The following is a 67,787-nucleotide window of genomic DNA, read 5'->3' on the forward strand; positions in this document are numbered from 1 at the left end:
CATGTCTGGCTGGATCTGCGGGGTGATGGGGGGCAGCTTGGCAGCTCCACCCTGCTCCCGGCTGGCTTTGTCGGAAGGGGCAGGGGGTCCCTGAGGGTCTCGGCTCCCTGTGCTGGGGGGAGTAGGTCCCTGGGCAGAGTTCCCTGGGGAGGTTCCAGGGGGTTTTAGGGCGAAAGGGTTTCTAGGATTTGGTCCCTGGGGGATTTCTGGGAAAGGAGGTCTTGGGGCGTTCTGGGGTCCCTTGGGGGTTTGTAGGGGTCCCCAGGGGAAGGGGGTCCCTGGGGGGTTCTGGGAGTGCCTGAGGGAAGGGGCTCCCGAGGGGGTTCTGGAATCTCTGTGGGAAGGGGGTCCCCGGGCGGGGGGGTTCTGGGGTCACTGGGGGTGCCTGTGGGAAGGGGGTCCCTGGTGGGTTCTGGGGGTGCCTGAGGGGTTCTGGGGGTCCCCAGAGGAAGGGGGTCCCTGGGGTGTTTTGGGGTCCCTGGGGGTGCCTGTGGGAAGGGGGTCCCTGGGGGGGTTCTGGGGGTGCCTGAGGTGTTCTGGGGCTCTCCAGAGGAAGGGGGTCCCTGGGGGGTTCTGGGGGTCCCCAGAGGAAGGGGGTCCCTGGGGCGTTCTGGGGTCCCGCCCGGGCACTCAGCCGACTCTCCTTCAGCAGATGTCGAAAGCGGCCCCCAAGAAGGCGGTGGCCCCGCCGCCCCCAGGCTGCACCCTGGACATTAACGACCCGCAGGTGCAGAACGCGGCCATCCGCATCCAGGCCTCCTACCGGGGACACAGGTGAGGGGCGGGGGCGGGGGGGGGCCCAGCTGTAACATGGGGCCTGTGCCCAGCTCTGCAGCCGCACCCAGGGGCCATGGGGCCGGGGCTCTGGGTGCTCCCGGCTGCTGGGCTGCGGGGGGCACAGGGGGAGGCTGGACCGGGTGCTGGGGAGCCCCAGGGGTGAGGGCAGGGGGTGGAGGGCAAGGGAACCATGGGGGACCTGGGGGGCTGGAGGGCAAGGGGACCCGGGGGGTGCGAGGGGCCCTTGAGGGTGGCAGGGAGCTGGAGGGCAAGGTGGCTGCGGGGGCTCTGAGAGAGTGGAGTGCAGGGAGGCACAGGGGGTTTGGGGGGGATCTGGGGGGCCAGCGGGACCCATGCGAGCGCCTCCCGCCAGGTCCCGCAAGGAGCTGAAGGAGAAGGGGCCCCCGCGGGTGCTGCAGGCGCTGAAGGACGTGATGCTGATCGAGGGCAGCGCCGCGCGTCTGGAGTGCAGGATCAGCGCCTTCCCCGACCCCTTCATCCGCTGGCTCAAAGATGGGCGGGAGCTCAAGGACGGGCCCAAGTATCGCTACGTCTTCGAGGACCCCGACATCGTGGCGCTGGTGGTGCGGGACGGCGAACTGGCCGACCTGGGGCTCTACACCATCGCCGTAAAGAACACGTTTGGGGAGTGCTCCGACTCTGCCCGCATCCTGGTGGAAGGTAGCACACCGAGACCCTCGTTGTGTGCCCCGAGACCCCCGTTCTGTGCCCCGGGACCCCCATTCTGTTCCCCTGGGACTGGGCCCCGAGACCCCCGTTCTGTGCCCCGGGTCCCCCGTTCTGTGCCCCGGGACCCCCATTCTGTTCCCCTGGGACTGTGCCCTGAGACCCCCGTTCTGTGCCCCGGGACCCCCATTCTGTTCCCCTGGGACTGGGCCCCGAGACCCCCGTTCTGTGCCCCGGGACCCCCGTTCTGTGCCCCTGGGACTGTGCCCCGGGACCCTCGTTCTGTGCCCCGGGACCCCCATTCTGTTCCCCTGGGACTGGGCCCCGAGACCCCCGTTCTGTGCCCCGGGACCCCCATTCTGTTCCCCTGGGACTGGGCCCCGAGACCCCCGTTCTGTGCCCCGGGACCCCCATTCTGTTCCCCTGGGACTGGGCCCCGAGACCCCCGTTCTGTGCCCCTGGGACTGTGCCCCGAGACCCCCGTTCTGTTCCCCTGGGACTGGGCCCCGAGACCCCCGTTCTGTGCCCCGGGACCCCCATTCTGTTCCCCTGGGACTGGGCCCCGAGACCCCCGTTCTGTGCCCCTGGGACTGGGCCCCGAGACCCCCGTTCTGTGCCTTGGGTCCTCCGTTCTGTGCCCCTGGGACTGGGCCCCGAGACCCCCGTTCTGTGCCCCGGGACCCCCATTCTGTTCCCCTGGGACTGTGCCCTGGGACCCTCATTCTGTGCCCTGGGTCCCCCGTTCTGTGCCCCTGGGACTGTGCCCTGGGACCCTCATTCTGTGCCCTGGGACCCTCGTTCTGTGCCCTGGCACTCTGCCCTGGGACCCTTGTTCTGTGCCCCAGGTCCCACGTTCTGTTCCCCTGAGACTGTGCCCTGGGACCCTCGTTCTGTGCCCCGAGACCCCCGTTCTGTGCCCCTGGGACTGTGCCCTGGGACCCTCGTTCTGTGCCCCGGGTCCCCCGTTCTGTGCCCCGGGACCCCCATTCTGTTCCCCTGGGACTGGGCCCCGAGACCCCCGTTCTGTGCCCCTGGGACTGTGCCCCGAGACCCCCGTTCTGTGCCTCGGGACCCCCGTTCTGTGCCCCTGGGACTGTGCCCCGAGACCCCCGTTCTGTGCCCCGGGACCCCCATTCTGTTCCCCTGGGACTGGGCCCCGAGACCCCCGTTCTGTGCCCCGGGACCCCCATTCTGTTCCCCTGGGACTGGGCCCCGAGACCCCCGTTCTGTGCCCCAGGACCCCCATTCTGTTCCCCTGGGACTGGGCCCCGAGACCCCCGTTCTGTGCCCTGGGACTGTGCCCCGAGACCCCCGTTCTGTGCCCCGGGACCCCCATTCTGTTCCCCTGGGACTGGGCCCCGAGACCCCCGTTCTGTGCCCCTGGGACTGTGCCCCGGGACCCTCGTTCTGTGCCCTGGGACTCTGCCCTGGGACCCTTGTTCTCTGCCCCGGGACCCCCATTCTGTTCCCCTGGGACTGGGCCCCGAGACCCCCGTTCTGTGCCCCGGGACTCTGCCCTGGGACCCTTGTTCTGTGCCCCGGGTCCCACGTTCTGTTCCCCTGAGACTGTGCCCTGGGACCCTCGTTCTGTGCCCCGGGACCCCCGTTCTGTGCCCCGGGTCCCCCGTTCTGTTCCCCTGGGACTGGGCCCCAAGACCCCCGTTCTGTGCCCCTGGGACTGTGCCCTGGGACCCTCGTTGTGTGCCCCGAGACCCCCGTTCTGTGCCCCTGGGACTGTGCCCCGAGACCCCCGTTCTGTGCCCCGGGACCCCCATTCTGTTCCCCTGGGACTGGGCCCCGAGACCCCCGTTCTGTGCCCTGGGACTGTGCCCCGAGACCCCCGTTCTGTGCCCCGGGACCCCCATTCTGTTCCCCTGGGACTGGGCCCCGAGACCCCCGTTCTGTGCCCTGGGACTGTGCCCCGAGACCCCCGTTCTGTGCCCCGGGTCCCCCGTTCTGTGCCCCTGGTTCTGTGCCCCGAGACCCCCGTTCTGTGCCCCGAGACCCCCGTTCTGTGCCCCTGGGACTGTGCCCCGAGACCCCCGTTCTGTGCCCCTGGTCCCCCGTTCTGTGCCCCTGGGACTGTGCCCTGGGACCCTCGTTCTGTGCCCTGGGTCCCCCGTTCTGTGCCCCGGGACTCTGCCCTGGGACCCTTGTTCTGTGCCCCGGGTCCCACGTTCTGTTCCCCTGAGACTGTGCCCTGGGACCCTCGTTCTGTGCCCCAGGACCCCCGTTCTGTGCCCCGGGTCCCCCGTTCTGTTCCCCTCGGACTGTGCCCTGGGACCCTCGTTCTGTGCCCCGGGTCCCCCGTTCTGTGCCCCTGGGACTGTGCCCTGGGAGCCCCGTTCTGTGCCTTAGGACCCCTGTTCTGTGCCCCGGGACCCCCGTTCTGTTCCCCTGGGACTGTGCCCCGGGACCCCCGTTCTGTGCCCCGGGACCCCCGTTCTGTTCCCCTGAGACTGTACCCCAGGACCTCCATTCTGTGCCCCAGGACCCCCATTCTGTGCCTTGGGACCCCTATTCTGTGCCCCTGGGACCCCCGTTCTGTGCCCCAGGACCCCCGTTCTGTTCCCCTGGGACTGTGCCCTGGGACCCCAGTTCTGTGCCCTGGGACCCCCATTCTGTGCCCCCAGGACTGTGCCCTGGGACCCTGTTCTGTGCCCCTGGTACCTCCTGTACCTCTCCCGCACCTGCCCCTTTCTGTGTCCCTGGGACCCCCTGTTCTTTTCCCCCCATGCATCCCCTGTTCTGCACCCCTAGAACTCCCTTCTATGCCCCACATTCTGCACTCTCTGTTCTGCACCCCCTAAGAAGGCCTTGCACCCCAGATCCTTGAGGTGCCTCCCCAAGCTCTGCACAAACCCCAGCCATACCCTAGCCCCTGCCCTCACCCCAGGGAGGGGCCACAGCTCTATGGAGGGTCACAATGAAGACGCTCCCGCTGCCCAGAGCCCACTGCAAACCCTCATACATGAGCCCCTCAGCTGGGAGGAGACAGCCCCCCTCTGTGCCTGGCCCCGGGCACGTCCCCCCCCGCCTGGCCTCCAGGCATGTCCCCCTCCCTGCCCGGACCCCTGGCAGTTCCCCGTCCCCGGCTGGCCCCAGGCACAGGGGGCCCCTGGGGTTTGCGTTAGCACGGCCCAGGCTAGTTGTGGCCTGGGGGTCCCAGTGCTGGGCTTGTGCCCCTTGCCCCTGCCCATTCCTTGGCTGCTGGGCGGGGGGCTCAGCTCAGGTGCCCCGTCCCCGTCTAACGGTGTCACACCCCCCCTCCAGTACCTGCCAAGATCGAGAAGGGGCCGGAGAGCACCAAGGCAAAGAGAGGTGCCACGGTCACCCTGACAGCGCACATCAGTGGCGAGCCGGCGCCCGACGTGGGCTGGGCCAAGGATGGGGAGGACATCGAGGAGGATGACAGGTGAGGGGGGCCTGACCCCCTCCATTGCCCTGGAGCGGCCAGGTCCTGGGGGTCAGGCCAGGCCTCAGACATGGGGGACTCGGCTCTGGCATGGGCACCCAGCACGGGTGCAGCTCCTGGGGGCTTGGGGAGGCTCCCTGGCCCAGGTGTGGGCGCCCAGCACTGGTGCAGCTCTGGGGGGCTCGGGGTGGGTCCTCAGCCCAGTGTGGGTCTCCAGTGGGTGCCCAGCACGGGTGCAGCTCCGGGGGCTCGGGGCGGGTCGCAGGGCACTCCAGATCTCTGGCCTGGGCACTCACCTGTCTCCGTGCGGCTGGCCCTTCTCCCCAGGGTGTTCTACGACATCGGCAGCAACTCGACCACGCTCACCATCAAGCGGGTGGCTGCGAGCGACGCCGGGAAGTATGAGGTCTTCGTGGAGAACAGCCTGGGCACAGACGAGTCCTTCGCCCGCCTGGACGTGCTCTGACCCTGCTGCTCACACGTCACTGTCACCAGACCCTGCCAGCGCCTCCCGCACCCAGGGCTCGGCCCCCTGGCACAGCCCCTGCTCCTGCCAGCGCCAGTACCTCCTGCACCCGGGGCTCGGCCCCCTGGCACAGACCCTGCTCCCACCCCCGCCTCCCGCACCCGGGGCTCGGCCCCCTGGCACAGACCCTGCTCCCGCCAGCGCCTCCCGCACCCAGGGCTCGGCCCCCTGGCACAGCCCCTGCTCCCGCCAGCGCCAGTACCTCCTGCACCCGGGGCTCGGCCCCCTGGCACAGACCCTGCTCCCACCCCCGCCTCCTGCACCCAGGGCTCGGCCCCCTGGCACAGCCCCTGCTCCCGCCAGCGCCTCCCACACCCGGGGCTCGGCCCCCTGGCACAGCCCCTGCTCCCACCAGCGCCAGTACCTCCTGCACCCGGGGCTCAGCCCCCTGGCACGGACCCTGCTCCTGCCAGCGCCTCCCGCACCCGGGGCTCGGCCCCCTGGCACGGACCCTGCTCCCGCCAGCGCCAGTACCTCCTGCACCCGGGGCTCAGCCCACTGGCACGGACCCTGCTCCCGCCAGCACCTCCCGCACCCAGGGCTCGGCCCCCTGGCACGGACCCTGCTCTCGCCAGCACCTCCCGCACCCGGGGCTCAGCCCCCGGCACAGCCCCTGCTCCCACCAGTGCCTCCCGCACCCGGGGCTCGGCCCCCTGGCACAGCCCCTGCTCCCGCCAGCGCCAGTACCTCCTGCACCCGGGGCTTGGCGCCCACACCAGCCAGCAGAGACCCTGGAGGGAGGCTGCCCCCGCCCTGGGACATAGGCCAGCTGTTAAATGGTGCCAGATCTGGCTCAGCCACCAGCTCCCCAGGGCGAGGCAGGTGGGGCCCTGGGCTCTGGTTCGTCCGCCCTGAGGGCTCCAGGCTGCACCAAACTCAGCTCCGCGCGCTGCTGGGCTCAATAAAGGGGCTGCTGCTGTTTGGTGATGTGTCTCTGCTCCCTGCTTTGTAGCTCTGAGGTGGGCGGGGGGCAGCACGCCCTGCCCCACGGCCCCCTGGCTCATCCTGCCCCACCTGCCAATAGTCATCTGGCAGGTTCCACCTCTCGAATCCTGTCCCGGTCACACCAGGCCAGCTTCTGCCCACCACGCGGCTGCTGCACCTCCTCCAGCACCGAGATCAGGTGCCATTTTCACAAGGAGCCTTTATCTGGCGCTGAGATGCAGCCACTTCTGGGGTGGGGCATGAGGGGGGGGTCTGTTTGTATAAGGGTCCTGTCACAGAGTGTGGGGGAGTCAGGGCCCCACACCCCCACTTCCAGCGAGTCACTGGGACTCTCAGCCAGGCAGTGACACAGAAGGTTCATTAGCCGACAGGAGCACAGTCCCAAGCCGGGCTCCTAGGTACAACCAGGACCCCTCAGCCAGGTCCCTGGGGTGCAAGGAGCTTAGACCCCAGCCTTGGGGTTCCCTGCCTCTTCCCAGCCAGCCCAGAACTGAAACCAAAACCCCTCCAGCCGGCTCTGTCCCTCCTTCTCCCCCTCTCCCTTTGTCCAGTCGCCCCACCCCTCTTCCTGGCTCAGGTTACAGGCTCAGGTCCCGTCCCTCCCCTAAAGTCACCCCCTGCTCTCCCCTCCCCCATGTGACAGCCCCAGTAAAGCTAGAGACATTCCCAGGTCAATCCACCCCGCTCCCTCCTGCGTCACAGGTCCCTCACCAGGCGCTGAGGTGCAGCCACCTCTGGGGTGGGGTCTGTTTATACAAGGGTCCCTCACCTGGCGCTGAGGTGCAGCCCCCTCGGGTGGGGCATAGGAACTGTTTAACAAGAACATGACATGATTTAAGACAGGAAGTGAGGTGGAAGCCTGTAGCCCAGTGAACCTGGAGCAGGATTTCAGTGAGCTGCAGGGTAATGCTCAGGGCTGGCTTTGGGCTGGGGCACTGGGGCTGCCACCTGATGGGGGTCTGATGACTTCAGGTTCACTATAATCAGCCCAATGACACCGCGGCCACGCTGGGGTCAGTGGTCACTCCGTGGGGAGCACCCCCCCTACTTTGGCTCCCCCAGCAGCTCCTGGGTCGGCCATGGGGGCCCAGCAGAATGTGGGGTCGGGGGTGTGGCTTCATTCCCAGTCGGAGCAGGAGCCTCCAGACAGATGGAGCCCCCGTGCCCTCCCCCGGGTTCCCCCTCGGGTGTGACCAGCAGCCGGGCTCGGCCCCTGCTCCCGCAGTGTGCCCGTGGGCCTGGCCACTGGCTCCGTGTCCGCTCCAGCCTATGGGGCACATGCAGGCTGCTGCGCTCATGGCTGTTCGGGTGTCGCTGGAATCCCCGCCCCAGTGATGGGCACGAAGGCGGAAAAGGCCCCTTCCCGATCTCTAATCCAAGCGAGTCCCTCAAAGCTGCGGCGAGCCGGGTCCCACGATGCCAGGAGATGGTGGGGCGGATTGCCGATAACTGGAGCTTTTCTCCGAAAATCCCCATGCAACTCACCACTGGGTCCGTCAATCAATTCCTGGTCAGTCTGGGACCACTGGGGCTCGTTTGCATTTGGGGATCCTGAGATGTGCCGAGTGATGGGGCACCTGAACAGTTGGGGCAAGACCTCAGTTTGGTGGCCCGGTCACAGTCCAATTGCAGTGCCATCCAGATGGGGGGGGGGGTGTCACCGCCTGCCCTGTGACCCCCCCCCCCCCGGCTGCCTCACGACGCTTTGCTGTTGTAGCTCCCTGCCAAGGCTGCTCACAGCCAGCCTGGCAGCACGCAGGGCACACCCGGCCCCAGTGAGTGTGTGTCGCTCCAGCCGGGGGCCAGGCCAGCCTGGGTGACCCCAACACAGGCCTGGTCCCCAGCTTTCTCCACCTGGGAGCTCGGCAAGGTCCAGAGAACCCCCCGGGGTCCCTTGTTCCTTTAGAGACACAAATGCACAACCCGGCCCAGTGACTGCCCTGGCCTGAAAACACCCAGCCCCTCACGCCCGGCCTCACGCCCGGCCCCTGCCTGGGCAGCTGTGCCGGCCCCTGCCTGGGCAGCCACGTATCAGCGAGGATCCCCAGTGCCTCTCAGCGCATTAACACAGCCAGTTCACAATAGTATTAATTACCAGGGCATCGTTAGTGTTCAGCTGAGACCCCACTCTATATGCTGCTTCTGCACTAAACATTAGAAATTCTGTGCACAATATTTTAAAATTCTGCATATTTTATTTGTCAAAATAACACAATATAATCACACTAGTTTCAATTATTTCGGTAATTTATTTCAAAATACCCGTCAGCAAGTCTGGCTGTAACAATACAGAGAACAGAAAAAGATTCAGGAAATGTTTTTTAGCCAAATAGATTCCCTACTTGGCGTATTAATGCAGAACTCTGAGTAATTCATTGAATGTTACCTGTCAGCTGTGTGTTCTCGGGGAGCCAGGGCGCACTGCCTAGCCTGTCTGACAGCCCCCCCCCCCGCCCCGCCCTCGCAGCCTCTGCTTGACCCAAAGCTGCATCAGAAGAAAGACTTACAAAAAGCAATGACAAGGCCTGGGGAGACCCACCTAAACCCCTGGGACAAGGGTGACAGGATTAAGGGAACTCCCCCAGGGCTGCCCGGGGGCGGAGGCAAGTGGGGCAATAGGCCCCAGGACCCGCAGGGGCTCCCACAATAGTTTTTTGAGGCCCCTGGAGCAGGGTCCTTCACTCGCTCCGGGGGCCCCGGAAAACTCTCTTGGGGCCTGGGCCCCCAGAGCTTCTTCTGCTCTGGGTCTTTGGTGGCAATTCGGCGGCAGGGGGTCCTTCCACCCCGGGACCCACCGTCGAAGTGCCCCGAAGACCCACGGCGGGGGGTCCTTCCGCCCTGTGACCCGCCGCCAAAGTGCCGGGTCTTTGGCAGCAATTCGGCGCTGGGGGCCCCCCACCACTGAAGACCCCAGGACTCTTGAATCCTCTGGGCGGCCCTGAGCTCCCCTAGCCTCATTTGTATTGGAGATGGGACAGGGAGGCATCTCCATTAGCTACAGACTGGAGACCAGAGATTCCAAGGCGAGAACCGCACGCAGCTCTGGGACCAGAGAAGCAGGGAGCACGGCATGATGGGGGATCTCTGCTCCAGATGTCAATGAACCTGCCTGCACCCCCCTAGCTCAGCAGTTCTCAGCCCAACTCTAGTCATAAATCCTTCATTGGGATCCAAAATAGTGACGCTCCCGAACTGCCTTGTGAGCTCCCTCCACAGAGCACCACCCGCAGCCAGGAGCGATCAGCTCCCATGTGGAGCCTGAACAAAACAACTCTGCTATCTCCCTTGTTTACACACAAACAAACCGAGTGTCTCCCTTGAACCATTGTTGTTTCCCTACAAAAACCCCGACCCAGGCTCCAGTCAGTGCTCTGATGCCTGGATCCAAAATCTGCATCGGTTCCACTGGGACTTCATCTTCTCCTGCCTGATCGTAATGGGGGCTGCCTGGCTCCAGCACTCCGGCCCCCCCAGCTACCGCCACCAGATCCCACCTGGGACTCCCGATCGATTCAAGCTTCATGGGGTGGTGAGAACCCAGCTCTCCCCCTCTCTCTAGGTGTAGCCCCCTGACCCTGACTTGTGTGATCACTTATAAGTTAGACTGGATATTATCCCTGTTTTGTTTGTTTGGCTCCCCTACGGTTAACACCGGCAATAAATAACTTCCATGGGTAAGCTGGTTGCTTCTCTCTCTCCCCCCCACCCCCTCCATGGGTATGTTTTGGTTTCCTCATTCGCTCTGCAGCGATGCTCCTCGTACCTCAGCTAAAGATCCCTCTGGTGCCCAGAAACCCTGTGGGGTTTGCTCATCCAGGGGCTTACGACCAGAACAATTGTAACGTGAATGTGGGGACAGGGACGTGCTGAACGGTGATATATGAGGGTGGCAGCGTGGACGTGCTGCTCGACCCAACCTGCTGAGCCCAGGGACGTATGAGGGGGTCAGCTTGGGAGCGCTGATTGACCCGGTCCTCTCCGCCGTGCTCTGCTGTGTGTGTCTGTTTGTCTGATTCTGGGCTGGAAGAACCCAGCCCGGGGGAGCCTAGGTCCTGCAGGCAGCTCCATTGGGAGGGGACTTGCAGCAGGAGAAGCAGAGCTCCGTGTGAGAACACACGAGACACAAGCAGCACATCGATAGGTGTACAGACCCCCCCCAAGAGTAACCCCACGAAATGAGCACACCCCAAAGTAACGGGCAAAGCTGTACCGTACTCCCCTCCCCCCCTCACAAGCAGTGACATTATAATGCCCCTGTATAAACCCCTGAACCCTGCGGACAGTTCCGGTCGCCCCATCTCAAAAGAAGAGAGACCAGAAGTGGAAAAGGTTCAGCGAAGGGCAACAGAAACGTTGGGGGATGGAACGGCTGCCGTGCGAGGGGAGAATGCGGGGCCTGGGAGCGTTCAGCTCAGAAGAGAGCCAGGGAGGGGAGATGTGCCAGGGCTACAGGTCGTGACTGGTGAGGAGAGCGCGACTCGGGAGAGCTCTCTCTCCCCTCCCGTCACCCCAGAGCCGGCGCACCCAGTGACACTGAGGCAGACGGTTTAAAGCAGACAGGAGGGAGCGTTTCTTCACACCACGCAGTCGGCCTGTGCGACTCCTTGCCGGGGGGATTCGACGGCAGGGTCCCCACGCACAAAGGGGCCTGGGCAGCAGGGGTGACGTGGGGAACGTGCGCAGGGGACGTAGGGGCTGCAGAAGTGAGCGTGATGAGCTGTGGCTGGGGGAATTTGGGGCACAGGAGACTGGAGGCAAGTGCAACATCCATGGCGGTTGCTTTGAGGTGTGCCCCGGGGTGGGTAAAGCAGCCGCATGAGACCAGGGAATCTGAACACAAGCTCCCACGCTGAGGGGCTGCTGATTCCCTCCCCAGCGCTGCTCCCTGGGCCCCCACGGGGCGGCTGGCAGCCGGCTGCCGTCATGGGTATTAATAGCCCTGCCTGACCATATCCGGGCTTGTCCGGCTCCCTGGGGCCGCGCGGCTGACAGGTGCGCTGGCCACGGGCCTGTCCCTGCCGCTGGCTGGGAGCCTGCCAGCCCCTCGCAATGTCACACGCTCAGGATGCGTCCGTCCCCCCGGCTGCCGGGCCCGGCTCCGCTGGGAGTCCCGGGGCCTGGGTGGGACTGCAGGGAACGGCTGGGGGTCAGGCCTGCCCCACCCGGCTCTCACGGGGCAACGGGCCTCCAGGGCCTAGGGGTCACGGCTGCTTCCAGCTGTCCTGGGCTGGGGCCAAATCTCTGCAGAGCCCCGGGGCAGGGGGTGATGGGGAGCCCCTGTACTAACGCCCGGGGACCCGTCAGCCTGGGCCCCTCCTGTGCCTCTGCCCCCCAGATCTGACCCAACCTCCCCCCGGCTGTGCACTCCGCTCTGCCCCCCAGATCTGACCCAACCCCCCCATCCCTGCGCCCTGCTCCGCCCCCCAGATCTGACCCAACCCCCCCTGGCTGTGCACCCCGCTCTGCCCCCCAGATCTGATCCAACTCCCCAGCTGTGCACCCTGCTCCGCCCCCCAGATCTGACCCAACCCCCCCGTCCCTGCGCCCTGCTCCGCCCCCCAGATCTGACCCAACCCCCCCATCCCTGCGCCCTGCTCCGCCCCCCAGATCTGACCCAACCCCCCCCGGCTGTGCGCCCTGCCCCGCCCCCCAGATCTGACCCAACCCCCCCCGGCTGTGCACCCCGCTCCGCCCCCCAGATCTGACCCAACCCCCCCCGGCTGTGCACCCCGCTCCGCCCCCCAGATCTGACCCAACCCCCCCCGGCTGTGCACCCCGCTCCGCCCCCCAGATCTGACCCAACCCCCCCCCGGCTGTGCGCCCTGCCCCGCCCCCCAGATCTGACCCAACCCCCCCCCGGCTGTGCACCCTGCTCCGCCCCCCAGATCTGACCCAACCCCCCCATCCCTGCGCCCTGCTCCGCCCCCCAGATCTGACCCAACCCCCCCCGGCTGTGCACCCCGCTCAGCCCCGCCCCCCGGGCACTACAGCTCCCGGCAGGCCCCGCGTGGGATGAGGCGGTGACGTGGCCGGAAGTGGAGGCGCTGAGCAGCGCGGAGCCTGTCGAGAGGCGCAGTCACCCCGGTAACGGGGGGGGCTGCGCGGGACACCGCCCCCCCCGCGGCCTCTGCTCCGGGCTGGCGGCTGAGTGGGGGGCGGGGCTGGGCGGGGCCGGGGGCGGGGGCAGGCCATGGGGGGCGGGGGGCCGGGGCTGAGCGGGGGGCGGGGCCGGGCCGTGGGGGGCGGGGCTGAGCGGGGGGGGCGGGGGGGGCGGAGGCAGGCCATGGGGGGCGGGGGGCCGGGGCTGAGCGGGGGGCGGGGCCGGGCCGTGGGGGGCGGGGCTGAGCGGGGGGCGGGGCCGGGCCGTGGGGGGCGGGGCTGAGTGGGGGGGGCGGAGGCAGGCCATGGGGGGCGGGGGGACGGGGCTGAGCGGGGGGGGCGGGGCCAGGCCGTGGGGGGCGGGGCTGAGCGGGGGGGGCGGAGGCAGGCCATGGGGGGCGGGGGGCTGGGGAGGCCGGGGCTGAGCGGGGGGGCGGAGCCAGGCCGTGGGGGGCGGGGCTGAGCGGGGGGCGGGGCCGGGCCGTGGGGGGCGGGGCTGGGCCGGGGGGCAGGGCAGGCCGTGGGGGGCTCTCTGAGTTGGTCTGTCTCCCCTGCAGGGCCCGTGCAGATGCTGAAGGCCGTGATCCTCATTGGGGGGCCCCAGAAAGGTGAGCGCCCCCCCCGCGCCGGGGGCTGGCTGGGCTCTGCCCCGCAGCGCAGCGCCCGTCCTGCCCAGGACCCGCTCGGCCCCTCGGCGCCCCCGCCTGGCCTGTAGGCCGGGCCGTGGGCCGTGGGGCCGGCCAGCGAGAGCGCCTGGCTACTGGCCTGGTGGCGGGAAGGCGACGACCCGATCTCCGGGGTCTGTTCAGTGCCACTGAGCCAGCCTGGCCGGGAAACCCTGCGGCTCTGCCGTCCCCTCAGCCCCTTGTTGCTCCCCGCAGGGACTCGCTTCCGGCCCTTGTCCTTCGAAGTCCCGAAGCCGCTGTTCCCGGTGGCCGGGGTGCCCATGATCCAGCACCACATCGAGGCCTGCACCAAGGTAACATGCCAGCCGCATGCAGGGCTGGACCCACCTGTGTGGGGGACAAGGGTCGTTCGGCGCCACGGCTCTCAGCTAGAACCGGGGCACATGGTGAGGCCAGGGCAAGTCCTGGCCCCTGGGAGAGGGAGAGGTGTCACCTGGGGGTGGGGGATGGGCTCTCTTCTCACCTAACCTCGCTGTGTCCTGCCCCCCAGGTTCCAAGCATGAAGGAGATTGTCCTTGTGGGCTTCTACCAGCCCAACGAAGCCCTGAGCCGCTTCCTAGTGTCTGCACAGCAGGAGTTTAAAATCCCCATCAGGTAGGTGGGTAGGAGCCCCCTGCCTGGGGCCCATGGCTGGGGACTTTCCATGTTGGGTGGGAGAATGGCCACACTGGGTCAGCCCAAAGGGTCCATCCAGCGCAGTGTCCTGTCTGCCGACAGTGGCCAATGCCAGGTGCCCAAGAGGGAGTGAACAGAAAAGGGAATCACCAAGTGATCTATCCCCTGTTGCCCATTCCCAGCTTCTGGCAAACAGAGGCCAGGAACACCATCCCTGCCCAGCCTGGCTAATAGCCATTGTTGGACCTGTCCTCCAGGAACTTCTCTAGCTCGTTTTTGAACCGCACTGTAGTTCTGGCCTTCTCATCTTCTGGCGAAGGGTTCCACAGCTTGAGTGTGCATTGTGTGAAGAAATACTTCCTTGTGTTTGATTCAAACCTGCTACCTAATAATTTCATAGTTCTTATGTTACGAGGAGGAGTAAATAACACGTCCTTATTTACTCTCTCCGCACCAGTCATGGTTTTATAGACCTCAATCATATCCACATTTGTCATCTTTTTCCAGGCTGAACAGTCCCAGTCTTATCAATCTCTCCTCATACGGCAGCTGTTCCACACCCCTAATTGTTTTGGTTGCTCTTTTCTGAACCTTTTCCAATTCCAATATCTCTTGTTTGAGATGGGGCGACCACATCTGCACGCAGTATTCAAGGTGTGGACAGACCATGGATTTATATAGAGGCAACATGATATTTTCTGTCTTATTATCTCTCCCTTTTCTAACGGTTCCTAACATGCTATTAGCTCTTTTGGCTACTGCTGCACATCGAGTAGATGTTTTCAGAGAACTATCCACAATGACTCCAAGATCTTTCTTGAGTGGTAACAGCTAATTTAGACCCCATCATGTTGTACGTATGGGTGGGATGATGTTTTCCAATGTGCAGCACTTTGCATTTATCAACATGGAATGTTGTCACGGAGTCACCGGGCGATGCTCTGGAACTGCTCCCCACAAAGCCAGTCAGGGCTTTGGGGAGCCTTCTCTCCCTTGGAGCAGACTTGTTCAGGGCAAGAAGCTCACACGGCTTCACCTCCTGGGTCTCTCCTTGGAGCATTCAGCATCCTCTGCCCACTGCGAGCCCACCCAGGCGGGGTCCCGGGGAAGCCACAGGGTCCTGCACCCCCACTTTGCAGTCAGACATGACTCTCAGCCAGCCAGTAAAACAGAGGTTTATTCGATGACAAGAACAACGTCTAAAACAGAGCTTGTAGATACCACGAACCGGACCCCTGGGCCGGATCCATTCTGGGGGTCAGTGAGCCAGACCCCCACGTCTGCCCTCAGCCAGCTCCAGACTAACTACCCCTTCCAGCCCCTCCTCTCTGCTCAGCCCCTTTCCCGGGCCAGGAGGTCACCTGATCCTTTTGTCTCCAACATCTTCAGCTGGCACCTGTGTAGGAGAGGGGCCCAGGCCATCAGTTGCTAGGAGACAGAGTGCCAGGCATTTAGGTGCACTGGCCCTTTGCTCTGCCAGATACTTAAGAACTGCCATGGGGACACTGAGGCACCAACACAGTATTCAGAGAAAACATTCAGAACATTCCCAGTTCATCACATTTCTACCCCCTTTGAGACCGAACTGAGCGAGGTCACTCCAGCCAGTGACCTGGGGAAGTTCGAACCCACCAACGTTCCCATGGATGCCCCAGCATCTCTCCCATTCCTCGGTGTGAGTTACACCAGGACAGTCCAGTCTCACGCCCTCCCTTAGGTCGGGTGTGCTTGATGGCACTCGCAGGCCGCATGTGGGAAGGTTTATGTGGCTTGAACCCTTTTGCCACCCCACTACCCCTGGGGTTCAAACTGAGACGGGGTCTTCTCCCAGCACTCTGGTCTGTGATTCGGGCTCCCTTGGTTAAGAGCCCCCATCTTGGCCTTGGCCAGCTCTGGGCTTGGGCAGCCGCTTCCCACTTTGTGGTCCAGACACAACACCTCTGCCATCCCCAACTTACACTTACCAGCTTTTACCGTCAGTCCCACCTCCTTGAGGCAGCCCAGCCCCCTCTTCACCTGGGACACCTGTTCCTCCCAGGTCTGGCTAAAGATGCACATGTTATCAGTGTCTGCCAGGGCCAAGTTCTCCATCGCCCTTTTCTTGTCTAGAATCTCCCCAGGCCTAGGCATGGGGTCGGCATCGGACACTGTGATGGCTTTAAGCTTCTGATAGCCCCCACAAAACCAGATCATCCTGTCTCCCTTGGGGATCAGTTGGGTTGCTTTCCCAGTGAATCTGAACGGGGAACACCTGATGGGGAGATTGGCTCCCACCTCAGGGAAGAGATCCCCCAGGGGGTCTTCCCCCTTCTCCTCCCAATCCTCCCCTTTCAGGTCCAGGGGTCCCCTCACTCCTCCCATACAGCAGCTCGAACGGGAAGAACCCTGTGGATTCCTGGGGCACCACCAGCTGCCTCCCGATTCCCCCAGTTCTACTTCCCCCGGGGAGCCCATTCCCGGTACAGAAATCCCTTCTCCTGCAGGGCTCTGTCCCTGCAGCCTTCCCCAAAGGGGTTTGCAGCGCTGTGGCCAGCAAGTTCCCTCAGCTTCTCCAAGGAGGGATCCCTCTGCAGCTCGGTCTGGGCTTCAGCTGCTGGGGCAGGGAGTGGGACCTGCTCCCTCTCGCTGGCTGGGCCTGGGGTCACAGCCCCCCTGAGCCCTGTCCCTGGTAGCTCCCTCCCTGCTGTGTAATCACTTCCCAGCAGCACGTCTGGACCAGGCAAACCTGGTTGGCAGCCGACCTGCCCTGCCTGGGTGTCCCCCCACTCAGCTGGGGTCTCAGCTCCCCCCGTGCTCAGCGCTGCCCTTGCTTTCCCAGTGGGGGCAGGCAGCGAGCTCTCTGCTCTGGTCACAGCATCAGAGCCAGCGTGAGCCCCCTCTCCGGTGTGCAGGGGGGCGGGGAGCATCTCTCCCTCCCACTCAGCCCCAGGGGGCTGGTTACAGGTAGGCAGGTATCCTGAGCCCAGCAGCCCCTCCCCTCTGCCAGCCAGGTTATTTGCATTTTCACTGACCATTTCCATCCTAGCCAATTGGTTCCCTGGATTTGAATTCAAACCCTCGGCCGTTACAGGAGCAGGGCCTGGATCCTGTCCCAAGGGGAGACAGTCACCCCCCAACAGGACCTCCCAGCCAATATCCTGGAGAACCCTCGCTGAGCCCCCCCCCACGAGCAGGGGGACAGGGAGTCCTGTCCATCCCCTGCCATTCGGGTCTTGCTCCCAGGAGAGGGGCCTGGGACAGCTGTCCCGAGTCTCCCTCTCGGTCCCGAGGCTGCACTGGTGCTGCGTCTGACAGACTCACGGGTCGCGCCCACTCTTGGCTGTGCGGTCCATGGGGGGAGCCTCCTTCAGTACGACAGCCCCTCTCGGGGCTTCACTCTCTCTTGGGGTTAACCCCTCCGCCTCCTGGAGCCGTGCCTCTCTGAGCCTTAGCACGTCTGTCTGTGCTGTGGGCCCCCTCAGGGAGTCCCCTCGCTCTGCACCCCCCAGGTCCTCCACCCCCAGAGGGAATAATGTCATTTCTCCCCCGCCCTTTTCTCTAGCCTGGAGTGACTCTCAGCCAGCGTAAAACAGGAGGGTTTATTGAGCATCTGAACACAACTTGGGAAACTCTCAGGGCCTCTGGACTGGCCTCCCTCAGCCCAGCACATTCCCCCATCTTCCTGCCTCCAGGTCAGCCCTGGCTGCCTCCTCTCTGCAGCCCGGAGCCCCCCTGCTTCCCAGCTGGGCATCTGAGATCACCGGCCCCAGGCCCCCTCTGTCCATTGTCTTCTCTCCAGGGAAACAGGGTGGCCTGGGCCCCTCTCCTCTCCTCTGGCCCCTCTGGCTGGAACCGGCTGGTCAGGGCACCAGGGTCCTCTCCCCACAACCCATTGTCCCCCACTGGCCAGACCCGGCTGTGACTCCTGAGCTGGGTCTCTGTGTGGTCAGGTCCCCAGTCGCTGGGTTATCCATTCTCCAGGCCATCGGCTGGGGTCCCAAGTTCCCTCATCAACAAACTCCCTCTCCTCTCCCCTCGTTAAACCAGTAACACCCTGGGAAGCTGAGTCCAAACCCTGCATGCAAACCCTGGAAAACAAAATAAAAACAAGAGAAGCCCCTAATTCGTCACGCTGCCATAGCAGGGAAGACTCTGACCAGGCTCTGAGTTGGCTTGCAGATCGTCCCAGACTTGCAGGCTGGGGGCCCGGGCACCGTGCTGAGTGACACCAGCCAGGACTCCGGGGCTGCGTCTCCCCTCGGGGCCACTCGCCAGGGCAAGGAGCCTGCCTGGCTTCAGTGCCTCCTTGCTCTGACCTCGGAGCGTTCAGCCCCCTGCTCACCCCGGGAGCTCCCCACAGCCAGTCCCCCGACCCCTGGCGAGCCTCCCACACCCCCAAAGGGCCCTGCCCCCCACTCAGCAGCCAGCCATGACTCCAGCCAGCGTGGGACACAGACGGGTTCTTAGCTGGGAACCCAGTGTCGGACAGAGCTTGTGAGCACAGAAATCAGGGACCTGCAGCAAAGTCCAGCTTGGGGGGATCCAGGGCCCCGAGTGCCCTCCCCGCCCCAGTCCCAAGCCAGGCGACTGAGTCGCTTCCAGCAGCCCAGCCTCAGTCACCCCCCGCTGCCTCCCTGCGGCCTTTGTCTCCTTCCTGGGCAAACAGGGCCCCTGGGCTCTGGTCTCCAGCCCCTCCGGCTGGCTCTGGCGGGGAGGGGCCCAGCGGTCAGTTGCTGGGATACAGGGTGTCGGCCCAGATTTCTGTGTGCCTAGGCAGCCAGTTGGCATCATGCCTGCCCTCTCGGGGTCTCTGCAGTGATCACTCCCCCTCATCCCACCGCTTAGATACTTGTGTAACACACAGGGGAAACTGAGGCACACATAGTATTCAGACAAAAGATTAAGAAAGTTCCTGCTTCATCACACAGGTACCTGCAGGAGTACGCGGCGCTGGGCACGGGCGGTGGCATCTACCACTTCCGGGACCAGATTCTGTCGGGCAGTCCTGAGGCCTTCTTCGTCCTCAACGCGGACGTGTGCTCGGAGTTCCCCCTGCCGGAGATGCTGGCCTTCCAGCAGCAGCGTGGAGACCCGCACAGCTTCGTCATGCTGGGCACCACGGTGAGAGGGGGCCAGCTGGGAGCCTCGGGACCCCTCTGCCCAGGTTCCTGCTGACGCTGTCCCCTTTCCACAGGCCAACAGGAAGCAGTCCCTGAACTACGGCTGCATCGTGGCCAACACGGAGACGTGTGAGGTAAGGGGCTGGGGCCCCCCAGGCAGTGCTGCCCCTGCTGGGTGGTGGCTGTGCTAGGGGGGGCAGGGGCGTTGGTGTGCTGTGGCCCCGCTGCAGAGTTCCACTCCCAGCGACTTGCCTCCGGTTCCCAGCATGGCCCCAGCTGGTGCCCGGGGAGTGGTGCTGGCGAGCCAGCTTGGGGCGCTCATGGCCCCTCGCCCCCCAGGTCCTGCACTACGTGGAAAAACCCAGCACCTTCGTCAGCGAGATCATCAACTGCGGCATCTACCTGTTCACGCCAGCCATCTTCCAGCACATCGGCGAGGTCTTCCAGAGGACCCAGCAGGAGCTTCTCCTGTGAGTGCCCCCAGCCCGGCCCCGTGCCCAGGGCTGCAGCCACCACACTCATCTTCCATCTCTCTCTCTTTTCCCACCTTCTCTCCTCCTCACTCGCTGCCTGACCTGCACCAGGGGCGCTTGCCTTCGGTAAGTGTCTGTCGCCCCCTCCCAGCCTGCATGGGGCATTTAGCACCAGCTCCCTCCCGGAGCCCTGCTCCCACCTGCTGCTCCGCTGAAGCCAGCATTGGGCTCCTGGGCATTCGGGGTACCCCTGGGCCCCCCAGCTCCCTGCACTGCTGCATCACACAGCCCAGCCCCAAAGGGCTGCCCATGTGGAGAGCCAGCTGGGTGGGGGGACAGATGGGAGTTCAGGGTGGAGGAGAAACCCTCTTGCCCCGGGAAGCACCGCTTGCTGGGGCGGGAGGGGGCTCTGAAGCTGGGTGTGTCGCTCTTCATGGTTCTCCCTGGGCTCTCTGGGGTGCTGGCTCCTACGAGGCACTCCTGAGCTACCAGCTCTGTCCCTGCCGGGGCCTCTGAGTGGGCAGCCCTCGGGTTGGCCACGCCAGCTGCCAGCAGAGCAGGTGTCGGCCCACTGGGCCAAAGTAAAATCTGACTCACGACAATTGCCAGGCTGTTCCCTAGAGCAGCCATGACCCTGTGTGACCTTCAGTGACCCCCTCCCACCGCTCCCTCTGCCCTTCTGCAAAAGGGGCAAGGTGGCAAGTGCTGTGGCCTGCTGGGAAGGGCCCTGGCCGCTGGCAGCGGGAGCTGGCATTGCTGCAGCCCGAGCCCTGGCGGATTGTCGCTCGGGCATTGCTGGCCCAGGTGCTGGCTGGGCATCCTGCCCTGGCCTGGGCAGTAATCCTGGCTCAGCCCTCGCCCTCACCCCCACCCCGTGCGTCTCGCCTGGCAGGGAGGAGAGCCCCAATGGCTGGCAGCGTGCCGAGGTCATCCGGCTGGAGCAGGACATCTTCACGGCGCTGGCCGGGCGCGGCAAACTCTACGTCTACAAAACTGACGGCTTCTGGAGCCAGATCAAATCGGCCGGGTGGGTGTGGGCAGGGCAGGCCCCGGGGAGCGGTGGGTGGCAGCGTCCCTTGTACTGTGGGGAGCTGCTGGAGCTGAGCTGAGCTCAGACCTGTTCCAGTGGGGGGATGCGGGTGGGGGCCCCGCAGGAGCAGCCTCTCTGCTAGGCAGGGCCGGATAGCGCTGCCGGCCCCAGCAGGAGACGCTCCCTGCGATGTGGGGCCCGGCCGCGCTGATTGGCGCCTTTCCCCCCAGCTCTGCCATCTACGCCAGCCGCCTCTACCTCAGCCAGTACAGCCAGTGCCACCCGGAGAGACTGGCCCCGAACAGCCCCGGGGGGCCCACCATCCGAGGTACCCTCCCCCGCAGCCCCTCGGCCTGGGCCCGCTGCTCGCAGAGCCTTGCGCTCACCCTGCCGGCCCAGCCAGGGGAGACACCTGGGCACGGGGGGCTCCAGGGCGGGGGCTGCGGCTGGGCTCTGGCCAGTTCCTCTCCCCGCCGTCCCCTCACCCTTGTTTGTGTTGCAGGGAACGTGTATATCCACCCGACGGCGTCCATCGACCGCAGCGCTGTGGTGAGTGTCGGGCCGGGGGGGGGTTCTTGGGGCCGGCCTGGGGGCTCTGCTCACTGCCTGTCCTGCTCTCTCCCTCCAGCTGGGTCCCAACGTCTCCATCGGGAAGGGGGTGACGGTGGGAGCCGGCGTGCGTGTGCGCGAGTCCATCATCCTGCACGGGGCGTCACTGCAGGTAGGGCAGGCCCCATTGGGGGACGGGGGGAGCTTTCAACCCCCAGCTTCGGGTGGAGACGGTCAGCTCAGCCAGCAGCGTGTGCAGCCTGGAGCTGTGTCCTGTGTTCCCCGACTCTGCTGAGGCCCCACAAACCCCCCACTGGCCAGCCCTGGGGCCCCTCACTCCCGACCCGCAGCCCCCTGCCAGCCCAGCCCTGCTCCCTCCCCCACCCCTGCCAGGGCCCCTCACTCCCGACCCACAGCCCCCTGGCAGCCCGGCCCTGGGCTCTCCCCCCAGTGGCTCTGCCAGAGCCCCTCACTCCAGACCCGCAGCCCCCTGCCAGCCCGGCCCTGGGCTCTCCCCCTCACGGCTCTGCCAGGGCCCCTCACTCCCAACCTGCAGCCCCTGCTAGCCCAGCCCTGGGCTCCCCCCTCACGGCTCTGCCAGGGCCCCTCACTCCAGACCCTCAGCCCCTGCCAGCCCTGCCAGGGCCCCTCACTCCCGACCCACAGCCCCCTGCCAGCCTGGCTCTGGGTTCTCCCCCTCACGGCTCTGCCAGGGCCCCTCACTCCAGACCCTCAGCCCCTGCCAGCCCAGCCCTGCCCCACCCCAGCCCTGCCAGGGCCCCTCACTCCCGACCTGCAGCCCCTGCTAGCCCAGCCCTGGGCTCTCCCCCCACCCCTCCGCTACAGGGCACTACTACTGCAGCCACCCTCGTTTCTCTGGTTCCCTACCTGAGGGCCAGCCTGTGACGGGGGCTAGTGCCCCCCTCACCCTGTGCTGCCCTCTCCCCAGGATCACACCTGTGTGCTGAACAGCATTGTGGGCTGGGACAGCACCATCGGGCGCTGGGCCCGGGTTGAGGGGACGCCCAGTGACCCGAACCCCAACGACCCCTACGCCAAAATCGATAGCGAGACCCTCTTCAGGGACGGCAGGCTCACGCCCTCCATCACCATCCTGGGTAGGTGTAAGACCCCTCCCTGCTCCCTTGGCCCAGGCTGTGGCATGGGGGGCAGCCTCAGGTCCCCCAGCTGGGAGTTCCCTGCGGGGTCCCCCAGCTGACAGTGGCTCTGGTCTCCCCACGCAGGCTGTAACGTCACCATCCCCGCGGAGGTTGTGATCCTCAACTCCATCGTCCTGCCCCACAAGGAGCTGAGCCGCAGCTTCAAGAACCAGATAATCCTGTGAGGGGCCAGCGGAGTGGCGGGACGGGCCCGGCCGGGAGCTGGGGACCTTCTGGGCCTGGCCCGGTTGCAGTGCAGGTGACTGACCCCAGCCTGTGCATGGCTCAGTTCCCCCTGCAGGCCAGGCCCTGGGCCCCTCCAGCCACTCCCTAGACAGACACTAAAGCTGAATGAGGCTCTGCATCAGCCCCTGCCTGGCTCGGCCCAGCCCGGAAACCACCTCCCTGGGGTGTCACAGCCCAGCCGAGCTGAAGCCAGTCCCCGCCTCCCCATCCCTGGGCCCAGGCCGGGCGTCTGGCTGGGTTTGCCCTGCCCCATGACCCCCCTGGCCAGGTGGGGGATCGCTGGGAGGGGGTTGTCGCGTCTGCACCATCCTTGGCCTGCCCCTGCAGTGACAGTGTGGGCTGGGATGGCTGCAGGGGCCAACAAACAGCATCTGGCAGTGAGACCTTCCCTGAGCAGGAGGTGAAGGAATCTGGCCCATGGCGAGCCCTGGTCAGCGTCCACACACGGAATCGCAGCACAAATGGAACAGGCCCCTGTGGGGTTAAAACCCCAGGCTGGCAGGCAGCCCCTGGGATGGGAAAAGGGGTGTGTGTGCAACCTGGGTGAGAGCAGGCCAGGCCCTTGGGGGTGGGGAGAGGGGTGCTGCCCCACAGCCCATAGACCCACTTGGGAAGGCAGCTACTTAAACCCCCCCGGGCCGTGCAGCGAGACACAGAGCGAAGCCTGGCATGTGGGGCCCATAGGGCAGCCAGAGACTGTCGCAGTAGGGAGCGCGGGTGGGGGGGAGGGAGTGGGAGAGCAGGGGGTGACTTCACTTGAGGGACGATACCTGATCCTGTAACTCAGGGGTCGGCAACCTGTGGCACGGCTGCTGAAGGCGGCACGTGAGGTGATTTTCACTGCCGGGGTCCTGGCCACCGGTCTGGGGGGCTCTGCATTTTAATTTAATTTTAAATGAAGCTTCTTAAACATTTTAAAAACCTTATTTACTTTCCATACAACAATCGTTTAGTTCTATATTATAGACTCATAGAAAGAGACCTTCTAAAAACGTTACAACGTATAACTGGCCCGCAGAACCTTACCTGAGAGTGACTGAATGGAGACTCGGGGGGAAACTGGACAAAGGGAGAGAGTCGGCTGGGGAATTGGAGGGAACCCTGCGGCTGGGCTCTAAGCTCCCTGCCCCCCAGAAGACCCTGACTGAGGGGACCTGGTTGTACCTACAAGGCCTGGTTTGGAGTGCGTACCTCTCATCTAATAAACTTTCTGTTCTACTGCCCCAGCTCAGCTACCTCTTTGCCCGCACCCCCCGGCGGCCCTGCGGAGGGGGGCAAAGGGGGCAGTGCCATTAATGCCCAGTGCTGTGATGTCGGTGTTTAGGGGCCGCTACTGGCACCTGCTATTTACCAGTCTGCCGTCCTGCCCCACTTTCACCTCTGAGTGGATTGCAGCAGCCCCATGATGCCTCTGCCCTGCCATGGGGCAGTCCGGGGCCAGGCACCACAATGGGGTAGGATGTGAGGGGCTGGCAAGGAGGGTGGGGGAAGGCACTAGCAGCCTGTGATGGACTCATGGGGTTGATTGAAGAACTAGCCGGAGATGAAATGAACGTGGGGCTCATTAAATGGATAATGGCTGGGGCTCGCCATGGCTTGTAATGGTGACAGCAGCGGGCAGGTGCGTTTCCCGGGGGCCCTGCGGCGATGGGTTCTTAGCCCTTCTCTGTTCGCTGATTTTATCAGTGACCTGCAGCGTGACACGAACTGGGAATGTTCTTAATGTTTTCTCTGAATACGGTGTTGGTGCCTCAGTGTCCCCATGGCAGTTCTTAATATCTAGGTGATGGGATAAGGGTGTGTGATTGCTGCAGAGGAAGGGGCCAGTGCCCCTAAATGCCTGGCACTCTGTCTCCTAGCAGCTGAGGGCCTGGGCCCCCCTTCTGCAAAGGTGCCAGCTGAAGGTGTTGGAGACAAAGGGGTCAGGTGACCTCCTGGCCCGGGAAAGGGGCTGAGCAGAGAGGAGGGGCTGGAGGGGTTGTTAGTCTGCAGCTGGCTGGGGACGGGGAGTGAAGTGCGGACGTGGGGGTCTGGCTCACTGCCCCCCAGAATGGACCCAGCCGAGGGGTCCCGTTTGCTGTACCTACAATCTCTGTTTTAGACCGTGTTCCTGTCATCTAATAAATCTCTGTGTTAGACCCTGTTCCTGTCATCGAATAAACCTCTGTGTTACTGGCTGGCTGAGAGTCACGTCTGACTGCGAAGTGGGGGTGCAGGACTCTGTGGCTTCCCCAGGACCCCACTGGGGTGGACTCGCTGTGGGAAGCGCACGGAGGGGCAGAGGATGCTGAATGCTCCAAGGAGAGACCCAGGAGGTGAAGCCGTGTGAGCTGCTTGCCCTGCAGACAGTCTGCTCCAAGGGAGAGGAGGCTCCCCAGAGTCCTGCCTGGCTTGGTGGGGAGCAGTTCCAGAGCATCACCCGGGGACTCGTGACAAGAGGTTTATTTAGATGACAAGAACACAGTCCAAAACAGGTCTTGCTGATACAGACAACAGGACCCTCTCCAGTTAGTCCAGCTGGGGCCCCGAGGGAGGCCTCAGACCCATTGGGAAGCCCAAGCCCCGTCAGGGTGCCCCTCCATTTCCCAGCCAGCTTCCAAGCTGAAACTTCCCCCAGCCTCTCACTCAGCCTCCCCCCCCGGCTCCTCCCTCAACCTTTGTCCAGTGTCCTGGGCAGAGGTGTCACTTGGCCTCCAACCCCCCTCCTGGGGTCTCAGGTTGCCTGCTCAGGTATCTCCCTTCCCTAATGCAGCCAGTCCCAGCACAACTCCCCTGCAACCTTCCCAGGTTGCTCCCCCCTCAGCATTCACAGAACAAGGCAAGAACATTCCCACTTCGTCACACAGGGCAGGCGTCTAGGAAGCCATCGAGTTGTGCTGAACAAATTGGCCAGGGCTGGTGTGTCCCCCAGGGCGCTCTGGAAATTGTGGTGGTAAATTTCCCTGTTAAACAGGAGTCTTACTGCAGCAATGCCCAGCCTGGGAGCGTTCGGCTGTCCGTCTGCCGGCCTGGAGAGCCTGCTACGAATGATTGGTGTCGTAGCAGGGTTTTGTGTTTTATTTTGTATAATTTCAAATGAAGGGTAAAGACCCGTGTAGCAGGCAGTGATGTACTGGAGCTGGATACTGAGATGCCAGCTTACGATACTCAAAGATGGGGCAGGCACCTATCAATGGGGACAAGAGAGCCGTGATCACACCCAGCCTGGGGTAACTCCCTGAGGGACGGATGGAAGAACAAGATAAAGGACGAGAGGAACAATTTAAGAAAACAAGCACTTGTCAAACAGCGACTGATTGCAGCATAACGGTGCAAAACTCCCTGGTCCCAAGGAAGGAAGATCACTATATAACCAGGGGCCTTACCGTGAACTGTTGGGTTCGTCCTGCCAAGACCTCCCTGGAGCATCGTGTCGCGATCGACAGAACCCGGCTCCTCCCTACGGGTGATCAACCGAGCTGGCAGGGGGTAGGGATAGCTCAGTGGTGTGAGCATTGCTCTGCTAAACCCAGGGCTGCGAGTTCAGCCCTTGAGGGGGTCACTTAGGGATCTGGGGCAAAAATCAGTACTTGGTCCTGCTAGCGAAGGCAGGGGCATGGGGCTGGACTCGACCTTTCAGGGTCCCTTCCAGCTCCATGAGATAGGTATAGCTCCACTGAGCCAGACGCTGGCCTGGTGTGACAAACTGGGACTGTGCTTACTGTGGTCTCTGAGTACTGTGTTGGTGCCTCAGTGTCCCCATGGCAGTTCTTAAGTATCTGGCAGAGCCAAGGGCCAGTGCCCCTAAATGCCTGGCACTCTGTCTCCTAGCAACTGATGGCCTGGGCCCCTCCTCTGCAAAGGTGCCAGCTGAAGGTGTTGGAGACAGAGATCAGGTGACCTCCTGGCCGGGGGGGGGCTGGGGAAGCTGGAGGGGGCAGGGTCCTGCACCCCCACTTTGCAGTCAGACGTGACTCTCAGCCAGCCAGTAAAACAGAGGTTTATTCGATGACAGGAACAGGGTCTAACACAGAGCTTGTAGGTACAGAGAACCGGACCCCTCAGCCGGGTCCATTCTGGGGGGGCAGTGAGCCAGACCCCCACGTCCGCCCTCAGCCAGCTCCAGACTAACCACCCCTCCAGCCCCTCCTCTCTGCTCAGCCCCTTTCCCGGGCCAGGAGGTCACCTGATCTCTTTGTTCTCCCCACCTTTAGTATCCCCTCATGGGGGGCGGGAAGGGCCTGGCCGTTAGTTGCCAGGAGACAGAGGGGCACCTAGGAACTGACCCCCCCCACCCCGCCTTCAGAGGGAACATTAGGAACCTCCCAGGTTATCACACCCTGGATGGTTCTGATTGTTTCGGGCTGTGGCTCGGTTAATTTGACAGGATTGAAGTCACTAAAGGGGAGGGGGGGCTGTGACTGGGCGAGGATTGTTCTGCCAGAATCAGTGACATGCCCGGTTCCGGGCCGGCGAAGCAGGACCCCCGCTTCAGGGTACAAGCCGCTCTGTGGGGCGGGGGGGGGGAAGCCCTGGAAGAGACAATGCAAACTCACCTCCAAGCCCCAGCCCAGAGGTGCTAGACTCCACTGCTCGCCCTGACCCTCAGCCTGGCCCCCCACCACCTGGGTGCTGAGCCGGGAGCCCCATAGGCCCGGGGGCATTAGTGAAATTACCCTGCAAGCCACTTTCACTGGGGAAAGACCCCACACAATGTTATGCCCGGAGCCCCCGGCAGGGTAAATGTGGGGTGCCCTAGACCGTGTGTGTGTGGGGGGCAGGGGTTTGCCAAGAATGCTGGAGGCCAGCCAGTCCCAGCCCCACCCCCCCTCTCCGGCCAGCCCCCCGGCCAAGGCTCCCTGGCTACAGCTGGACCAGCCCTGAGATGCAGGCAGAGCCCCCTGCAGGGAGCAGGCGGTACTGCAGCTGCTGGAGTAACACCAGAGCCTCCCACGACCTCCGCTCTGACCCTGGCCCCACATGCTTCCTGCCCCCGCCCCTGCTGTAGCGACCCCACGTCACTGAGAATCCCCCAGTGACCCCACCCCACACCTGAGGGGGCTTCACCTTCCTCTGCCCTGGGGGAAAAATTCCTGCCCCCCCAGCAACCTGTGAGACGCACTAGGTGAGCCCTGGGGGTGACCCAGCTCCTAGCCCCCCACCCCCACCCCCATGCCACACACACACCCCGACAGGCCTGGCTCTGCACAAGCATTTAATAGAAATCAGCCCCCAGCTCCATGTGCTCTGTGCCCCTCACCCACCCCTGGGACAGCTGGGACACCCTGGCTCCCCCCTCATCACGCTGCTCCCCAGGACAGCAGGCATGGGGGAGCCAGACCCCCCAGCTCAGCCCAGCCCAGCCCCTGCCCTGGGGCAGGGACCCACAGCTTTGGTGCATGTTCCCTCCAGCACCCATGCAGCGAGTGCTGGCGCCTGCCCCCCAGGTCCCACCCCAAGCTCAGACACTGTCCCTGCCCCCTGGCTGCCCGTTCCCTCCCCCTGGGAGCCATGGGGGGAGCCGTCCAGGGCCTACAGCAGGGAGGGGAAGAACCGGCCCGTCTTCCTGGAGCCCAGCACCTGCCTGGGGGGGGGGAAGGAAAACAGGTTAGAGCAAGGGCAGCTTCCCCAGACAGACAGACACCCCCCCAGCTCCCACACAGCACAGAGCCGCCCCCCCCCCGCTGCACAGCAGTGCCCCCCGTACCAGCCCAGCCCGAGGGGCCAACCTACCTGCTGAGTACAGCAATAATCCCCCCTGCCCTGCCCGGCCGGCACTCACGGGCAGGACAGTCCGTCCCCCCCCACCCGGTGCCCCCAGCACTCACAGGGGCAGGACAGTCCCCCCACCCCAGCCCCCGGCACTCACAGGGGCAGGACAGTCCCCCCCCCACACACCCGGTGCCCCCGGCACTCACAGGGGCAGGACAGTCCCCCACCTCCACCCCAGCCCCCTTGCACTCACAGGGGCATGACAGTCCGTCCCCCCCCACCCGGTGCCCCCAGCACTCACAGGGGCAGGACAGTCCCCCCACCCCAGCCCCCGGCACTCACAGGGGCAGGACAGTCCCCCCCACACACACCCGGTGCCCCCGGCCCTCACAGGGGCATGACAGTCCCCCACCCCCACCCCCACCCCAGCCCCCGGCCCTCACAGGGGCATGACAGACCCTCTCCTCGCCACACATACCCCTGGCACTCACAGGGGCGTGACAGCTGCCCCCCCGGCACTCACAGGGGCATGATAGCCCCCCCCCGCCCTCTCCAGCACTCACAGGCCCGTGCCCACGGTGCCCACGCAGCTCCGCCGTGGGTCAGGGAGGCAGCAGCCGGTCGGGTTCAGCTGAGTCGAGTTCATCTCGGGGGATGAGAGGGGGCGGAAGAGCCGCTCTGGGGTTGGGGGGGGGGGGACACTGAGTGTGGGAGGGGGATGCCTGCAGCCTCCTGCCCACCCTGAACCCCCCCCACCCCCCAAGAGTCCGTTCAACCCTCTGCCCCTGACAGCACCACCCTGGGGCTGCCCCACTGAGGCAGTCACGGCTTAGCCTGTGTCTGGGACAGGGGGGGTAACTCCCTGCAGCAGGCCAGCCCCCCCCCCCCCAATCTCCAGGAGCGACTGGTGCCAAGTGACCATGGCCCTGCTCCATGGCTGAGTGCAGTTGGGGGGGGGGGTGTCTGGTGATGGGGGTCACAGTAGCAGAGCAGCATGGGCCCGGTGGGGCACCAGGCCTGGCCCCTCTAGCAGCCACAGCTCAGGGGGATGGGGCCCAGGGTGACCCCCAGGGCAGAGAGCTCCCCACACCTGCTCTGTGGGGGCCCCCAGGCTGCACAGCCCCTACCCCCCACAGTCCCGCTGTCCCCATCAGGGAGCCCCCCCCGAACCCCCATGCTCACCCTGTTTGTTCAGGGCCAGGGGGTCGCTCGCGGCCGCGGGCACCAGGTTCTCCAGCTCCATCCCCACAAAGCGCCTCCAGAACTCGGGGGGCAGCGACAGGAGACGAGCCATCACCTGGGGGGGGTTGGGGGAAGCCGCTGAGATGTACCCGCCTGGGCCCAGCCACTTGGGTTCTACCCAGCCCCCCCCCCCAACAATGGAGCTGGTCCACCCCCCCTTGGGCTGGCAGTGCACCAGCTCCTAGGAGCCCTGTGGGTCTGACCCCCTGGGTGGCAGCAGGGGGAGAATGGGGAGGGGATGCCATGGGGCAGGGCTGGAACAGACAGCGGCCCCCTCCCACCTTCTGGCACCTGCCCCTCACCTTGCACTGCTGCGGCGTGTCCTCCAGAATGGCCAGGGGTGTGGGGCTGCTCGTGCCGTGCCCCACCAGTGTGGGCCCGAAGACGCGGGCCAGATTCAGCTCGTCCATCCTGCACTCGGGGCTCTGAGCGACCCTGCGAGGAAGCCAGGGGGGTGAGTGGGTGGGTGCGTCTGTCCTGCTAGGACGGTGCCATCCCCACCCCTGCTGCGCCCCCGGGCTCCCAAGCGACAACCTCAACAAAACTCTGCCAAGCAACCGGCCGACAGCCCCCCCCCCCGGGCCTCCCCAGCCCCCGAACCCCCACAGAGCCCCCTGCCCAGGTCTGCAAATGGCCCCTCCCCCACAGGACCCCGCTGCCAAGCGGCACCAGGCCGGTTCTCCCGGCCCACTGACACCCACAACAGAGCCGACTCCACGGCACGGCAGGGCAGGGCACGGCTCGGCTCCCTGGGCAAAGCCGCTAGACCCTGCCAGACCCCCATCTCGGAGCGACCCCAACCAGGGACAGGCGGGTCTGGGCAGAACAACCCCAATGCCCCACACGGGGAAGCCAGGAGACACCAGGCCCAGAGAAGGCACCGGGGCAGCCAGCAGAGACGGGGACAGAGCCACGTCCGCTCCCGGGCCACAGGGTCCATGGGGGACTGAGCCGCGAGCAGGAGGAGCCGGGACGGCCCCACACACGGGTGCTGCCAGGAGCCAGGCCCTTGGAACAGAGGGACCCCACCCCAGGGACCAGCTCTGAAGCCCGCTCAGCCTGGACAGTCACCGAGCGGAAGTGCCGCCCCACGGCAGCCGGGGCCCCACGGCATGCAGGTCCCTCCTGCCCTCGGGGCGCCAGTCCCTGGGAGGGGCGGGGACACTCATGTGTCTCGGAGCCTAATGGGCAACCGTGCCGAACCCACAAGTTGGGGGGACCTTTCCCAACCCCCCCCCCCAGGCCATGCGCTCCACCCCCCAGGAGCCCCCGGCCCTGGCCTGCCCTCACCTCAGCAGGTGCAGCACGAGGAAGGCCAGCGTGTCCCGGTTGGCGGGGGGCAGTTTGCTCACCACGTGGCACAGGGCTGCCTGGCAGGCGGCCTCGTCCGGGATGTCTGGGGGCAGAACCAGGAGCCGTGGTCATGGGGAGAGGGGACATGGGTCCTCAGCCACCCCCCCTCAGCTCAACGCTGCCCCACGGCGCCAGCCCAGCACTGGTGGGGCAGAGCCGGGGCAGCGCGGCCAGTCGGGCCCTGGGGTGTTCGGAAAGGTACCAGGGAGACACCGCGCCCGGGCTGTGGGTCGGGACACTTGCCTCCAGGCCAGGAGTCCCTGCCCCCCGAGAGACTCCCAGCACCTCCCCAGCCTCGTGGGGGGTCCACCCAAAACCCACAGGCCCCGCCCCCTACCCCACTCTGCACACACCTCCCTGGTCCCACCAGGGGTGGGGTGGGGTGGGGTGGGGATCCACCCCAAACTCACAGGCCCCGCCCCAACCCACAGGCCCCACCCCTTATCCCACCCTGCACATACCTCCCCCGCCCCTCCCCACCCCGCAGGCCCCGCCCCTGGCCCCGCCCCAACCCGCAGGCCCCGCCCCAGCCCCGCCCCGCCCGCTCACCAGCGGCCCGCAGGAAGACGGGGTGCAGACGGAAGGTGACCAGCGGCTCCTTGAGGCCCCTCAGGAAGTCCTTGAGCACCCCACAGACCACGTGCACGTCGCCCACGCGGCCCAGCGAGGGCAGCGCCCCCTTGGCCCGCAGCAGCTTCTGCTTCCACTCCCGCACCAGCGGCTCCGCGCCGGGCACCCGGTACAGCCCTGTCTGGGGGGAGGGGGGTGAGTTTCCACCACAGGGACCAGCCCCCCCAATTGCCCCCCCAGAGCTCCCCTCCGGCCTACCTCTGTCAGGCCCCTGCGCTCCACCTCGCTCACGCACTGCACCACCAGGGCGGGCACCAGGGGGGCCACGGGGGGCGCGAAGTCGGCCAGGACGCCCTGCAGCAGGGGACAGGGTGAGGGAGGGGCCGGGCCAGGGACCCCGCCAGTCCCCCCAGTACTCACCTCCCGGGGCCGGGGCCGGGGGCCCGGGGTGCACAGGCTGGGGCAGCGCCCGCGGCACTCGGGGTGCAGCAGCAGGCGGCACCACCGGCACCGCAGCACCGCCCGCCCGAAGCGGGCGCGGGAGCCACAGACGGAGCAGGACTCGGGGCGGATCACCTACCGAGAGGGGGGGTCACGGTGCGCCCAGACAGGCCGCCCCCCTGCCGCCACCCCCCAGCTCCAGAACCCACTGCCCCCCTGCCTGCCTCAGGGACCAGCCCCACCCTGGGACCCCCCTCCCCCCTGCCGCCACCCCCCCAGCTCCAGAACCCACCGCCTGCCCCAGGGACCAGCCCCACACTGGGAGCCCCCTCCCCCCAGACCGGCTGTCCCCACCCAGGACCCACAGCCCCCCTCCCCCCACCCACCCTGCCTGCCCCGGGGACCAGCACCACCCTGGGACCTCCCTCCCCGTGGACTGGCTGCCCCCCACCCCAAACCTGCTCACCCAGAGCCCCCCGGGACCCACCCCACCCAGCCCTGGAAGCAGACGTGGCGGGGGATGGGGCGCCCCTATGGTGGGGAGGGGCTGTCAGTGGGGCCCACGCTGCTCCCCACCGTTTTGAAAGTGAAGAGGTGCTGGGGCGGTGGCACCCCCTGCGGAGGGGAGGGGAAGGGGTCCAGTCCCCTGGGCTCCAGCCCTGCCCCACTCTCCGGGCGGGTGTCCAAGTCCTCACTGCTCCCCCACACTGTGGTCAGCTCTGGGGGGTGGGAGGGAGGAGAGTCAGCAGGGTGGGGAGCACAGGCCCCCCATGACTCCCATTGCCCGAGCCAGCCCCTAGCAGCACCCCCCCCCCCCAGCCCAGGCCCTCCCGCTCGAAAGGGGGTGGGGGCCTGGGCACTCGCGGCTGCTGTCGGGCCGCGTGGAGAAGGGCAGGGCCCGGGGGCAGCTCTAGCGCATGGGGGGACCTGTGAGCGTGGAGAGACGTCGGCCCTGGCGCGAGCGTCGACCCAGCACTGGCACCACGGCCGCGGGCAGCAGGCTCCGGTCCCGGCCCCGGTCTTCAGCAACGGCCCCCGCTGGGAGGGTCCCTGGGGGCTCACTCGCCTGGTGGGGGGGGGGAAGAATAGTTGGAGACTGGAGCTGAGTTGCCCCCAGTTGTCCCCTGCCCCCTCCCAGCCCACACCAGGGCCTGGCAGAGCAGGCAGCAGAGCGGGGCACCAAGCTGGGGCAGCCTGGGGGGCCCGGGGAAAGGCGTGTGCTGCCTTTGGGGAGCAGGGCCCATGCCCCCCCCACCCCGAATCCCACCACTCAGCCAGGGGCTGGGACGCAGGCACACTGGGGACGGCCCCTTCCCCAGTCACTGGGGCTGCCCCCCACGGTTACCCCGGCCCTGGCGAGCTGCCCCCAGGACGTGCCTGGGCCCCAGGGAAGGGGACACTCAGCCTGATCAGGATCCGAGGGGCTCCCACCCCAACCCCCATACTCACGCTGGTGGCTGGGTGGGGGGTTCGCGAACGCTTTGCTGGGACCACGGGGCCGATCAGGGGGGCCAGAGACGAGCGCTGGGGACGGAGCAGATGGGCCAGTGAGAGCAGCCCGGGCCAGGCACTCGCAGCGCAGCTCGATCACCCCCCCGCCCCCCCTCCCGACCTACGGCTTCACCCCGGCTCCGAACCACTGCACAAGGAACAGGGAGCAAAGCCCAGCACCGTGCTGGGAGGGGGCTGCGGGTCGGGAGTGAGGGGCACCAGGGTTATTACGTGGCTCAGCTGAGGTCACTTCTCAGCTGTGGTGTCACCCTCCCAAGCGGTTCCCAGGCCACTTCTCCCCCCATCCCCTGGGACCCTCTGGGTGCTGGGGCTGCCCTGCATGGGGGGCAGGGTCCCCACCATTCACAGAACTGGGGGCAGAGCTGGGGGTGGAACCCAGGAGTCCAGCTGCCCACAAGCCCCTTGCACGAGGCTGCATGGAGCTCCCAGGCCATCTGCCTCCCTCTGCCAGGACCGCTGGGACCGGCCGCCCCATGCTGCTAGCTCGGCAGCCCTGCAATGTGGAGCCTGCGCCGGGCCCACGGGGGATGGACTGCGCTCAGGGTAACGAGTTCCTGTCGATTGAAACGAACCCTCCACCCGGCCTCCCTCGCGCCTCCCCTGGGGGCTGGGAGACACGGGGCTGAGATCTCCCTACCCCAACCCTGGAGCCAGCAGCCCCCTGCACAGGCTGCCAGACAACTCCAGACCCAACTCCGCCCTGGGGACCCGAGCCCTGACTCACGCCTGGAGCAGGAGCCGGCTACCCTCCATGCAGCTCTGCCGGTGCCCCTCACTCCCGACTCGCAGCCCCCACTAGTCCAGCCCTGGGATGCCCCCTCACCAGCTCTGCCAGTGCCCCTCACTCCCGACCTGCAGCCCCTGCTAGCCCAGCCCTGGGGCCTCTCACTCCGGACTCGCATCCCCTCTAGCCCAGCCCTGCTCCCCAGCTCTGCTGGGGCCCCTCACTCCCGACTCACAGCCCCTGCTAGCCCAGCCCTGGGCTCCCCGCTCCCCTGCCCCAGCTCTGCTGATGCCCATCAACTCTCCCAGGCCTCATCCTCCACCTGCTCCTGTGGGGCTGGGGCAAAAAGGGGATTTTCTGTAACATTTTTATGACCCTTGGGTGACCAGCATGGCCAATGCTTTAACCTTCAGTCTCCAGTCTCCCTGGGTTGGTCCAGGTGACTAATCACCCGCCTGTCGACCCGCGCTGGCTGCGTGTCCCTGCAGACGCTGGCGGAGGGGGCGCTGCCCGCCCCGAGATGGTACAAGTCTCCCTGGAGTCTGTCTCAGGGAGACTCACTGCCCGGGGCTCACGGGGGGGGGGAGGGGGCGCTGCAGGCCCTGGGTTCCAGCCCCAGGAGGCGATGAAGCCGCTTGGTTTCCCCTGGAGGGAGAGCGAGACCCCTCGGGGGCCTAGCTGGCTGATGGGGCCTCCCAGAGCCTGTCCCCAAGCTGGGGCCATGGCCCCAATCCTGGGGGTCCAGGGACAGGCTCATTCTGGGAGAATTTTGGTCCCATCTGTTGAGAATGTGACTGAAGTCAGGAGCCATCTGCCCACTCTCTAGCCCCAGGGCCCTGAGCACCCCCCAGCCTGGGGCAGCTCCAGGCATTTTGCACCTACCGGGCGCTCCTGGGACTTGCGCTTCAGAGGTTTCACTACCGTCACGTCCAAGTCCTGAAAGGAGGCGAGAATGAGGGGGTGCCCAGGAGGGAGTGGACACCCCAGGAGGGTGCAGGGTCAGGGGGCTCAGAGCCATGGGTCCGTGGGCAATAACCCAGCACGGAGCCACGCTGGCAGCTCCATGCGCAGGCCGTCACCCACACCAGCTCCCCAAGGACCGGCTGGGGGATCCAGTACTGGAGAGGGGGCAGAGAAGAGACAGGCACCCCACCAGGCTGGTTACACTAGAAGGCCCCCCTCCCTCAAGCTATTAACGAGCCAGGACAGCCGGAGTCAGGCCCCTGCAGCACCGCCCAGGGCTCGTCTGCCCGGAGCGGGACCCTCACCACGTCGTCCTCGGTGCGGTCGTAGCTGATGTCGGAATGGGACGTGAGCGAGGTGTGCGACTCGTCCACTGCAGACAGCCTGCAAGAGAGACGGTCAGCACAGGCCGGCAGTGGGGGCACTGGCTTCTGCCAGGGCATCTCCCCCTCCCCCCAACACCCCCCAGCAGCGCAGCATGCCTGGCTCAGCCGCCCCAACCTGCTCGAGGGAGTCACGGACCACAGCTAAGTCAACGAGAAGCCCAAGCACCTATGGGAGCAGAAATCAAACCAACCACTCAGCAGGGGGCTGCGGGTTGGGAGTGAGGGGCACCGGCAGGGCTTGGAGGAGGGCAGAGCCAGGCTAGTAGGGATTGTGGGTAGGAAGTGAGGGGCACTGTCAGAGCTGGGGGAGCTCAGGGCTGGGCTGGCAGGGGCTGCGGGTCGGGAGTGAGGGGCACCGGCAGACCTGGGGTAGGGGTGGGGCAGAGATAGGAAGGGGCTGCAGGTCGGGAGTGAGGGGCACTGGCAGAGATAGGGGACAGGGAGCCCTGGGTTGGGCTAGCAGGGGGCTGCGGGTTGGGAGTGAGGGGCACTGGCAGAGCTGGGGTGGGAGTGAGGCAGGGATAAGAGGGGGCTGCAGGTCGGGAGTGAGGGGCACTGGCAGAGCTGGGGTAGGGGTGGGGCAGAGATAGGAAGGGGCTGCAGGTCGGGAGTGAGGGGCACCGGCAGACCTGGGGTAGGGGTGGGGCAGAGATAGGAAGGGGCTGCAGGTCGGGAGTGAGGGGCACTGGCAGAGATAGGGGACAGGGAGCCCTGGGCTGGGCTAGCAGGGGGCTGCGGGTTGGGAGTGAGGGGCACTGTCAGAGCTGGGGGAGCTCATGGCTGGGCTGGTACGGGCTGTGGGTCAGGAGTGAGGGGCACTGGCAGAGCTGGGGTGGGAGTGAAGCAGGGATAGGAGGGGGCTGCAGGTTGGGAGTGAGGGGCACTGGCAGAGCTGGGGTGGGGGTGGGGCAGGGCTAGCAGGGGGCTGCGGGTCGGGAGTGAGGGGCACTGTCAGAGCTGGGGGAGCTCAGGGCTGGGCTGGCAGGGGCTGCAGGTCAGGAATGAGGGGCACCAGCAGAGCTGGGGTGGGGGTGGGGCAGGGATAGGAGGGGGCTGCATGTCGGGAGTGAGGGGCACCGGCAGAGCTGGGGGGAGCCCTGGGCTGGGCTAGCAGGGGGCTGCGGGTTGGGAGTGAGGGCCACTGGCAGAACTGGAGTGGGGGTGGGGCAGCAGGTCGGGAGTGAGGGGCACTGGCAGAGCTGGGGGAGCTCATGGCTGGGCTGGCACGGGCTGTGGGTCAGGAGTGAGGGGCACTGGCAGAGCTGGGGTGGGAGTGAAGCAGGGATAGGAGGGGGCTGCAGGTCGGGAGTGAGGGGCACTGGCAGAGCTGGGGGAGCTCAGGGCTGGGCTGGCAGGGGCTGCAGGTCAGGAATGAGGGGCACCAGCAGAGCTGGGGTGGGGGTGGGGGTGGGGCAGGGATAGGAGGGGGCTGCATGTCGGCAGTGAGGGGCACCGGCAGAGCTGGGGGGAGCCCTGGGCTGGGCTAGCAGGGGGCTGCGGGTTGGGAGTGAGGGCCACTGGCAGAACTGGAGTGGGAGTGGGGCAGCAGGTCGGGAGTGAGGGGCACCAGCAGGGCTCAGATTTGGTTCCAGGTGATTCCCGGATTCCAAGGGCCGCTGCGATCACCAGCTGGGCTCGTGCCTGGCCCAGGCCAGAGAGCGTCGCCCGGAGCCCCCACAGCAGATGGGAAACGGCCCGTCGAGGGTCTCACGTGGCCAGTGATGGAGAACTTGATGCGGCTCCCGGGCGCCACTCGCCGATTAGCCTCTCTCACCCCATTTCCTGTCAGGGCCTCTCTAGCCTCAGCGCCTGGCCAGGGGGCACCACTCACCTGCTCCCTGGCGCCAGGGCCGTGCCCAGCCGGGGCCCATCCAGCAGGGCCAGGGCCGAGCGCTGCCCCTCGCTCAAGGCCACGCTGGGGGATTCCTGCATCAGGAAGTCGAAGATCAGCTGCAGCTTCCGTTCCTGGGGGGCAGAAGCAGCCTGCTGGGGGGAGCAGCTCCACCGGGACCCCTGGCCCAAGTCCCCTCCTCAGCACCCCCTCCCCCATGGCCAGGGCCCTCCCGCAGCCCCCAGCCCCAGGGGAGCAAAGCTCAGAACCCCTTGCCCCTCTAGAGCCCCCCCAGCTCCAGCCCCCCCCAGCATGAGCCTCAGCTCCCCCCTCTTCCCGCACCTGCTTCTCCAGCTCGGCCTCGGCCCGGTGCCGCTTCCCCATCTCCACCTCCACCTGGTTGCGGGCGTGTTTGAGCTTCACCCGCAGCGCCGAGCACTCGCTCTCCGCCGCCAGCAGCTGCTCGCGGGCCCGGCGCAGGTCCAGTCCCAGGCGGCAGCACCTCTGGCGGCAGGACTCGAACCCGAGGGCGACGCGGCTGCAGTCTGGGGCGGGGGGAGAAACAGGAGCTCTCAGCGAGCTCGGGGGCGGCGGTGTCCGGGGGTGGGGGGATCAGGGGCTCTCAGCGAGCTCGGGGGGGGGTCAGTGTCCAGGGGGATCAGGGGCTCTCAGCGAGCTCGGGGGGGGTCAGTGTCCAGGGGGATCAGGGGCTCTCAGCGAGCTCGGGGGGGGTCAGTGTCCAGGGGGATCAGGGGCTCTCAGCGAGCTCGGGGGGGGTCAGTGTCCAGGGGGATCAGGGGCTCTCAGCGAGCTCGGGGGGGGTCAGTGTCCAGGGGGATCAGGGGCTCTCAGCGAGCTCGGGGGGGGTCAGTGTCCAGGGGGATCAGGGACTCTCAGCGAGCTCGGGGGGGGGTCAGTGTCCAGGGGGATCAGGGGCTCTCAGCGAGCTCGGGGGGGGGTCAGTGTCCAGGGGGATCAGGGGCTCTCAGCGAGCTCGGGGGGGGTCAGTGTCCAGGGGGATCAGGGGCTCTCAGCGAGCTCGGGGGGGGTCAGTGTCCAGGGGGATCAGGGGCTCTCAGCGAGCTCGGGGGGGGTCAGTGTCCAGGGGGATCAGGGGCTCTCAGCGAGCTCGGGGGGGGTCAGTGTCCAGGGGGATCAGGGGCTCTCAGTGAGCTCGGGGGGGTCAGTGTCCAGGGGGATCAGGGGCTCTCAGCGAGCTCGGGGGGGGTCAGTGTCCAGGGGGATCAGGGACTCTCAGCGAGCTCGGGGGGGGGTCAGTGTCCAGGGGGATCAGGGGCTCTCAGCGAGCTCGGGGGGGGGTCAGTGTCCAGGGGGATCAGGGGCTCTCAGCGAGCTCGGGGGGGGTCAGTGTCCAGGGGGATCAGGGGCTCTCAGCGAGCTCGGGGGGGGTCAGTGTCCAGGGGGATCAGGGGCTCTCAGCGAGCTCGGGGGGGGTCAGTGTCCAGGGGGATCAGGGGCTCTCAGCGAGCTCGGGGGGGGTCAGTGTCCAGGGGGATCAGGGGCTCTCAGTGAGCTCGGGGGGGTCAGTGTCCAGGGGGATCAGGGGCTCTCAGCGAGCTCGGGGGGGGTCAGTGTCCAGGGGGATCAGGGGCTCTCAGCGAGCTCGGGGGGGTCGGGCCCCTCCAGCCCCTCCCCCAGGCGCCGGGCTCCCCTCAGGCTGGCTCCGCCCGACGCGGGGTCCAGGGGGCAGAGCCGGGACCCCGGGCCCCGAACCCACCTTCCTCCAGGTCGCAGCTCAGCTCCAGGAGCCGGGCGAGCCGGGCCAGCTGGGCCAGGAGGGGCCCGCCGCGCTCCCGCGCCATGGGGTGGGGTGGGGGGTCCCCGGGGTGCTGCGCACAATGCCAGCGGCGGGCGGCCTGGAGAGGGGCCCCGCCCCGCCCCGCGTCTGTATTTAGGGAGGGGCCGGGGCGGAGCTTCAGAGGCAGCCGCGCCCCCCACCCAAGGTCTGGCTGCTCCGTGGGGTCCCGCCGGTAGCGCGGGCCAGGCTCCCTGGGGGCGGGTTTGGGGCCCCGGGATCCGCCCCCCCCCCGGTCCCCGCAACACCCGGTCCCACCCGCAGCACCTGCCCCTCCGCCCCCCCAGCGCCCTGTCCCCCCACAGCACCTGCCACCCCGCCCCCCCAGCGCCCTGCCCCCCCACAGCACCTGCCATCCCGCCCCCCCAGCGCCCTGTCCCCCCACAGCACCCAGCCCCCTACAGTGCCCAGTCCCCCCACAGCACCTGCCCTCCCCGCCCCCCCAGCGCCCTGTCCCCCCCGCAGCGCCCGGTCCTGCTTTGCATCCAGAGGCCCCGGGGACGTGCCCCTGTAACCGTGGCCTGGGGGCCACAGGCTTGTAATGCAGCGCTAAGGCGGGATTGGGGTGCGTGGCGTGCCTCCCCCCACTCTGCCTGGGAGGAGTGGCCAGAGAGCTGGGGGCGAAAGCCCAGGGGGCAAAGCCAGGCCCCACCTGCGCTGAAGCAAGCGGGCAGGGGGCACAGGAGCAGCTGGGGGCCTGTTGGAATCCATTAGCTGGGTTGTGAGGCACCGCCTGGCCCCCACTTCCACCCCCAAAGCAAAGTGCCAGCGCTTCCCCAGTGCCCCGAGCCGCCCCCGCAGGCCGAGGGGCGCCCAGCCCCCCGCGGAGCCAGGCTACTGGGGCGCGGCCCTGCAACTCCCTCCACACTCGGGAGCCCCCACCTTCCCTTGGACGTGCACTGGGCCTGGCCAGCTCCTTTCCCAGCACCGCAGGAGCTGCTGAGCTGGGGGGTGGGGGCAGCTCTGAGGCACTCAGTGTTGCTGCCCCAGCATGGTGGGGAGGGACGGTGGCACCCCCACCATGTCCATGCCCTGCACAGAGTGAGCGAATTAACCCCTGCAGCCCTGGGCGCGGCCAGGATCCTCATGCCTGCTGAACACAAGGGGAAACCGAGGCAGAGAAGCAGGAAGGGAGTCTCATAGACTCATAGACTCTAGGACTGGAAGGGACCTCGAGAGGTCATCGAGTCCAGTCCCCTGCCCTCATGGCAGGACCAAATACTGTCTAGACCATCCCTGATAGACATTTATCTAACCTACTCTTAAATATCTCCAGAGATGGAGATTCCACAACTTCCCTAGGCAATCTATTCCAGTGTTTAACTACCCTGACAGTTAGGAACTTTTTCCTAATGTCCAACCTAAATCTTCCTTGCTGCAGTTTAAGCCCATTGCTTCTTGTTCTATCATTGGAGGCTAAGGTGAACAAGTTTTCTCCCTCCTCCTGATGACACCCTTTTAGATACCTGAAAACTGCTATCATGTCCCCTCTCAGTCTTCTCTTTTCCAGACTAAACAAACCCAATTCCTTCAGCCTTCCTTCATAGGTCATGTTCTCAAGACCTTTAATCATTCTCATTGCTCTTCTCTGGACCCTCTCCAATTTCTCCACATCTTTCTTGAAATGCGGTGCCCGGAACTGGACACAATACTCCAGTTGAGGCCTAACCAGTGCAGAGTAAAGCGGAAGAATGACTTCTCGTGTCTTGTTTACAACACACCTGTTAATGCATCCCAGAATCATGTTTGCTTTTTTTGCAACAGTATCACACTGTTGACTCATATTAAGCTTGTGGTCTACTATGACCCCTAGATCTCTTTCTGCCATACTTCTTCCTAGACAGTCTCTTCCCATTCTGTATGTGTGAAACTGATTGTTCCTTCCTAAGTGGAGCACTTTGCATTTATCTTTATTGAACTTCATCCTGTTTGCCTCAGACCATTTCTCCAATTTGTCCAGATCGTTTTGAATTTTGACCCTGTCCTCCAAAGCAGTTGCAATCCCTTCCAGTTTGGTATCGTCCGCAAACTTAATAAGCGTACTTTCTATGCCAACATCTAAATCGTTGATGAAGATATTGAACAGAACCGGTCCCAAAACAGACCCCTGCGGAACCCCACTTGTTATACCTTTCCAGCAGGATTGGGAGCCATTAACAACTACTCTCTGAGTACGGTTATCCAGCCAGTTATGCACCCACCTTATAGTAGCCCCATCTAAATTGTACTCTCCTAGTTTATCTATAAGAATATCTTCCGAGACTGTATCAAATGCCTTACTAAAGTCTAGGTATATCACATCCACCGCTTCTCCCTTATCCACAAGGCTCGTTATCCTATCAAAGAACGCTATCAGATTAGTTTGACACGATTTGTTCTTTACAAATCCATGCTGGCTATTCCCTTTCACCTTACCACCCTCCAAGTGTTTGCAGATGATTTCTTTGATTACCTGCTCCATTATCTTCCCTGGCACAGAAGTTAAACTAACTGGTCTGTAGTTTCCTGGGTTGTTTTTATTTCCCTTTTTATAGATGGGCACTATATCTGCCCCCTTCCAGTCTTCTGGAATCTCCCCCGTCTCCCATGATTTCCCAAAGATAATAGCTAGAGGCTCAGATATCTCTTCTATTAACTCCTTGAGTATTCTAGGATGCATTTCATCAGGCCCTGGTGACTTGCAGGCATCTAACTTTTCTAAGTGATTTTTTACTTGCTTTTTCCTTATTTTATCTTCTAAACCTACCCTCTTCCCGTAAGCATTCACTATATTAGACATTCCTTCAGACTTCTCAGTGAAGACCGAAACAAAGAAGTCATTAAGCATCTCTGCCATTTCCAAGTCTCCCGTTACTGTTTCCCCCTCCTGATTGAGCAGTGGGCCTACCCTGTCCTTGGTCTTCCTCTTGCTTCTAATATATTGATAAAAAGTCTTCTTGTTTCCCTTTATTCCCATAGCTAGTTTGAGTTCATTTTGTGCCTTTGCTTTTCTCATCTTGCCTCTGCATTCCTGTGTTATTTGCCTATATTCATCCTTCGTGATCTGACCTAGTTTCCATTTTTTATATGACGCCTTTTTATTTTGTAGGTCACGCAAGATCTCGTGGTTAAGCCAAGGTGGTCTTTTGCCACATTTTCTAGCTTTCCTAACCATCGGAATAACTTGCTTTTGGGCCCTTAATAGCGTCCCTTTGAAAAACTGCCAACTCTCCTCAGTTGTTTTTCCCCTCAGTCTTGATTCCCATGGGACCTTACCTATCAGCTCTCTGAGCTTACCAAAATCCGCCTTCCTGAAATCCATTGTCTCTATTTTGCTGTACTCCCTTCTACCCTTCCTTAGAATTGCAAACTCTATGATTTCATGATCACTTTCACCCAAGCTTCCTTCTGCTTTCAAATTCTCAACAAGTTCCTCCCTATTTGTTAAAATCAAGTCTAGAACAGCTTCCCCCCTAGTAGCTTTTTCAACTTTCTGAAATAAAAAGTTGTCTGCAATGCAGTCCAGGAACTTATTGGATAGTCTGTGCCCCGTGGTGTTATTTTCCCAACATATATCTGGATAGTTGAAGTCCCCCATCACCACCAAATCTTGGGCTTTGGATGATTTTGTTAGTTGTTTGAAAAAAGCCTCATCCACCTCTTCCGCCTGATTAGGTGGCCTGTAGTAGACTCTCAGCACGACATCACCTGTGTTTTTTACCCCTTTTAGCCTAACCCAGAGACTCTCCACACTTCCATCTCCTATGTCCATCTCCACCTCAGTCCAAGTGTGTACATTTTTAATATATAAGGCAACACCTCCTCTTTTTCCCCTGTCTATCCTTCCTGAGCAAACTATACCCATCCACACCAACATTCCAGTCGTGTGTATTATCCCACCAAGTTTCAGTAATGCCAACAATGTCATAGTTGTATTTATTTATTAGCACTTCCAATTCTTCCTGCTTATTACCCATACTTCTTGCATTTGTATATAGGCATCTAAGATACTGGTTTGATCTTGCCTCCCAGCTTTGCCCTGACCCTCCTTCCTCTCTGCCATTGTAGCCCGTGCTCCCTCCTGTTTCCAACCCATCTCCCAGGTCTTGTTTCCCACTTACCTGTGGGCTTTGCTCACCTGTCCCCGTCGAACCTAGTTTAAAGCCCTCCTTACTAGGTTAGCCAGTCTGTGTGCAAATAAGGCCTTTCCCCTCCTTGAAAGGTGAACGCCATCTGTGCCTAGCAGTCCTTCCTCGAATAGCATCCCGTGGTCGAGGAAGCCAAAGCCCTCCTGGCGACACCATCCTCGCAGCCAGGCATTCACCTCCACAATGCATCTGTCTGTGCCCGGGCCTCTACCTTTGACAGGAAGAATCGAAGAGAATACCACCTGCGCGCCAAACTCCTTAACCCGTACTCCCAGAGCCCTGTAGTCACTCTTGATCTGCTCAGCGTCACACCTCACAGTATCATTTGTGCCCACATGGATGAGTAGCATGGGGTAGTAGTCAGAAGGCTGGATAATCCTCAACAATGCCTCTGTAACATCTCGGATACGGGCCCCTGGCAGGCAGCATACCTCCCGGGATGAACGGTCAGGGCGACAGATGGGTGTCTCCATCCCCCTCAGCAGAGAGTCTCCAACCACCACTACCCTACGTTTCTTATCAGTGGTGGCAGCAGACCTCCCAGCCTTAGGGTACGAGGCTTCACCCCCTTAACTGTTGGGGGTGATTTCTTCTCTCCTGTATCAAGAAGAGCATAATGGTTATCTTTTACCACAGCAGGAGGGTTCGCAGCAGCGGTGGAGCACTGCCTGCTGCTAGAAGTAACCAGCTGGCTGTGTCCACCCTGAGCCTCCTCCTCCACTGGTGTGTCAGACACACCCTGAGGCGTCTCCTCCTCCACTGGAGTGTCAGTAGTCCTGTCAACTGGGACAGCACCGTCAGCTGTCTCCACATGGATACTGTCCAGGAATTGCTCATGGATGTGGATGTTCCTCAGCCTAGCCACCTCCTCCTGTAGCTCTCCCACCTGCTGCCTAAGAGATTCCACCAGTAGGCATCTTTCACATTGGATGCCACTCCCAGCCTGGATATCAGTAAGTGGAAATTGCAAATTACAGTCTTTGCAAGCCCACACCAGAATCTGGGTAAAAGCATCCATGCTTTGGTACTCTGTCTGGCTACAGGCGCAGGTGGAGGAGACAGAAGCAGTGTCACAGGGGGCCCCCGGGCTGTTAGGCTGAGGGGTGGGAGTGGGGGGTCACAGGGGGCCCCTGGCTGTCAGGCTGGGGGGTGGGAGTGGGGGGAGTTGTTAGCCAAATAGGCTCGTTTCCCCCTGGAGCTACTCAATTACTCCAAGGAGGCACGGAAGACAGGAAGACGGGAACCAAACTTTTATTCTCAGTCAAGTGATCGGGTGTCTCTCCTCGGCTAGTGCCAGAGAAGAAGACACACCTTACTGGCTTAGAACACCCTTTATATACTAGGTTACAAACATCTTTACGTGCAGAACTTCTGTTAGTCCATACATTTCTTGAATTCTTTTTGCAGATAAGTTGGATCTGTTTAACATCTTCCTCCTAGGTATTTTGCCTACGTGCATTTAAGAAGGGTTACATACATGCAAAGATTAACTGGGATGGTACTGGGATGATAAGCAGAGGATTGCCATAAGCAAAGAGTTAACAAATTCCTTTTGCTCTAACAGCTCCCCCCTTAAAAGCGTTTTGAGAGCCTTAGACTCCCCAGTCCTCAGTTTTTATTGGCTGATACAGCGCCATCATTCGTTGATATACAATTTGATTAGCCATACGTTTGAATAGTGCCACTAAACAGGGAGCAAAGCAAGCTAGGGTTAATAGGGTTGCAATAAAAAATACAGCAAAGAGGAAACCCCTTCGGAGCCTACCTATTTGTGGTAACCAGGAGGTAAACCAGTCTGTGTTCCACCCGCCCCATGTTTGGACCGGGACGTGGGTTAACTTTCTCATTTCCTTTGTTAGCTGTTTCACCACCCTGCCATTATCGTCTATTTGTAAGCAGCAATTGGACTCATTCAATTTTGCACAAACTCCTCCTTCTTCTGCTAACAAATAATCGAGGACCATGTGGTGCTGATAAATTGCGTTCCTCATTTGAGTTGATTGATCAGCCAAAAGGTCGAGGGCTGTGGCTGTCTGGTTAGTGACTATCTCCAAAACAGCCTGTAGCCTAATTATTCGATTTAGGTTCTAGATAGGCTCCCTGGCCCCAGACAATAGCTCACTTGGGTTCCACATGGCCGGTCCATAATGTTCTATGATTCTTTCAGGAGGCCACTCCTGAGCTCCCCACTTTTGGGAGCTCCCGGCGGTCAAGGAGGAGTCCACGAACCGCTTTTCCCTAATTAGATCATCATATACTTTGATTCCCAATTTACTTCCCAATATTTGGGGTAGTAGAAAGAACAGGGGCCTAATATACCCAACATAACATATGCCCGTCCAATTTGAAGGCAACCTTCTGTAAGCATATTGGCCACAGATCCAATAGTGACCTTTTAGGGCCCAAGTTCCATTAGCGAAGGGACCATCCCAGGTTTCAGAATCCTCCACTGTCGCGTCAAAATACAAAGAATGACCGACTCGGAAGGGTGCCTCCATAACGGTTGGTTCACCTTCAGAGTCACAGTAGTGGCATTTCCATGCTCCAGCCCCTGCCTTCCAAATACAGTTACAGCCTAGTCTAGGCTTGTCGGTGTTAGACCAAAAATATTTGAAGAAAGTCTGAGTTCCATTATGGTGCTGCCATGCCCATTGGTGCCACTGTACCACATGATCCTTACTAATGGTATTGTCTTGCTGTCAACTTAGAAAGTTAGCATCAAAGAACCCGTCCAATCCTACTGCCTTGCAACCCTCGCCCGTATGATGCTGGTAGGAACATCTCACCCAGCTATTGTTAGAGAGTTTTACATGGGTGTGGTTTCATTGCCCTTGGTATTTGGAACAATTATACGTGTTACAGTTGGAATCATAGCAATCATATCCTAAGGATAAAGTCCAATTACATTTGCTATTCCCTAAGTGTACTTCCCCCCGCCTTGTCCATTTAAGGCAAAAACTGCCTATTCCAGAAGAATAGAGTTGCCAGGGACTACTGTTCTTGGTCCATATTCCTCTTCCATCATGCACTATACTTAAGTTACTAACCCACCATTTGGGTTGCACTGGTTGTGCTACCCAGGACCACTCGGTTAAATCCCCTGGACCTCCACATACCCAACACTTACTAAGATTAAAGGAACTTGCCACTGTTTCCCCTAATTGTATAAACCTATTTTCCCAACCATAACAGTAGTAGGGGTACATAAGCAGAAATATTATGGATAGCTCCATCATTTTTTTTTAAACAGTCCTTTTAGTCAGTCTAATTCTTGATACTCCCAGGTGGAGTCTTCGCCTGTGCCACCCTGGGCTTCCGATGCCGGGGCGGACAGAGGGCTGGTGTCCTCTTCTGTTGACTCGGTCACCTGGTTAGGGTCCAAAAACCTCTTTACCTGCGTATGGTGCGTTCACTTGTTCCTCCCCAGGATTTTAACCGCAGCTTGGCTGATGAGCGAAACAGTATGTGGGCCGTCCCACCGCAGTGTGAGGGGGTCACACTTCCACTTCCTGATAAGGACCTGGTCACCAATCTGGAATGGATGTACGGGCTGATTCAAGGGAAGGGCCTGGAAAGGCGCCGCATATCGGTGCAGCTGTAACAAGACAGATTGCAGCCCAGACACCTGCTTCCATAAGGAATCATTCCCCATTTCCCAGTTTACATTCTACCGGAACCCCGGGATGAGTATTCGGGGAGGGAACCCAAAGACCAGTTCAAAGGGTGAAAGTTTGAGACCCTTACGTGGGGCCCTTCGAATGCGGGTAAGGGCGAGTGGTAAAGCATTAAGCCACTTTAAGTTAGATTCTGTACATATTTTACTAAGAGTATTTTTGAGAGTCCTATTCATTCTCTCTACCTGACCTGAGCTTTGTGGCCTCCAGGGTGTATGCAATTTCCACTGTATACCAAGGGCCTGAGAAACCTGTTGAACCACTTGCGAGGTGAAGTGGCTTCCCTGATCAGACTCAATTACGTCGGGGAGATGGAAACGAGGAAGTATCTCATGTAACAAAGCCTTGGTAACAGCCCGGCCCTGGCAATGCCGGGTGGGGTAGCATTCTACCCATCCGGTGAGCTGATCAACAAACACAAGTAGATATTTATAGCCCCTGCCAGGGGGCACCTCAGCGAAATCAACTTGCCATCGTTGAAAAGGGAAGGCGGCCCAGGGCCATCCTCCCATTGGGGCAGGAGGGCCGCACCCCTTTTGATTTGTTTGCTGACAGACAGGGCAGTTATTAACAATCCTTTGGGCTTCCATGTGCATGCCTAGCCCCTTAAGGGATCGAGCAGCCAAATCAACCATTGCTCCTGACCCCATATGTCCCTCTTTATGCAAAAGCCGAAAAATTTCCTGAAGCACTGGTCGAGGAACAAAGATCTCCCCTCCAGGTAATTTCCACCACCCAGAGGAAACCTGCCTGGCTCCCGCAGCCTGTGCGTGGCAAACCTTCTCATCTGTATACTGGGGAGGAGGGGTCTTAGCTTCTGTATCTTGAACCACCAGAAGCCAAGAGGCCCCGTCTTGGGCGGCCTCCTTTGCAGCTTGATCAGCTAGTTGATCATACCTACGCTGCTCGGCCTCAGGGGCTCTTCCATGGGCGCGCACATGTATTACGGCAACCCGGAGGGGAAGCATCAGAGCCTCAAGAAGCACTTTAATGAGGCTTCCGTGTGCAATCTTTTGGCCTGAAGCTGTAATGAATCCCCTTTCTTTCCACAGGGTCCCGTGAGCATGTACCACCATATAAGCATAACGACTGTCAGTATATAGGTTAAGAGTTTTTCCGGTTCCCATTCGGAGAGCCTCTATAAGGGCCACTAGCTCTGCTGCTTGAGCAGACAGATTAGGGCTGAGTTTAAACTTGTGTACTCCTTTATCCTTAATCACTACCGCCGCCCCAGTAAACCGTTTGCCATCTACCACATAACTGGACCCGTCAACGTAGCCTTCGATATCGGGGTTGGGTCAAGGCAAGTCCGAAAGATCAGGGCGGGGTTTGGTTTCTTGTTGCAACACCTCAATACAGTCGTGAGTGGGGCTGGCCTCATGAGAAGCCTGGGGATCAGGCAGTAGGGTGGCTGGGTTGAGGGAGCTAACCGTCCTAAAGGTTAGATTAGGGGCTAACACGAGCCCCACCTCGTATCTGGTATGTCAGCTGGGATTTAGATGCTTTTCCCCCGCGCCTGTTCCTAGTATTTGAGGCACCCCGTGGGGGACCACAACCTCAGTGTCCCCACCCAGGGTTAACTTTTCAGCTTCCTGGATGAGGAGGGCAGTTGCTGCCACGGCGCGTAAACAGGCAGGCCATCCCTTGGCAACAGGGTCCAACACTTTTGAGTAATATCCAATGGGTCGCCAGGTTGGTCCCGACCTTTGACACAGGACTCCAGCTGCCACCCCTCCCCTCTCATGAACGTATAGGGTGAATGGTTTCCGGGGATCTGGGAGGGCCAGAGCGGGAGGCTGAACCAAGGATTCTCTAAGCTCTCGAAATGCTTTTTCCATTTCCCTGGTCCATGTCCAGTGGAGCAGACCTTCCTTTGTTAGGGATTCATATAATGGTTAGCCTTCCCTCCGTAATCTGGGATCCAGAGTCGACAAAAGCCAGTCAGTCCCAGGAAGGCCCTTAACTCTCGGGGGCTCCGGGGTTGAGGGCTATTAAGTATAACCTGGATTCTTTCCTTGCCCAAACTACGGCTCCCTTGGCACAGATGATATCCAAGAAAAGTAACCTGCTGCTTAACCAATTGAGCCTTTTCCCTTCAAACTTTATACCCCTGTGCCCCAAGGTAATTAAGGAGTTCTACAGTCTGCTCTTTGCAGACTGTCTCTGTCTCAGTACTTAAAAGCAGATTATTGCAATACTGAACTATGTTGCATGAGGGATGGCTAGCCAGGAATGGGGCAAGGTCTTTTTTTAATTGGCTGCCAAAAATCTCTTGTGCACAGGTAAGTCCCTGTGGGACAACAGTCCAGAGATACTGAACCTTGTAGTGCGTATCTGGGTCTTTCCATTCAAAGGCAAACAGCTTTTGAGATTCCTATCAAGGGGTATAGAAAAGAAAGCATCTTTTAAATCTATTACAGAGAACCAGCTGTGGTTTTTAGGAACCTGTCCCAAGATAGTATGGGGGTTTGGAACTACTGGGTAGGGGGCTTCTATTAATCTGTTAAATTGCCTCAGATCCTGGACCAATCGATACTGTCCATTAGGCTTAGGCACTCCCATTATCGGAGTATTGTACGGGGACGTGCCTCCCCTGAGCCACTCACACTGCAGAAACTTTTGAATCAGAGGTTTTAACCCGATCCGAGTGTTAGCTTGAGGGGGTATTGTCGGATTCAGACCGGGCTGCTCCCCTCCTTAAGGAAAATATGCACCGGAGCGGCATTCCGGGCTCGACCAACGCCTCCCTCCTCTGGCCAAACCTCGAGGCTGACCCCTAGCAGCTGGTTCTCCTCACTCCCACAGCATTCCGGAGAAAGATTTCTAGCACTTACAAGGGCCATCTGATAATTAGAGGCTTGTTGCTTAGGAAGCCTGACCTCCATAGTTTCATTGTCAAATGAGATTTCTGCCTGTAATTTAGTAAGAATGTCCCGTCCAAGAAGTGCTATGGGACATGAGGGGCTGCAAACAAACTGGTGGGAAATCTGATGGTCCCCAATTTTTACGAGAAGAGGCAGAGTTTTTTTCAAAGCTGTAGTTTGTCCTTCAATCTCCTGGACTATGGCACATCCCTGAGCTCTACCCCGGGGAGCCTTATTAAGGGGGAGCAGACTGAGGGTAGCCCCAGTATGAATAAGGGCTTCAATTTGGCGGCCCTCCACTTTAATTTTTACTGTGGGATCCAGACTGGCAGCTTGTGCTGCCAGGAGGGGCCACTGGGTCCCCCGGCCTCCCTATGGGGAAGGTCCCTCCCCCGAAAATCCTGTACTGTTATAGAGGATGGGATGGGGCGGGGTTCTATCTTTATACTCCTTTCCAGTGGCCTGTCGCCGGGGGCATTTATTCTTCCAGTGTCCCTCCTCCCTACAGATAGCACACTGATCCCGACCCAGACGGGGGCCTTTTCCCTTCCCCGTTGGCCCTGACCGTCCCTTGACTTTGTCCCCCCTTTCCTCATATCCTTCCCTTAGGGCCATGGCCAAAACGCGGGCCCCTTTCTTCCGTTCCTCATCATCCCTTCGATCATAAACCTTCATGGCAATTGCTAACAGTTCCTCTATATTTTTGCCCGACGCCCCCTCCAACTTCTGCAACTTTTTCCTAATGTCCTCATAAGATTTTCCAATAAATAGGGGGATTAATACCCGTTTCCCATTAGTGTCCTCAGGGTCGAGGTCTGTATATCTTTTACAAGTATTACAGAGCCGTTCATAAAAAGCAGCTGGGTTTTCATTGTTTTCCTGTCTTATACTATACAGTTTGGCCCAATTTGGGGTTTTTCTTATACAGCATTTCATTCCCTGTACTATGGCCCTGGCATATTCGCTATGCTGAGGATGGCCTTGTTTATTCTGTGGCCAGTCGGGGGGGCTCTCAGGCAACAGTAAAGCCACCTTGTCCGAGCTTTTCCCAATCTCGTTTAACCACTCGTGGGCCTTTGAGAGAACCAGGCGTCTCTCTTCTGCGGTCAATAGAGTATTAAGAGCGACCCTCATGTTGCCCCAGGTAGGGTTATGGGCCGTAATTAAAGTTTCAAATACTGCTGTTAGTGGGGCGGGATCTTCCAAAAACGGGGGATTTTGTTGCTTCCAATTATATAAATCACTAGTAGTAAAGGGAACATATACCATAGTGAGATCACCATTGGGGGCTACAATTTCTCGAAGGGGCATTTGGAGGTTCAGGTCACCCTCACCTTTACCTGAGGGGCTAATAAGGGTCATTCGAGTGTCCCCCGGTCTATAGTTAGAAGCCACACTCCACACCTTCCCCTCCTGAGCTGTCACGGGGCTCCATATCGTCCGAGCTGCCACGGAGCCAGTCTTGCTCCTAGTGTGGTCAGATACCGGGGAGCCCCGAGAGAGCGGAGGGGGATCCTGCTTGGAAGAGCCGCCCTGGTCACTTGACTCATCCCTTGCCTGGTCACTTGATTCCTCCCCTATTTTTACAGTTGAAGTGCTATCTGAAGGTGGGGGGGGGGGGGGTGAACTGTCAATCGGGACTTGAAGGACTGGCAGGCCAGGATACAAAGGGGGAGGAGGCATAGGATCAAGGGCAGAGGGAATTACAGCTGGTGGACAGGATTTCTTAACGGGAGGGCAGGGTTTCTTCACAGGGGCACGGGCCAGTAAGGTTTTAATGGTTCGTGCCTTACATCTTTGCAACCATGGGGGAGGATTGGCCACCAGGTCCTGCCAAATATCTATATAGGGGTATTGGTCCCAATGCCCGTCCCGGATTACGATGCTATGTACTGCCTGTACAGTTTCTGGCCTAAGCGTCCCCCCCTCGGGCCATTCTACCCCAAACATTGTCCATTCTAGGGTACAGAATTTTACAAGATTATCTTTACACAACGCAATTCCATAATCAGCCTGGCGTCTGAATGCCTTCCAGTTATTTAGCATACATCCCAGGGGTGTCCCGGGAAAAGTACTCGGTCCGGACCCCATTGTGCTCTTTCCCAATTTTCGAAATAAAGAAAAGATAGGGATCTAGCTCTATTTTAGATATACACTTGGTCATGAGGTTCGGCTGACCCCCCCTTGCAATCAAGATATCCTGGTCACCGGGTTTCCCCTCGCAGGAGTCTTGGGGCGCCTGGAGTCAGCTTAAGCCTCAGACCTGATCCGCAGTACTTATTTACCTTTCACACTGAGTTTTAACTAATTATAATTTAGGTTTACAACACATCTTCAAGATGAAAAACAGGAATACCTCCACTAGGAACAAAAGCAATCCCTGGGGCTGTTCTAAGTCCCAACAGTTGTTCAGAGCGGCCCACGGACTCGTAGAGTTAGTGGAATTATGCATGGGCCGTTCCTTGCTTACTTAATAACATAATAACAAGACATGTACAAAACCAAAACAATGTCAAAATACCTTCCCTTTCACAGGCTGCCTAGAGGGTACCCACCATCCAACCCACACTTCGGGGGCGTTATTCCTCGAACCCAGGAGGTAAACGCACTTACCGCCCGGAGTGGCCGCGTCCGGCAGTCGGATTTCCCCTTCTTCTGGAGCCGTCTTGTTTCCGTGTCTTTTGGAGTTCTCTTTAAAGGGGACGCAGCCGCCACGGCTGAGGGTGACGACCCGAAGCCCGAGCAAACCAACGCTCGGGGTGGCCACTCCTCGGAATCGCCCTCGGCCGCCGGTCAGCGCCCGCTACAGGGAGAGAACTCCTGCCTGGCTCGCCATTTGTTCACCAAATAGGCTCGTTTCCCCCTGGAGCTACTCAATTACTCCAAGGAGGCACGGAAGACAGGAAGACGGGAACCAAACTTTTATTCTCGGTCAGCTGATCGGGTGTCTCTCCTCGGCTAGTGCCAGAGAAGAAGACACACCTTGCTGGCTTAGAGCACCCTTTATATACTAGGTTACAAACATCTTTACGTGCAGAACTTCTGTTAGTCCATACATTTCTTGAATTCCTTTTGCAGATAAGTTGGATCTGTTTAACATCTTCCTCCTAGGTATTTTGCCTACGTGCATTTAAGAAGGGTTACATACGTGCAAAGATTAACTGGGATGGTACTGGGATGATAAGCAGAGGATTGCCATAAGCAAAGAGTTAACAAATTCTTTTTGCTCTAACAGAGTCACAGGGGGCCCCTGGCTCTTAGGCTGGGGGGTGGGAGGTGGGGGGGTCACAAGGGGGCCCCCGGCTGTCAGGCTGGGGGATGGGAGTGTGGGGGGATTACAGGGGGCCTCTGGCTGTCAGGCTGGGGGGTGGGATTGGGGGGAGTCACAGGGGGCCCCTGCCTGTGAGGCTGGGGTCACTGCCTGGCTGGGAGGATGTTGAGGGAGAAAAAGTGACGTGGCCCCACTTGTGTTGTTTCCCAGTGTGATAAAATGGGAATGTTCTTAACGTTTTCTCCGAATACGGTGGGTGCCTCAGTTTCCCCTATGCCTTTCTCAGGTATCTAGGTGGTGGGATAAGGGTGATTGTTGCAGAGCCCTAGGGGGCAGGTGTGATGGTGTCTGCACAGAGAATGGCGACACCCTGTCTGCTGGCAACTGATGGCCTGGACCCCTCCCCGGCAAGGTGCCAGCTGAAGGTGCTGGAGACAAAGAGATCAGGGGCCTCCTGGCCCAGGAGAGGGACAAAGGCAGAGGAGGGGCTGGAGAGTGTCAGTTTGGAGCTGGCTGGGGAAATGGAGGGAGGCCCAGAACCGGGGTCTGGACTCCCCACCCCCCAAGATGGCTTTGTGTGCCGGAGCAGGGAGCGGAGCGGATCTGACCTGGGAAGGTTGCAGGGGAGTTACATTGGGGATGGGAAGGAAACTCCCTGAGCTGTGACCTGAGCCAGGAGTAGGGGTGGGAGAAATGACACCTTCTGCCTGGGAGACTGAACAAAGGACAGGAGGACCAGAGGGGAGGGGGAGAAAGCTGCTGGGGGGATTTTTTGTTTCAGTTTGGGCTGGGTGGTGCAATGCAGGGAACCCCAGGCTGGGGTCTAAGCTCCCTGAACCCCCAGAAGGACTTGATTGAGGGGTCCTGGTTGTACCTACAAGCCCTGCTTGGGACTGTGTTCCTGTCGTCTAATAAACCTTCTGTTTGACTGACTGGATGAGAGTCCCAGGGAATCCCAGGAAGAGGGTGCAGGGCCCTGACTCCCCCACACGCCATGACACCCAGTCCGGGGCTGATGCACTGGCCTGGGCTTGCGGTGCCCCAGCAGGAGCCCCCTCCCCATGGAGCGGCCAGGCTGCAGGGCACCGGAGGAGGGTTCTAGCCTGGATCTCGCCGGGTTCCCTGTCCAGACCCCGCACACTCGGCTCAGGCCTGGCCCTGCCATGGAGTCGAGGCAGCCTGGGGTGCAGTGCGCCCCTCAGGCTCTGCGGCTGCCAGCTTGGGGCTGGCATGGGGGCCGGGCCGAGCTTCCCGGCTCCCTTCCAAGTGTGCCCGGCTCCAGCAGCACCTGGGGGCTCCTCGGGCTGACACTCCCAGGCTGGCCCAGGGCTGCTCCACACGCCGGGCCTGTAGGGTTTCACGGACAGCACGCTGAGGCTTGCGGCTCTGGCTGGGTCATGCCAGGCAGTGCCAGGCCGGCTGCGCTGCTTCGTACCCATCTCCACCCCGACCTGGCGGCCCCAGCGCCCTGCACAGCAGCTGTCCCCGGCAGGGGTTCACTCCGGGGCACCCCCCACCACTGACTGGGCAGCACCGGTCAGGAATGGGGGGGAGGAAGAAGCCCCTGCCAGGGGCTCAGCCTCCAGCCCATGAAGAGTTGAACTGAGCAAACAGATCCCTGCGCCCTGCAACGTGCAGGGAGAGGTGGCCACTTGGTGCGCTCTGCTGTCCCGGCCTCATCCAGCAGGGGGCGCTGTGGGTGGCGGGGCAGAAGCGCTGGATGAGGGGAGCTCCTGGAGACTCCGGTCCAGCCTCATCCAGCAGGGGGCGCTGTGGGGGGCGGGGCAGGGGCTCTGGCTGGGGAGGGGGCTCCCGGAGACTCCGGCCCGGCCTCTCCCAGCAGGGGGCACTGTGGGGGGCGAGTGCCTGGCACTGGCACCCTTGGGTGCTGGCTGGAGGGGACGGTGTCCTTGGGGCTGAGTGCACGGCTGGCTGCGGCACAGAGACGGCGCGTGCCGGCCCATGTGGAGCGGCGTCTCCAGAGCCTGCCGGCCCCCGGCGCATGCTAAGCGGCTGGGCTGCGTGAGCAGACGGGGACTTGCCGCCCACCTGGGGCTGGCCCTGGCCCCGGTCCCTGCGGCTCCCTGGGCCTGCCCTGCAGTGCTGGGACTGGGGAGACTCCCCCTGGAAATAATGAACCCCCTCCCTGTGCCAGGGCATGGACCCTCCCCCCACAGATCCCCTCTGTCGGGCTCCCGCCCATCCCCTCCCGCTCCCCCCACAGAGCCCCCACTGCTGGGCCTGCAGAGGCCGGTCAATGCTCTGGGTGGGGTGGGGTGGGATGGCCAGGGGGGTGGGCAGATCCCACAGCTCCGGCTGCTGCTGAGGCTCCCTGGCCATCCTGCACGTGGCGCCCTCTCCCTGCCTCAATGAGAGTGGAGATGAGGCTGCCCCCCCCCGATCCCCGCAGACACCCCCAGAACCCACAGACTCTGGGAAAGGGGAGAACCCCTGGCTCCAGAGACGCCAGTCCTGCAAGCCCCCAACACTCTGCGTGTGTCCCTCCCCCGGCTTCACCCGGCTCAGGGCGCACCCAGCAGGAGGGGATGGGAGCAGGGGTGTGGGGAGGGGGCGCACCCAGCAGGAGGGGATGGGAGCAGGGCGTGGGGAGGGGGCGCACCCAGCAGGAGGGGATGGGAGGTAGGGGTGTGGGGAGGGGGCGCACTCAGCAGGAGGGGATGGGAGCAGGGGTGTGGGGAGGGGGCGCACCCAGCAGGAGGGGATGGGAGCAGGGGTGTGGGGAGGGGGCGCACCCAGCAGGAGGGGATGGGAGGTAGGGGTATGTGTGTGTGTGTGTGTGGGGGGGAGAGACCGGGCCTGGAGACCCCGCCCAGCCCCCTTCCCGTGGGTACAGAGCCCCTCCGGCTCCGGCACAGCTGCCCCACACCCCCAGGGCAGCGCGCGGCAGGCCCCAGGCCCCCTGGCACAGCTGCCCCTGCAGTGGGCAGGCGGTGACAGGAAGCAGAGGGTGTTTCACAGAGAATCTCCCACGGTTCCTTCCCCACAAGGTTGAATCTGAGTCAGAGTTTGGAGCGACTTTAATTATGGCTGGATCGATCAGCTCGGCACGGCCAAGAAAATCCAATCGCGGCCTCAGGGGCTCCGGGCTGCATCCTCGCTAAGTGGAGCCGCATGGCGCTGGGGAGAAGTCCCGCCCCCCCCAGTGCAAACAGCGCAAACACCCCCCAATGCAAACACTGCTCCGACTTCGGGCCAGCTCCAGCCCCCCCTGCCCTGCACCTCCAGAGCCCCCCCCACCTGCTGGGGATGCCCCCCCCGTCCCAGTCGTGTCTCGGGGAGGGAGTGGGGATGGGGGGCACCAGGGATAGTCAATTCATTTTTCTCAAGGTCCAAATTTCGTGGTCAAGGTATTGCGAAGGTCCAGACTCCCGAGAAAACACGACACAAACACAATGATCTGGAGGAAGTGAAAAGATGTTGTGTCTGCTCACATGCGCCCGGTGGTCGGGATCTGGCCCACGGCTGCCCGCTGGTTAGTGACTACCCCGGGCCTCAGTCAGGCCCCACACGGGAGCTACTGGCCCCAGGCTCCGCAGGCCCAGTGACTCCCAGAGAAGCGGCCCCACAGGAGCTGGAGCTGGGGGCTGCCGTACCCCCTGGCAGGAAGTGGTTTCCATCATATGCAGCAGGGTTACAGTTGGGGTCAGTGGCTCTCAGCAGCCCCACTGTACACCTTGTTCCAGCCCCTCTGAGCTGCCCCCTGGAGCCCAGCCCCCTTTACTCTGACGGAGCACAGCTGGGGTGGGGGGTGTCATACACCTCGCCCACCACTGACAAGCTGCCACCTCTGGGCTGCAGCTGTTCAGCAGCCTAGTGACACGGCAGCTTACACGGTAGATTAGTGCAGGAGCCGCCTGTGTCCAAACGACTGGCTAGGAGAGCCTGGAGGGCTGATGCTTTATCTAGGCCCCCCCCCCCCCGAGCTTTTACAGCCCTTAGTCATCACAGCCCGGCTTTGAGTGCTGAGCCCATGAACTGCACCTCCGGGAGCCCAGCGCCCCCTAGTGCCATGCTGGGACCAGCATTGCCTGCCAGGGGAGAGCGCCCCCTACTGACCCCCACCCAACACCCTGCAGCACACGCCCCCTAGTGCCATGCTAGGACCAGCACTGACTGCCAGGGGAGAGCGCCCCCTACTGACCCACCCCACCCCCTGCAGCACAGCATCCTAGTGACATGCTGGGACCAGTACCAACTGCCGGAGGAGAGCGCCCCCTACTGACCCACCCCGCCCCCTGCAGCACACGCCCCCTAATGCCATGCTGGGACCAGCACTGCCTGCCAGGGGAGAGCGCCCCCTACTGACCCACCCCACCCCCTGCAGCACACGCCCCCTAGTGCCATGCTGGGACCAGCACTGATTGCCAGGGGAGAGCGCCCCCTACTGACCCACCCCACCCCCTGCAGCACACGCCCCCTAATGCCATGCTGGGACCAGCACTGACTGCCAGGGGAGAGCGCCCCCTACTGACCCACCCCGCCCCCTGCAGCACACGCCCCTAGTGCCAGGGTGGGACCAGCACTGCCTGCCAGGGCAGAGCGCCCCCTACTGACCCACCCCACCCCTGCAGCACACGCCCCCTAGTGCCATGCTGGGGCCAGCACTGCCTGCCAGGGCAGAGCCCCCTGTACAGTGTTGCCGCCCCACCTTTGTGGGGCTGGCATGGTCCTGGGCTGTCACAAGGAGCATGGCTTAGCTTGGGGGGTCTGCCAGGCCCCAGTCCTCCCCCGGTGCTGAGATGCTGGGGGTGGGGGCTCCCTGTGCCATGGGGGAGGCCTGGCTCAGCGGGCACAGGGGGAGGGGCTGTGTCTGGGGCGGATAATGCTGGCGGCTGGAGCTGAAGGCCCTGCTCCCCCTGTTCGAGGCAGGCAGGCTTCCTGGGAGTGTTACTGAGCCGTTATCTGCCCGGAGGAATGCGGGCGCTCGGCAGTGGCGTTCCGAGGCCCAATTCAGGCAGCCGGGGCCCTGCGGGCTGATAAGCGGGTCGTCCCCGTATGGCGTGGAATGCAGGACGACTTAACCCTTCAGACCCCAGTTGCAGACAGCGGTACCCGGAGCCGCCTTGAATCCCTGCCTGGCCAGCTGCCAGTGCCAGGTGCCCACTCCCCTGCCCGGGGGAGCGGAAGGGCACCCAGCTCTCTGGGGAGGCACAGCAAGGGGGCTGGGAGCTGGCTTGTGCCCAGCCTTGTCGGCAGGGAGGTGGTGGTGAGGGCTACTGGGTGCCCGTCTTTGCAGCCCCTTGGCTCTGCCAGGTGCAGGGAGGGGGTGCCAGGCTTGGGAGCTGGTGGGTGGCCTGAGACGCTTCTCCCAAAGCACCTGCAGATGGATGCCCCAGTGGCTGCCCCGGTGCCCGGAGAGGCTGTTTCCATGGCAGCAGGCAGGCGGGGGGCATCCATCAGCTGGGACCAGTCCACTCCCTGCACCGCACACCTGGCGATTTATGGTGCCACCACACGCCGGCCGCAGGCGCCAATCCCCACCCTGGGTCAGGGAGCCCAATTAACGCCCTGAGAGGAGCGACAGGCCCCGCGGCTGGGAACTAGCCAGACAGCGCTGGGATGCAGAGAAATGAAGGGGGGCGCTCGGCAGACAGGAGCACAGCATGAGAGCATCAATCTGTAGGGAGAGACAGGCATGCCACGTGCTTCGGCCTGCAGAGACGTGGTGCTCCCAGGTCCCCGGGGGTGGGCGTGAGGGGTGTCCCCGCAGGCCCGGGCAGGGGCCAGTGCAGAGAAGGCCTGGGGCAACCCTCTGCTCTGGCAGCCGGGCCCTTCGCTGCAAACAGAAGCGGTGACTGGACCTTGAACAGGGCCCTGGGGCACCGCCTGGCCTGGCTGGACCTGGTCAGAGCTCGGCCAAGCAGGGCTGGAGGGGAGACCTCCAAGGAAACCACCTGCTGCAGGAAACTGGTTGGCGCTTCAGTAGGGGGCACTGCGCTGCAGGGAGCATGGGGCCAGTAGGGGGCGCTCTCCCTGGCCATCAGTGCTGACCCCACTGCCCAGTTGTGGCACTAGGGGGCGCTGCAGGGAGCAGGGGGCCAGTAGGGGGCACTCTCCTCAGTCATCAGTGCTGGCCCCACTGCCCCGGTGTGGCGCTAGGGGGTGCTGTGCCACAGGGAGTAGAGGCCAGTAGGGGGCACTCTCCCTGGCCATCAGTGCTGGCCCCATTGCCCCGGTGTGGCGCTAGGGGGCACTGCGTTGCAGGGAGCAGGGGCCAGTAGGGGGTGCTCTCCCTGGCCATCAGTGCTGGCCCCATTGCCCCGGTGTGGCACTAGGGGGCGCTGTGCCACAGGGAGCAGGGGGCCAGTGGGGAGCGCTCTCCCCTGGCACTCGGGGCTCACCCCAGAGCCCCAGCAGATGGAACGGAAGGTGCCGTCGTTGGAGTGTGACAGAAATTGTGGAGCAAACCTGCCAGCTTGGCTGGAGAGTCCCTGGCCCAGCACAGGGTGATAACCCCGCTGTCCTGGCCAAGGTCCCAGTTGGATGAATCCATTCTGCAGTTCAAGCTGGATACAAGATTCTTCCTCACTTCCTGTCCCAAACTGCCACAGCACTGAGACAGCTTCCTCCTCTCCCCTGACACAGCTACTGTCCTGGTGCCTGGGGGTGTGCGACTGTAAGTGGAGACGGACAGTAGCCACTGAGGGAACTTGGGGATAGGGGGTTGGGGGTTCCCTGGGGAGGGAAGACCCAGAGAGAGGGGGCACTGTGGTGGGCAGAACCCCTGAGCAAAGGGCACAGGGGTCTGGGAAGGACCTGGGGCTAGCAGCAGGTGAGGCCATCAGCCAGCAGAGGGCGCTCCGGAGCTGGAAAAGAGCTAATTCCCTGGACAGCCAGCAGGAGGTGCCGCGCTGGTGAGTCGTCGCCCCACCACAAGTGCTGGAGAATGCGGGCACACGTGGGCCAGCCCGATACAGGGGGCAAGGGCAAGGACTGTGGGACTATTGGCCAGATCCGAGAGACGTGCGGACCCGAAAGAGGAGACAGAAGATGGACTGTTACTGGAGAGCCTGTGTGACCCGGCTCACCGAGCAGCAAGCGGGGCTGCTTCAGCTGCTGCGGGGCAGGGCACACGGACCTCATGGGGGCCAGGCCCCTGGGGCAGGAGGCCGGTGCCAAGGCCGAGGAACTGTTGGGCCTGTGGGGAACTGGGGCAGCGGAAGAGGGAACGGAACTCTGGACTCGCAGGGCCCAGCTGAGCTCCAGCGGAGACTGACCGTGGACAGACCAGAGTGCCCCCTGGGAAGCCAACGGGGGGCTCCAGACTTGGGCACCGGAAGAGGGAATTCCCTTGGGGGACTCACAGGGCCCAGCCGAGCCCTGAGGTGGCCAAAGGAAGGCCCTGGTTGTGCTTCCTGTGCCACAAGGGGGGCATGGCCGACGGCCTTGCCCCCAGAGGAGGGGGAGGCCGGAGGATCGGGCTGGGTCTGAAACTGCCCCGAAGGGGGGGGGTGAGGACCAGGGCCCTAGAAGGAGATTGTCTGGGGCAGAGAGGCCCCAGACAAAACGGGGGACCCATGCGGGAGCTGTGAGGGCTATGGTGGGACCCAGACTGTCAGCGAGGGAAGCAGGTGGCTCCATACAGCGGGGAGCCTGCAGCAAGAGAGGGATTCCCTGTGGGCCCAGCTGCGAAGGACACTGGGGCGATAGGGATTCCCCCCCGTGAGTATTCTTAAGAGGGAGGGTGTGTAGCGGGGTGGTGACCCCGCTCCTGCCCTGGGAGAGGGCTGCAGCGAGGAAAAGCCAGGCTGATTGGGGGAAGCCGCCACAGCTGGGCCACACCCCAGCCAGGCCACAGCTGGCCCTGTAAGAGGGCTGAGGGCCAGAGGCTGAGACAGACCCACCCTCTAGCTTCTTGAGAGAGAAGGGCCTGGAGAGCTGGGGAGGGGACCTAGGGTGGAGCAAGGCAGAGGAAGGGCAGGGGGTGGGGGAGGGGACCTAGGGTGGAGCAGGGCTGGGGAAGGGCAGGGGGTCGGGGAGGGGACGTAGGGAGGAGCAGGGCAGGGTGCGAGGGAGGGGACCTAGGGTGGAGCAAGGCAGAGGAAGGGCAGGGGGTGGGGGAGGGGACCTAGGGTGGAGCAGGGCTGGGGAAGGGCAGGGGGTGGGGGAGGGGACCTAGGGTGGAGCAGGGCTGGGGAAGGGCAGGGGATGGGGGAGGGGACCAAGAGTGGAGCAGGGCTGGGGAAGGGCGGGGGGTGGGGAGGACCTAGGGAGGAGCAGGGCAGGGGAAGGGCAAAGGTGGGGGAGGGGACTGAGGGTGGAGCAGGGCTGGGGAAGGGCAGGGGGTGGGGGAGGGGACCTAGGGTGGAACAGGGCAGGGGAAGGGCAGGAGGTGGGGAGGGGACCGAGGGTGGAGCAGGGCAGGGGAAGGGCAGGGAGCGGGGGAGGGGACCAAGGGTGGAGCAGGGCAGATGGTGGGGGAGGGGACCGAGGGTGCAGCAGGACTGGGGAAGGGCAGGGGGGGCTGGAGAGGGGACAGAGGGTGGAGCAGGGCTGGGGAAGGGCAGGGGGAGGTGGGGGAGGGGACCGAGGGTGCAGCAGGACTGGGGAAGGGCAGGGGGGGCTGGAGAGGGGACAGAGGGTAGAGCAGGGCTGGGGAAGGGCAGGGAGCGGGGGAGGGGACCTAGGGAGGAGCAGGACTGGGGAAGCCCCAGGCCGCAGCGAAGGCCCAGGAGGGTCCTGGGGCTGCAGAGGGGCAGCCTAGGGTCAGGCAGAGGCAGCCGGTGATGAGTGGTTCACAGACTGCGTCTGCCCCAGGGAGCGGGGCTAATGGAGACGGGCAGTAGCCATTGAGGCAGGGTGGGGGTAGGCGTGGGGGTTCGCTGGGGAGGGGAGACCCACAGCGAGGAGTGTCACAGTCAGCCCCAAAGGGAAAACCCCTCTCCAGCCCGTCCCTCCCCCCAGCTTCTCCCCCAGCCTTTGTCCAGTTTCCTGGGCAAAGGTGTCGACTCACCCCCCCTCGCCCTCCCCGCTCAGGTTACAGGCTCAGGTCCCGTCCCTCAAGTGACATTACCCCCTGCTCTCCCCTCCCCCATGCAGACAGCCCCAGTCAATCCTCCCGGCTCCCTGCTCCGTCCCAAGGGGCACTGCGGGGGGCAGAACCCCTGAGCACCGGGCACCAGGAGGGACACAGGGCCAGGGCGGGCGAGACACCGGCCTGCAGAGGAAGCCTGGGCTGGAAAGAGCGAATTCCCAGGATGTCCAGCAGGAGGCGCTGCACCGGTGAGGTGTCGCCCCGCCACAGCGACCAAGTGGGAGTGTGCCTCAGTTTCCCCTATATTTTGCATGGCTGCCTGGGGCGCAAGGGGGGAGAGGACAGTTTGTCTCAGGCAGGCGAAGGGACATAGGTGTGAATGTCGCCCGGCTGTCTCAGCTGGGATAGGCCATTAAAAGAGACCAGCCAAGCCCCTATCGATGGAGAATCCAGTCGCCAGACACTGACACCTACAACCAGCGCTCCTGGAGGAGGGGGGAGCTGAGCAAAGCCCCCAGCTGGAGAACAAAGCACTGGGAGGGGGGAGCTGAGCAAAGCCCCCAGCTGGAGAACAAAGCACTGGGAGGGGGGAGCTGAGCAAAGCCCCCAGCTGGAGAACAAAGCACTGGGGTGTGGGGAGGTGAGCAAAGCCCTCAGCTGCAGAATAAAGCACTGGGGGGGGGAGCTGAGCAAAGCCCCAAGCTGGAGAACAAAGCACTGGGGGGGGGGAGCTGAGCAAAGCCCCCAGCTGGAGAACAAAGCACTGAGGGGGGGGGGGGAGCTGAGCAAAGCCCCCAGCTGCAGAACAAAGCACTGGGGGGGGGGGGGCTGAGCAAAGCCCCCAGCTGGAGAACAAAGCACTGGGGGGGGAGCTGAGCAAAGCCCCCAGCTGGAGAACAAAGCACTGGGGGGGGGGCGCTGAGCAAAGCCCCCAGCTGGAGAACAAAGCACTGGGGGGGGGCTGAGCAAAGCCCTCAGCTGGAGAACAAAGCACTGGGGGGGGCGCTGAGCAAAGCCCCCAGCTGGAGAACAAAGCACTGGGGGGGGGCTGAGCAAAGCCCCCAGCTGGAGAACAAAGCACTGGGGGGGGGCGCTGAGCAAAGTCCCCAGCTGGAGAACAAAGCACTGGGGGGGGGGGCTGAGCAAAGCTCCCAGCTGGAGAACAAAGCACTGGGGTGTGGGGAGCTGAGCAAAGCCCCCAGCTGGAGAACAAAGCACTGGGGGGGGGGAACTGAGCAAAGCCCCCAGCTGCAGAACAAAGCACTGGGGGGGGGTTGAGCAAAGCCCCCAGCTGGAGAACAAAGCACTGGGGGGGAACTGAGCAAAGCCCCCAGCTGGAGAACAAAGCACTGGGGGGGGCGCTGAGCAAAGCCCCCAGCTGGAGAACAAAGCACTGGGGGGGGGAACTGAGCAAAGCCCCCAGCTGCAGAACAAAGCACTGGGGGGGGCTGGACAAAGCCCCCAGCTGGAGAACAAAGCACTGGGGGGGGGGAACTGAGCAAAGCCCCCAGCTGGAGAACAAAGCACTGGGGGGGGGGACGCTGAGCAAAGCCCCCAGCTGGAGAACAAAGCACTGGGGGGGGGGGAACTGAGCAAAGCCCCCAGCTGGAGAACAAAGCACTGGGGGGGGGACGCTGAGCAAAGCCCCCAGCTGGAGAACAGAGCACGGGGGGGGGAACTGAGCAAAGCCCCCAGCTGCAGAACAAAGCACTGGAGGGGGGGGAGCTGAGCAAAGCCCCCAGCTGCAGAACAAAGCACTGGAGGGGGGGGAGCTGGCTGCCTGAGGGAACAGACCTGCCAGAGCCTGAATGGGGTGTGTGGGGGGGTCAGTCCAGCTGGGCTGGGCTCCTGACCTTCCTTTCTAGGACCTCCCTACTCTGATTGCAGAAAACCGAACACTCCTGCCCCGCCCCCGCCCCGCCCCTTCTCTGAGCCCCCCCACTCACTCCGTCCCCCTCCCCCCTCGCTCACTCTCCCCAGGCTGCGCCGGGGGTGGGGTGCAGGGGCTCAGGGCTGGGGCAGGGGCTGGGGTGCAGGAGAGGGTGTGGGTTCTGGGAGGGAGTTGGGGGCACTGCTCCCTGCACAGTGGCCAGTCTTTCTGTGGGTCTGTCCCAGTGGGGCTCGCTGCCCCAAGCTCACAGGCGGCTGGCACCCTCAGGCCCCGGCTGAGGAGCTGGAGAGGCCGAAGCTCCCCTGGAGGAAGAGTGGGCACCCACGGGGGCCTGGCCCATCGCTGCTCTTCAGGAGGGGATCTCGCGGGCTGGGGTAGCTTGTGGGGTCCCTCCCTGTCCAATGTCTTCGGGAAAAGCTGGGGTGAGGGTGGGGGAGGAGGCTTCACGCGTGTGCGGATGACACCAAGCAGGATTCGAATTCACAGCGACCTCGACAAACTGGAGAATTGGTCTGAATTCAACAGGCTGAAATGCGAGAAAGCCGAGTGCAAAGCACCACGCGTGGGAAAAGACGGTTACTTACCTTTGTAACTGTTGTTCTTCGAGATGTGTTGCTCACATCCCTTCCAGTTAGGTGTGCGCCGCGCGTGCACGTTCGTCGGAGAAACTTTTACCCTAGCAACCCAGTCGGGTCGGCTGGGCGCCCCCTGGAGTGGCGCCGCCATGGCGCCCAATATATATCCCAGCCGACCCGGCCACCCTTCAGTTCCTTCTTGCCGGCTACTCCGACAGTGGGGAAGGAGGGCGGGTGTGGAATGGATGTGAGCAACACATCTCAAAGAACAACAGTTACAAAGGTAAGTAACCGTCTTTTCTTCTTCGAGTGATTGCTCATATGCATTCCAGTTAGGTGATTCCCAAGCCTTACCTAGGCGGTGGGGTCGGAGCGAGATGTGGCGGTATTTAAAACTGCTACGCCAAAGGCCGCATCATCTCTAGATTGTCTGACTAACGCATAGTGATCGGTGAAAGTGTGTACCGATAACCAGGTCGCCGCACGACATATCTCCTGGATAGGCACGTGCGCCAGGAAGGCCGCCGATGTCGCCTGGGCTCTTGTGGAGTGTGCTGTGAGGTGGCCAGAGGGGACACGAGCTAAGTCGTAGCATGCGCGGATGCAAGCAGTTACCCAGGAGGAGATCCTCTGAGAGGATATAGATTGCCCTCTCATGCGTTCTGCGATCGCCACGAACAGCTGAGGGGACTTCCGAAACCCCTTGGTCCTCTCGATGTAGAAAGCAAGCGCTCTACGTACGTCCAAGGAGTGTAGCTGTTGCTCCCGCCGAGAAGAGTGTGGTTTCGGAAAGAAGACGGGGAGGAAGATGTCCTGGTTTGTATGGAAGGCGGACACCACCTTAGGGAGGAACGTCGGGTGGGGTCGTAGATGTACTTTGTCTTTATGGAAGACGGTGTAGGGTGGGTCCACTGTGAGAGCTTTCAGCTCTGAGACCCGTCTGGCCGATGTTATGGCCACCAGGAAAGCCGTCTTCCATGATAGGTGTGTGAGCGAGCACGTCGCCAGTGGCTCGAATGGTGGGAGCATGAGCCTGTTCAGGACTACGTTGAGGTCCCAAGTAGGGGCAGGGCGGCGTACAGGGGGGTATAGTCGCTCCAGTCCTTTTAGAATCCCTTGCCTCTCTCGGCTAGAGGTACTTCCTCTATGGCCCCCGCCGCCAGGAGGGAACGAACCTCCTGTAGGAGGGTTTGCTCGTGAGAGGGGTCCCTGAAGAGGGACTGGGAAGGGGGGCGGGAAGGGGGTGAAGAAGCAAATTGTAGATGGTATCCATGCTTTACTGTGCGTAGTACCCAACGGTCTGACGTTAATTGAGACCACGCCGGGAGGAAGCGGGAGAGGCGGTTGTAGAAGGTAGGGAAAGGATCCTGAATTGAGACTGATAAGCCGTCCCCGGGCGCACCTTCAAAACCCGGACTTGGGGCCCGGTTGTGACTTGGAGGGCCCTTGGTTCTGGCCTCCCTGGGAGCTGGGTTGGCGTCTGCGTCCCCCGCGTCCACGCCGTCTATTGAGGTCTTGCCTCTGACGGGGTGGGAAGTATGGGCGCCGTGTTTGGGGCCTGAAGGGTCTACGCTGGGTGGACGGGGTATGCATCCCCAGTGAGCGAATAATGACCCGATTGTCTTTTAGATTTTGCAATTTTGAGTCCGTCTTCTCCGAGAACAACCCTTTCCCGTCAAAGGGTAGGTCTTGGATAGTGTATTGTAGTTCTGGAGGTAGTGTGGAGGCTTGCAGCCATGAGATGCGCCGCATGGTTATTCCTGACGCAATGGTTCTGGCTGCCGAATCAGCTGCATCGAGGGAGGCCTGGAGGGCAGTCCTGGCCACCTTCTTACCTTCCTCCAGGAATGCGTTGAATTCTGGGCGTGAGTCCTGGGGTAGCAGTTCTGCGAACTTACCCACCTCCACCCATATGTTGTGGTTATAACGTCCTAGAAGGGCCTGCTGGTTGGCCACACGGAGTTGCAAGGCCCCCGCTGAGTAGACCTTGCGACCCATGAGGTCCATGCGCTTAGCCTCCTTGGACTTGGGGGCCGGTGCCTGTTGTCCATGTCGTTCCCTGTCGTTGACCGACTGGGCCACGAGGGAGGAGGGGGGAGGGTGTACATACAGGTACTCGTACCCTCTAGAGGGTACCATGTACTTCCTCTCCACCCCTTTAGCTGTCGGCGGGATGGAGGCTGGTGACTGCCACAGGTTTTCAGTGGTAGACTGAATAGTCCGTATAAACGGTAGAGCTACTCGGGTAGGGGCATCTGCCGATAGGATGCTCACCACCGGGTCCTGAACCTCTGAGACTTCCTCCACGGGGAGGTTGATATTAAGGGCCACCCTACGGAGGAGGTCCTGGTGGGCCCTGAGATCTATTGGTGGAGGACCCGATGTTGAAGTCCCGGCCACTGCCTCGTCCGGCGAGGAGGAGGAGGAGACTCCGGGGATGAGGTCATCCTGTGCGGCGTCTCGTTGTTCCTCTGGTTCCTGCTCGTGACAGCCCGGTGAGTCTGGACGCGGCTGTTTGTCCGACTCAATCACGGGAGGTCAGGAAACAGTGGCCTCTGGCACCCGATGCTCTGCAGTAGTGGGACGTGGCTGAGGTAGGGGGGCACCCTGGGTCTGTTGGTAAGCCCATGGTGTCCAGAAACCCCACTGTTGGGCACTCGTGTCCTGTGTGTGTGGGTCTTGAAACTCTCCCAGCGGTACTTCGGGTTCGTAATAGCTACCAGCATGGGAGGATGCCGACGTGCCTCTTGATGGCCATGGTGGTGCTGCAAAGGTCGGTGCCGAGGTGCCGACCGACCTCACACCTCTGGATACTGGCGACCGGTGCTGGTATCGGTGGGGAGAGCGAGACCGGGACCTGCGACCGGCTCGGTGCCGGGAGGTCGACCGGGATCGCGAGTGCCGTTGTCTGGATCTGCTTCTGTAGGCACGGTGCTCCCTGCGGTGCCGTGAGCTGGAGCGGTGCCGGGAGTACAAAGTTGACGCACGTGACGTCGACCGGTGCCGGGAGCCTGACCGGTGCTGGGAGCGTGAGCGGTACCGGGGTGATCGGTGCCGAGAGCTCGACCGGTGCCTAGGCGATCGCCGTCGAGGTGATCGGTGCCGGGAGCCCGATCGGTACCGGGATCGGGATCGGGACCGACGCCGTGAGCCTGAACGGCGTCTTGAAGCTGAGCGTCTGCCGGACCGCGACCTGGAGCGGTGCCGGTCTGTTACACTGACCGAAGTTGGTCTGGTCAGGGTCGGCTTGCCCATAGAACACAGGACCCGCACCGGCGGTGCCGGGGGTAAGGGCATGGGTGCCTCCGTAATGGCGATCAGCTCTCTCGCCGCGGCAAATGTCTCCGGGGTAGTAGGTGTGGAGAGCTCTACCACTGTGTGCACCGGGGAGCTACCAGGTGCCGGACTCGACGGACCTCGCGGGGCCGGAGTCGACGGTAACGGTTTGGGCGGTGCGGCGGTCGGTATCGGTGCCGGGCAATCCGCCTTCTGCGCAGGGTCTGGCTGCGGGGCGGCTGATGGTGAGACGATTTGTGCCTTCGCCGCCTTTGGCC

The 67,787-nt window shown here is 62.6% G+C and overlaps 3 protein-coding genes across 6 annotated transcripts; 2 read left to right on the plus strand and 1 right to left on the minus strand.

Annotated features, from left to right (window-relative positions):
- The first annotated feature begins 652 nt into the window (after nt 1–652).
- On the plus strand, nt 653–5,345 carry SPEGNB (SPEG neighbor). The gene is made up of 4 exons (XM_050916739.1): nt 653–774; nt 1,151–1,458; nt 4,738–4,879; nt 5,207–5,345. Exons 1-4 carry the CDS (start codon nt 653–655, stop codon nt 5,343–5,345), a joined length of 711 nt encoding a protein of 236 aa, XP_050772696.1.
- A 6,987-nt stretch (nt 5,346–12,332) lies between these two features.
- On the plus strand, nt 12,333–23,533 carry GMPPA (GDP-mannose pyrophosphorylase A). 4 transcript variants are annotated; one of them, XR_007768264.1, is made up of 15 exons: nt 12,333–12,434; nt 13,007–13,057; nt 13,331–13,428; nt 13,626–13,729; nt 18,658–18,850; nt 18,924–18,983; nt 19,189–19,319; nt 19,434–19,448; nt 20,215–20,349; nt 20,583–20,680; nt 20,855–20,901; nt 20,981–21,073; nt 21,851–22,019; nt 22,146–22,320; nt 23,261–23,533. XR_007768264.1 is itself a non-coding variant. In XM_050915936.1 (14 exons), exons 2-14 carry the CDS (start codon nt 13,018–13,020, stop codon nt 22,244–22,246), a joined length of 1,284 nt encoding a protein of 427 aa, XP_050771893.1. In that variant the 5' UTR covers nt 12,333–12,434; nt 13,007–13,017; the 3' UTR covers nt 22,247–23,533. The 4 variants fall into 4 exon arrangements, 2 of the variants coding, with proteins under 2 accessions (XP_050771893.1, XP_050771894.1); XR_007768265.1 differs by having other exon boundaries at nt 23,274–23,533; XM_050915936.1 differs by having other exon boundaries at nt 22,146–23,533.
- Nucleotides 23,534–27,719: 4,186 nt separating this feature from the next.
- On the minus strand, nt 27,720–38,843 carry LOC127059033 (rac GTPase-activating protein 1-like). Its single transcript, XM_050969659.1, is given in 18 exon segments — nt 27,720–27,870; nt 28,562–28,676; nt 29,181–29,295; nt 29,543–29,675; nt 30,531–30,636; nt 31,143–31,344; nt 31,422–31,517; nt 31,584–31,739; nt 32,181–32,323; nt 32,532–32,670; nt 33,054–33,128; nt 34,723–34,776; nt 35,109–35,187; nt 37,021–37,154; nt 37,363–37,488; nt 37,490–37,565; nt 38,759–38,820; nt 38,823–38,843. Coding segments are annotated over 18 exon segments (1,884 nt in total). The 3' UTR covers nt 27,720–27,818.
- Nucleotides 38,844–67,787: the final 28,944 nt, after the last annotated feature.

Source organism: Gopherus flavomarginatus, chromosome 10 (genome assembly GCF_025201925.1).
Source record: "Gopherus flavomarginatus isolate rGopFla2 chromosome 10, rGopFla2.mat.asm, whole genome shotgun sequence".
NCBI classification, from domain to species: domain Eukaryota; kingdom Metazoa; phylum Chordata; order Testudines; family Testudinidae; genus Gopherus; species Gopherus flavomarginatus.

Bases quoted from the DNA above. Each gene is read 5' to 3' on its own strand.
- SPEGNB (XM_050916739.1), top strand. From the start codon at position 653: ATGTCGAAAGCGGCCCCCAAGAAGGCGGTGGCCCCGCCGCCCCCAGGC. The intron at 1,459-4,737 runs GTAGCACACCGA...CCCCCCCTCCAG, and splicing joins TGCCCGCATCCTGGTGGAAG to TACCTGCCAAGATCGAGAAG. The intron at 4,880-5,206 runs GTGAGGGGGGCC...CCTTCTCCCCAG, and splicing joins GACATCGAGGAGGATGACAG to GGTGTTCTACGACATCGGCA.
- GMPPA (XM_050915936.1), top strand. From the start codon at position 13,018: ATGCTGAAGGCCGTGATCCTCATTGGGGGGCCCCAGAAAG. The intron at 20,350-20,582 runs GTGGGTGTGGGC...CTTTCCCCCCAG, and splicing joins AGCCAGATCAAATCGGCCGG to CTCTGCCATCTACGCCAGCC. The intron at 20,902-20,980 runs GTGAGTGTCGGG...CTCTCCCTCCAG, and splicing joins CCATCGACCGCAGCGCTGTG to CTGGGTCCCAACGTCTCCAT.